This window comes from Lygodium microphyllum, chromosome 1, assembly GCF_053477565.2.
Source record: "Lygodium microphyllum isolate KBCC chromosome 1, Lygodium_microphyllum_v1.1.10, whole genome shotgun sequence".
NCBI lineage: Eukaryota > Viridiplantae > Streptophyta > Polypodiopsida > Schizaeales > Lygodiaceae > Lygodium > Lygodium microphyllum.
The window spans coordinates 150,074,179-150,146,267 of NC_141135.1; the positions used below are offsets into that span (position 1 = coordinate 150,074,179).

Consider the following 72,089-nt stretch of genomic DNA (forward strand, 5'->3'; position numbering starts at 1 on the left):
GCCCCACTTGCCTTGCGTCTAGTCTCCTCATTGAGAATAGAACCACATACAACATCAAAAGTCAAGTTGGGATTGCTGTTCAAAGAGACAACCAATGCTTCCCATGAATCTGGTAAAATCATGATCAAGAAAATAGCCTTCAACCAGGGATCAAAAGCAGCAAGACTCCATCCTATAACTGACTCAAAATCCCAGTAAATGCATTTGAATGCTTTGAGGCAGGATTGGACTCATCAAGCTCCAAGTCAACTAACTTTTGTATGAGATGGATGTGATTGACAAGAGTCGTATTCTCATATGAAGCTTTGAGTTTCACCCAAACTTCACATGCAATGGAGAGTCTCTTGATATCAACAAAGTTATCATCTATGAATGCCATTTTGATCGAAGCAACAGCCTAATTATTCATCTTAGCCCATTCCTCATCTGACAAAGCAACACGCTTTTTTTGTTCCAAAACAATATCACAATCCTTCACGAAAAGGATACCCTATATACCATCTTTCCAAAGATCGAAGCCATTGCCATCAAATTTTCGAATCTCGAAAAGATTCTTTGTCTCAAAAGTGGATGTACTGTCACCTATCTTCAACAATAACTTTCTGCAATGAAGTGTTGAATATTGTCAGCCAATAGCAAGGTTGCTGAATATAAACGTGTGTACACAAAATGCACTTCCAAATGTGCTGAAGAAGTAGATTATTTGCTGCAATTGCAGTCCAAATAGGCCGATTACAACATATACATGCACAAAATGTGCCAAGCATGCATAAAAGACAACGTCCCTCGCACTGACGAGGATAAGTGCCTAAGGATGATAAAAGTGAGTGTACGTGCCAATCATGTATTGAATATGTGAGAGGCAAAAAAAACGGTGGTCTTAGCAAGACAAGCAAAGCAAGTATCATAACTCTATAGAAACAGAATTTGTATCCTTTTTCATTAATTTGTCTATATAATGATTTATTAAATTTGTTTCCTTTGCACTAATTAGATATAAAGAAACATGCATTGGAGCTGGCCACTGATGAGTGGTCACAGGTTATGGTGGACCCACGTGGTGGGTTAGAGAAAAGATAGTTCACACTTCCACCTATATGGCCCGATTGGGCGCTTGTGACCAGAACTCACGCATATCAAGGTTAGACTCGCACACAGAAAGGATTGATGCCTTGAAGTGTGGGCTAGATCCGCCAGAACAGACAGTTACAATCAACAAGATGGCATGATCATGAAATGCTTGTACAATGTGCATGTGTGGGCTGAAAGCTTGAAATGCACATTTCTTTGCATAGGAAAGCCACATGAAGATTCTGATACTGTTTTTGCGATGTACACGGAAAAAGCTTTCATATGACACCCATATTGGGGGGGTCCCTAAATTTTAGGAGCCTCGAATTAGCCTAAAAATGCTAGTTCTAAAAAATAGGAATGTCATTCTAAAAATAGTAAATTCTGTACTCTGACTATGCTTACTAAATTTGGTTGTTTCTATTCTTGACAGTATTCAGCCCAAAAAGGAAGGCCATAAAGAAGAGACAAGTGTCAAGACACTTGTCACACAAGTTTCCAAGTGTCCCATCACTTGTCACATCTCATGACATGTCTTGTGCTACTCCACTTTCCCCTTTTGTACTAGCTCTTCCCTCTCCTATAAATAAGAGCTCATTTTTCTTCATTCAGCATCATTTTTCTTTGCTGTAAACTCATGTACAGCACCCACAGATAGCCAGAAACTAGCCCCATCCTGTTAGAGATCATTGCCAGGCAGGCAGGCAGTCTGCACAGTCGGACTATGCAGTCGGACTGCCACGTGCCAGTCGGACTGCCTGCAGCCCAGTCGGCTGCATTTAATGCAGCCGACCTGTCCTGGTTGCGCCCTATTTTCTGGCACCCTCTTTTTGCCCCGGTTGTCAGCTATTTATACCCGACATTCCCAGCAATCTACACACTTCTCTGACGCAGATTACAGACCGGTGACGCGCAGATTCTGTCTCTGTTCACAGATTTCAGACAGCAGACAGTGCAGACTGCAGCGGACTTCGAGGTGGACAGCAGGTTGCATCGTCAAGGTGGAGACACGCAGTCCAGTGCACTGCGCCCGTGTATATATCTATATATCTTTGTATTCAGCATTCTTTATACAGCAGATCTTCATCGTCCACTGTCTCTTTCTCTCCCTTCTCTCTCTGCGTTCTCTCTCTCTCAGTCCTACGCTTCCGCACCGCTGCACTCTGACATGGTATCAAAGCAGTGTTTGAGGGCTGACTGAGCGCAGAATCAACCTGAAGAGGAGTTTCCATCGCGACACAAATTTGCGTTTTTTGCGTTTAAGGGCAGACAGGAGGGCTGCGCCTTGGAACAAGGCTGAAACGAGTGTGGGCGCACAGGAAAGGAGTACAGGTGGTGGATTTGCTGCTGTTTACTGCTGTTTGACACGGAGGAAGTTTGAGTTTTCAGCCTACAAGTGCAGGTTTTGCTTTTTCATCGCCTCCGGCGGGTGAGGAAGCTTCAGGACGCGGACGAGCCTTAGCAGGCTGAGTTTTTCCAGTCAGAGGGGGCTGCTTTTGCGTTTGTGAAGGCATTGCAGGTGAAGATGTCTACAGAGATGGACTTGGAGTTCCAGGCGATTATGGACCGGAAGGTGCCCGTCTTACCGGCTCTTCCTACAGATCAGAAGCTCGACGGCGACAACTACCGCATTTGGCACGTCATGATGTTGGCCATCCTTGAGTCCTATGATTTGGCGGAGTTGGTACAGGAGGAGATTGACCAGCCCTCGGTAAGAGATGAGTCCAAACTCTCTTCCGATGCTCATGCTGAGTTGGCCAAGGCCCAGTCTCATTGGGACAAACTGAATGCCAGGATTCGATCCTTTCTCTTTCTATCATGCACTACAGCCGTGATCGCTCACATCGAGCACTTGACGGTGGCTCGGGAGATATGGCTGGAGCTTGATCAAATGTACAATCAGATGACCCTAATGAAGAGGGTTTCTTTGGAGGTACAGATGCGGACCTTGTCCGTAAATAAGTCTTCTTCGCTACGGGAACACATTAACAAGCTAAGGCAGCTACAGATGCAGGTTCAGAATGCGGGGAAGCCGATTTCCTCCGAAGACATGGTGATCACACTATTGTCCCAGTTGCCGCCACGATTCGGTACATTTTACTCTGCCCTTATTGCTTCGGGGCGAGAGTCTACTCTTCAGTGGGAAGAGTTGGTTCCTATGGTTTTAGACCAAGAGGAACAGTTAAAGGGACAGAATGCTTCCAAGTCGGAGGCGCTGACAGGTCAAGCCTCTCAGAAGAAGGGGAAGGACCAAAAGAAGAAGAAGGGGGATAACAAGTCCAAGAAGGACAAGGAGAAGGAGAAGAACAAAGACTCCACATGCCATATTTGTGGAAAGACTCGCCATTGGAAGAAGGATTGCCCTGACAAAGACACGAAGGACACCAAGAAGAAGGACACCAAGGATTCTGGAGCGGTGGCTGCACCCTCATCAGCTGCATTTCTTCATCTAGCTGTCATTGAGAACGCTTCACCGAATGCTTCTGATGCTGCGATGACGGCTCCCCAGGCTCGAGAGTGGATCGTTGATAGTGGTGCCTCACGGCACATGACTCCTTCATCAGATGGTGTTGCCCAGCTGTGACCCTCGCGTGGGCAGATTCTCATTGGAGACAGCTCTTCCGTTTCTGTTGCAAGTCGGGGTAAGATGCAGCTTATTCCGGATGGACGAGGTGGTACCCATACCTCAGAGGTTTTGCATGTACCAGGATTAGGGTACCATCTCCTTTCAGTTCATAAGATTTGCTCCCTTGGCCTTTTGGTGGAGTTTGACAGTACTACGGTGCGAGTCCTTGATCGTGGATCGAGGAAGGTTCTCTCATCCGGATATGAGGAGAACGGCATTTACAAACTGAAGTCTTCCACCGCCCTCTCTACTCTTCTTCTTACCTCTCAGGCACAGTCAGAATTATGGCATGCTCGGTTTGGTCACCTGAACTATGACTATCTTCGGAGGGTGTCACGTGGACAGCTTGTTCGAGGGTTGCCGGATATAGTGGTGAGCCAGCAGCCATGTGTCTCCTGCATTCGGGGGAAGCAGCATAGGGATGCCATTCCCCACACAGCTTCGCAGCGGTCTACTTCACCGATGGAGCTAGTATCTACGGATCTATGTGGCCCTATGAGGAATGAGTCCTTGCGTGGGAGCTCTACTTCATGCTGATCGTGGATGACTATAGCAGGATGACATGGGCCTACTTTTTGGCATTAAAGTCAGAAGCTTTCTCGCACTTCAAGGATTGGCTTCTCTTTGAGGAGAACCGATCAGGCCGGAAGTTGAAGACCTTGCGATCCGACAAGGGGGGTGAATTTGTGTCTAATGAGTTTGCTCGGTTTTGTGCAGATAGAGGAATTCACCAGGAGTTTGCCAATACCAATACTCCTCAAGAAAATGGTATTCTTGAACGGAAGAACCGCCTCACCGTGATAAATTTGAAGCAGCTTCCTAAAAACAGGTATTTGTTGGCTATAGCTCCCAGTCCCAAGGCTACCGACTGTATGATCCCGTCAGGTGGGATGTGTACACTAGCCGTGATGTGCGGTTTGTGGAGGTTCCGGCTACTTCAACGGGTGAGGAGCATCCCGTTCTTGGAGATCCAGGGGAGAGTTGGGCTCCTTCGACAGTTCCACTGGAGCCCGTGCCTTTTGATTATGATTATGTTTCTGACACAGAGTCTAGTGTTCCACCGGACACCTCTGAGGAGTTACCACCGATGGATATTCCAGAGTCTTCTGCTGATGGAGAACGACGAGGGGAGGTTCGGCCTCCTCCTCCCTGGGCCCGTGACACACTCCGTGATTCAGGGATCGAGGGGGTTCCTGAGAAGTGGGGACCGCAGGATGGTCCGCGGCGGTCACGGAGGCACCAGGCACATTCTACGGAGCTTGTTTGCTCCAACTATTGTTTGATGACCCATGTTATGCAGGATCGAGAGCCCACCTCCGTGAAGGAGGCTTTACAGTCCGCTCCATGGAAGAAAGCTATGGAAGCTGAGTTGGAGGCTATTGAGAGGAATGGCACTTGGTCGCTCGTGCCACGCCCCCCGAAGAAGAAGGTGATTGGAGTCAAGTGGGTCTTCAAGACCAAATACCTCAGTGATGGTACTTTGGATAAGCACAAGGCTCGCCTTGTTGCTAAAGGTTTTGCACAGCGCCCAGGGATTGACTGTCATGACACTTTTGCCCCCACAGCTCGTATGGCGACCATCATTGCCAAGCAGGCAGGCAGTCTGCACAGTCGGACTGTGCAGTCGGACTGCCACGTGGCAGTCCGACTGCCTGCAGCCCAGTCGGCTGCATTTAATGCAGTCGACCTGTCCTGGTTGCGTCCTATTTTCTGGCGCCCTCTTTTTGCCCCGGTTGTCGGCTATTTATACCCGACGTTCCCAGCAGTCTACACACTTCTCTGACGCAGATTACAGACCGGTGACGCGCAGATTCTATCTCTGTTCACAGATTTCAGACAGCAGACAGTGCAGACTGCAGCGGACTTGGAGGTGGACAGCAAGTTGCATCGTCGAGGTGGAGACACGCAGTCCAGCGCACTGCGCCCGTGTATATATCTGTATATCTTTGTATTCAGCATTCTTTATACAGCAGATCTTCATCGTCCACTGTCTCTTTCTCTCCCTTCTCTCTCTACGTTCTCTCTCTCTGAGTCCTACGCTTCCGCACCGCTGCACTCTGACACATCCATTCCCATCATCATCCGCCACTTCTCCATTATCAAATTCCTCCATATTCCCTCTTCTATCACTGCTGTTTTACAAGACAGCAAACCTGTAAATTCATTACAGCACCTCCTTCTCGAGCTCTTTCTTCCATTTTAGCAACAAGAAGCAAGCCCTATCCATGTACTGCTGATCAACGATGGAAAAAGGCTGATTTCCCCTCTTTCTTCTCTCATACTGAAAAAAAATCAGTTCTTATCATTGCATAATAGATAATGCATGTGTGTTTGTACATCTTTGCATGATCTTGTGAGAGTGAGAATTACTTCTCCTCACTCTCAGGTTGATTGTAACTGAGCTCTTCCCTAAGGGACTTGGGTTGAGCAGAAATACATTCCTTCGGGGGAGGGGGGGGAGGGGGGGTTGGTTGTCCATCTTCAACGCTCAATCTTGTCTCCATTACTTTTACATTTTCATGGCTGTAATTTTGTGAGTAATTTTCATTTTCAGCTTTAAGTGTTCATTCTCTTTATATTAAATCTCGAAAACAAGCGAATATCATAATTGTTAAGCATACTACGTTGTTCGGGGCGTTTACAGTGGTATCAGAGCTTTGGCTCGATGCTCACCCCAACACTAGTAGTGCTTACAATTATAAGTTTGTTTGTTTTCAGCCCTTGCATTGAGTGCTTGAGCATATTTTTCTTAGAGTCTCAATGAATCAGTCGAGTGCTATTCTTCAAGCCATTCAAAGTCTTAGAGAGGAGAATCAGCAAATTCGTGAGCAACTTCTCAAACTAGAAAAAGTTGAGAATCCCAAAGAATTCAAGGAAAGAAGCCCTTCTGCTTCAAGGAGACAAAGCCATACCAATGAAAGGAGCCGATCAAGAAGTCCAACTATTCTAAGAGGCAGTCCCATTCTACTTCAAGACAAAGAAAGAGATCGCGTCGAAGCTCATCCTCTTCTTCAAAGTCATCTGGCGCCTACTCTGATGGACCCTCTTCTAGCGACGAAGAGTCACACCCTTCTCGTGGAAGACCTCATCATCGTCAAAGGCATCGACATTCTTCACCCTCGTCTCCATCTTCATCCCCATCAAGCACTTAATCATCTTCAACCTCAAGATCCAGGCATGGACGAAAGCATAAGAAGAAGAAAAAGACTAAGTCACTATCTCAACTTGAAAAGAAGATCAAGTTCAGTATGTATGATGATTCCCGAAATCTTGATCTTCTTCTGAAGTTTATTCGTCAATTTCAAATTTTGTATGGTCGTAACAAGTATAAAGAAAAAGAAAAGATTAAGTTTGCAGCTTTACATTTGACCGACTTAGCCCACACTTGGTGGACGGGGTTGGAATATGATCATGCTGCCCCAAAATCATGGCGGTCCTTTGTTCTCATGATACAAAGCCAATTTCTTCTTGTTCATTTCAAAAGAGATGTAAAAATGGAATGGGATCGGCTTTGACAAAGGAAAAATGAGTCACTTGGTGACTATACCAAGAGATTTTGGGAGCTACTTTTGAAGGTCCAACATTTCAAGAAGATCAACAGTTCGGAAAAGCTTAGGAAGTTTCAAGGAGGTTTGCATTTTAAACTTCATACTGCTCTTAATCATTATCATTGTTCTAGTCTCAGGGAACTCATTGACCATGCTGAGGCATGGGAAATGGAGCTCAATGGCAACAAATCATTCCAAAAGAATGATAAGAAGTGAGTAGCTGATGATGAGGAGTATTCAACCCCAAATGAAGGACAAAAACAGTGGCAAAAGCAGCCATCAAATCAAAAGAAGATGAAGCCCTATGCACCTCCTAATGCTCCTCAATTTCGCTCCAATCCATACCCACAAGCAAAGCAACTTTCCGAAGAAGAAAAGCAGTGCTTCATGAAAGAAGGGAAGTGCTTTAAATGTGGACAAACAGGCCACATAGCGAAGCAATGTCCAAACAAAGGACAAAGCAAGGTTTCTGACAACAAGCCTAAGTCACCAATGAAAATCAATGCTATCAGTGATGTAGTTGCAAACACAACTCACACTCCAGAAATGCGCAAATTATTAAAAGCTTGGGGACAGTTGCAAGGTAAGCAAGCACTATTCTTGATAGATCTTGGGGCGAATGAAAATATCATTTCATGCAATTAGCTAAAGAGCTTGGATTAAAGAATGAAGAGATGGACACTCCGGTAGAAGTTCGCCAAGCTTTAAATGCCGATGAAGGTGACACAGTGAAGACTGTGACACCCTACATTGGCAAGCTCAAGTTTCAAATTCAAGGCTACAGTGACGAAGATACCTTCTGTATCGGAGACCTTGATGGTTGCGATGTGATTCTTGGCATGCCCTGAAATCATAGAGCAGATTCAACCATCTTCTCTCAGAAAAAGAAGGTAGAACTCACCAACAAAGGCAAGAAGTACGAGATCCAAGCTGGAGTTTCTGGAGACACCATACCTATGGTAAGCCATATGCAAGTCTCTAGAGCAATTAAGGATTGTGTTCAATGTTGTTTGCTTTATGTCACTGATGTAAAAGATAATATGAATGTTGAAAATCACTAAGAAGAATCTATTTCCTATTCCCAGAATTGACGACATTTTGGATCATCTAGGAGGCTCAAAGGTTTTCAGCCGCATTGATCTAAAGAGTGGTTATCATCAAATTAGGGTAATACCACAAGATGTACACAAAACTGTTTTCCGCACTTCATACGGTCTTTATGAATTCTTGGTGGTTCCTTTCGGATTAACCAATGCACCAGCCACCTTTAATCGAATGATGGAGCGCATCTTTAGAGAGCATCGACAATATGTCAGTACTTTCTTTGATGATATTCTTGTCTTTAGCAAGAATGAAGAGGAGCATCATCAGCACTTGGAGATTGTTCTACAATTACTTCAACAAAATCAACTCTTGGTAAATGGTAAAAAGAGTGAATTTTTCATGCATAAAATAAATTACCTTGGGCATGTCATCTCTTCTGAAGGGATTCAGATGGATCCTGAAAAGATCAAGATAATCCAAGAATGGCCTCATCTTCATGATGTACATGAGGTGCGATCGTTTCTTAGCTTATGCTCTTATTACCGCCGCTTCATCAAGCATTTTGCACATATGGCTTCTCCACTTCATGACCTTACAAAGAAGAAGACCTCTTTCCAATAGAAGGAAAAAGAGAAGGCAACCTTCACAAGGCTGAAAACAGCTCTTACTTCTGGACCTGTTCTTATCATTCCAGATTTGGTAAAACCATTTGTGGTGGAAGCAAATGCTTGCGGTGATTGTATTGGTGCAATGCTAAATCAAGAAGGCCATGCCGTAGCCTTTGAAAGCCGTCGTCTAAATGATGTGGAGAAAATATATGACATTTATGAAAAGGAGCTCTTAGCAGTGGTTCATGCTTTGAAGATATGGAAACATTATCTTTTAGGCAATGAATTTCTTATTAAAACCGATCATCAGAGCTTGAAGTATTTCAAGACTCAAAAGCATTTGCAAGAAAAACATGCAAGATGGGAAAATTTCTTGTCTATGTTTCATTTTCAAATTATGTACACTCCACGGAAACAAAATGTAGTTGCTGATGCACTTTCTAGAGTGCCTCCCATTGCAACTATTACAGTGGCTCATCATGAAGATTTTCAAACGATGAAGAATACTTATGATGAAGATACTAATTTTGCAGCAATTTGGTCAAATTTACAGCAAGGAGGTTCTCATCCAGATTATTCCATCAAAGACGGTTACCTTCTCATGAACAATCGCCTTTGTGTCACTCTTCATGTTCGACAAAAGGTGCTTAAAGAAAGTCATGAACCCCCTTATGCAGGGCATAGAGGGAGGGCAGCCACTCTAAGTGCAATTGAGCGCTACTTTTATTGGCCAACATTACGAAGAGATACATATAACTTCATTGAGGCTTGTCTAGAATGTCAAAAATCCAAGTATGATAGGCAGAAGACTCCAGGATTGTTGCAACCTCTTCCAGTGCCCAAAGATCCATGGGAATCTATCACAATGGATTTCATCTCAGGTATTCCAAGAGCACCTCAAGGTCATGATACGATTTGGGTCATAATTGATCGATTCAGCAAGCCATCACATTTTATTCCATGTCATAAAACATTGAAATCCGCAAAAGCTGCAAGACTTTTCATTCAACATATCTTCAGATTACATGGTATGCCTTCTGAGATCATTTCAAATAGAGACTCCAAATTCACAAGTAACTTTTGGCGTGCTTTATTTGAGAATTTGGAAACCACTTTAAAGTTCTCCTCAGCTTTTCATCCTCAAATTGACGGACAAACAGAGGTGATGAATCTCGCTCTTTTGGATATGTTGAAAGCTTATGTTAGTGAACATAAGTCACAATGGGAGAAATATCTTCCATTATTGGAGTTTGCTTACAATAATACAGTGCACTCATCCATAGGGAAAGCTCCAAATGAAATAGTACAAGGTAAAGTGATTCCTCCTCCAATTATTCGCACTAAAGATAAGATTTTTGCTGCTGATGAGTTTGCTTCAGATTTAAAGACAGCAATGGATCAAGTTCGAGCCACTATCAAAGTTGCCCAAGAGCGACAAAAGAAGCAAGCAGATAAACGAAGAAGACCTTTGGCTTTTGAAAAATGTCAATATGTCTTGCTAAAGTTTGATAAAAGCAGGCTCAAACAAGGTTCCGGTCAAAATTCATCTTTTCCAAAGCTCTCCAATAGATACTTTGGACCCTTCAAAGTGATTGAGAAAATAAATGAAGTTTCTTATCGACTTGAGCTTCCTGCTCATTGGAAAATACACAATGCTTTTCATGTAAGTTTGCTAAAACCTTATATAGGACCAGAACCAAAGAAACCCATTACTGAAGATCCCCCAGAAGTTGAAGAAACAGAGCAACTCTTGGAACCTGAACAGATTTTGTTTCACAAGGATTGAACCACGAGAAGTGGCTTTGTGACACGAAAATTCTTACTAAAATTCAAGAATCTACCTACAACAGATGCACAGTGGGTAGTTAAAAAATTCATGAAGGATTACCCAGACATTCTTCAACCATATCAAGAAGCTTTTCAGTTGAGGACAGCTGAATAAAAGCCAAAGGACTGTCACAACTCTATAGAAACAGAATTTGTATCCTTTTTCATTAATTTGTCTATATAATGATTTATTAAATTTGTTTCCTTTGCACTAATTAGATATAAAGAAAAGTGCATTGGAGCTGGCCACTGATGAGTGGTCACAGGTAATGGTGGACCCACGCGGTGGGTTAGAGAAAAGACAGTTCACACTTCCACCTATATGGCCCGATTGGGCGCCTGTGACCAGAACTCACGCATATCAAGGTTAGACTCGCACATAGAAAGGATTGATGCCTTGAAGTGTGGGCTAGATCCGCCAGAACAGACAGTTACAATCAACAAGATGGCATGATCATGAAATGCTTGTACAATGTGCATGTGTGGGCTGAAAGCTTGAAATGCACATTTCTTTGCATAAGAAAGTCACATGAAGATTCTGATACCGTTTTTGCGATGTACACGGAAAAAGCTTTCATATGACACCCATATTGGGAGGGTCCCTAAATTTTAGGAGCCTCGAATTAGCCTAAAAATGCTAGTCCTAAAAAATAGGAATGTCATTCTAAAAATAGTAAATTCTGTACTCTGACTATGCTTACTAAATTTGGTTGTTTCTATTCTTGACAGTATTCAGCCCAAAAAGAAAGGCCATAGAGAAGAGAGAAGTGTCAAGACACTTGTCACACAAGTTTCCAAGTGTCCCACCACTTGTCACATCTCATGACATGTCTTGTGCTACTCCACTTTCCCCTTTTGTACTAGCTTTTCCCTCTCCTATAAATAAGAGCTCGTTTTTCTTCATGCAGCATCATTTTTCTTTGTTGTAAACTCATGTACAGCACCTGCAGATAGCCAGAAACTAGCCCCATCCATCCCCATCATCATCCGCCACTTCTCCATTATCAAATTCCTCCATATTCCCTCTTCTATCACTGCTGTTTTACAGGACAGCAAGCCTATAAATTCATTACAGCACCTCCTTCTCGAGCTCTTTCTTCCATTTTAGCAACAAGAAGCAAGCCCTATCTATGTACTGCTGATCAACGATGGAGAAAGGCTGATTTCCCCTCTTTCTTCTCTCATACTGAAAAGAAATCAGTTCTTATCATTGCATAATAGATAATGCATGTGTGTTTGTACATCTTTGCATGATCTTGTGAGAGTGAGAATTACTTCCCCTCACTCTCAGGTTGATTGTAACTGAGCTCTTCCCTAAGGGTCTTGGGTTGAGCAGAAATACATTCCTTCGGGGCGGGGCGGGGCGCCGGGGGGGGGAGGGGTTTATCCATCTTCAACCCTCAATGGGGGGTTTGTCCATCTTCAACCCTCAATCTTGTCTCCATTACTTTTACATTTTCATGGCTGTAATTTTATGAGTAATTTTCATTTTCAGCTTTAAGTGTTCGTTCTCTTTATATTAAATCTCGAAAACAAGCGAATATCATAATTGTTAAGCATACTACCTTGTTCGGGGCGTTTACAACAAGCAAGGGTAGGGAAACTACCTTAAGTTCGAGGTTCAGTATTCATTCACTGCATAGTGTGTTTACTACATGAGCATCATATTATTAGTAGTCATATCATTTCATTTATTCATTGTGTTCATTGTCTTTGAATTACTCTAACCCTAACCCTAACTGTGTTCTTTTTATCAGTCTGTGCTTTGTCGTACGGTTTCTATTTATGTTTCTGTGCTAGGGTATTCTTCTTTACATGGTATCAGAGCTGGAGAGTGTATCGTACTCCAAACGGATCCCGAATCGCAGCAAGGCAACCTCCGGATGTCGAACACCAATAAATGCAGCAGTGAGAAGCTGAATCTGATGCAGACAGCAATGAGGAGAGAGAAATACTAAAAACGGAGCCTGCAGGAGAGAGAAAGACTAAAAACGCAGGCAGGACAGCCTGCAAGGAGAGAAAGACTAAAGACGGAGCCTGCAGGAGAGAGAAAAACTGAAAACGCAAGCAGGACAGCCTACAAGAGAGAGAGAGAGACTAAAAACGGAGCCTGCAGGAAAGAGAAAGACTGAAAACGTAGGGAGGACAGCCTGCAATAGAGAAAGACTGCAGCGACTGCAAACAGGAGAGAGAAAACTGTCACGGCGGTAGCTGGAGCTTGCAAACGCAGCAGTTTGCTAGCGTGGCAGGCTGTACGACAACAGTGCAAATGAACAGCAGTCTATCGCCAGGCAGAAATAGCAGTGATCAGCGTGTGGAGGGCTGGAAACAGGCGCCAGATTGTAAGGAACAGTGATGGACAACAAGGGCTAAGATGTCCTCCGTGACCGAAGTGTAGGCAGCAAGCTGGTAACAACTAAAACCTGCAAAAACGAGATTGTAAAAGAGTGGAGGGCTGGCTGCCAATTTATAGAAAATTAGGGTTCTAGATCCTCCCACTTAACTTTCTCGATCTACTCCCCGTTTTAGGGTTTTGGCTAAAATAAGCCTAAAATAAGCATGTTTTGGGGTTGTTTAAGTGGCTAAGTGCATTTCTTAGCACAACAAGAGTGTTGTCACGAAAGCCTGGGTTGTGCAGAAGCAGTTATGGTACATTGTTTATGGAGCTATTCTACATCCTAAGCATCCTTTTTCAGTTCCTGAAGATTTTGACAAGGACAACCATGAGGAAGCTGCACTTACATGGGATACAAATGATACGTGTGCCTATCCTGCTCTTCTCCAATGTATTTCAAAAGAAGTTCTATCAACAATCACCTCCTGCAGGACATCTCCCAAAGTATGGTAGAAGCTTCAATTGTTGTACGAGGCACCTTCCACCAGACATGCAATAACACTTTATGGCCAACTCCAGTAGTTGACGTTCAAGCCTAAGAATACATTTCAATCATTTTTGTTCCATGTTACATAGGTACAAGACCAACTTCGACACATGCAATAACACCTATGCCAGATATTCCAGATTTCATTAATCTCACGAAGGAGGAGTTTGAGGAGTACCAATGCAACAAGTATGGCATAGAAGACATCCCTTCTTCTAGTTTTGCTACTCCTTCCCTACTGGTTAGTGAGGCTGGCCACCTTTCTAATCATGGAGGACATACGACATTTGGGATGACTGTCGATCCATCTTCATCATCTTTGCGAGGCCTTGTGTCAAGTTCGTACAAGCCTTTTGAGTTGTTCCAATCAAAACCTTCTCCTATTTTGTCTTTTGGTGTGCAAGATTTGAATGGTCAAATGTACGTAAATCTTAATAGAGGGGGCTCAAGAAGCAAACATTCATCATCAAGTATACCTACATCTTCTATTTCACTTGAGCAAGTCAGTTACTCTTCTTCTCTCTCTCCCATCCCACCCTCTTCTTTTGAAGCCATATCCCACTCATTTCAAAACCTTGGCTTACATTCCACATCTACCTCTACCACATTGGGAGTCGGACCTTTTGTCTCCGCTCCTAGAACATTTTCATTCTCTATTCCATATTCACATTTCCTTCCCACTTCACATCACAACGCATCGTTAGGGGGCATCCCACCTCTTAGCATTGTCACCTACTCTTTTCCACAAGCCATTCACACTATGGGGCTTCATTATAGGAAATGCCACCCTCTAACACAGTTCCCTCTACCTTTCCTCATGTAGGCACATCTTATCCCACTAGGACGGCTGTGATGGGCACCCCCCTCACTACCCCCAACTACACACACCACAACCTCTCAAATGCAGGGATTTCCGTCCTCTACTTATGGTGCATCATCACACTTTCCATGGGTCACTTCTATGCACGGATTTCCATCCTCTGCTCCATATGTCCCTATCCCTCCACCATGTGGTACTCATGCAATGACACTACCCATGTCTAGTCATCCCATGCAAACATTTGGATCCACCGTGCACACTTCTTGTATGTCTAGTGGGCACTTTGGGACCCATTCCCAAGTGTACTCCTTGTCCCCCACAATACCCACCCTATTCACCTTATCCGAGTACTACCACTCCTGTTGCCTTGGCCAAGAATGCCTTCATAGACAAGAGTCATTTCAACAGGTCGAATTTCACCACTTGGTCGAACTATATGCAGCAAGTGCTTGAGTCTCAGGGTCTTTGGGACCTCGTTGTTGATCTTGAGCCTATGCATGACCCTCACCTAACCCACTCTGATTACATTTGTCAATGGAGAGCTCGCAATGCCACAGCCAATATCGAGCTAATGCAAGGTTTGCTTCTTGAGTTACACTCTCAATTATAGCACTCCCTCTTGCACCAGAATGTCGAAGTCATCTCATCAACCACTATGTGGCTAGAGTTGGTACTCGGCGTACAAACATCGACTTTGAGCTTCGAGAGTTTTCCATGAAGGAAGAGGATGATCTAAAAGTCAAGTTGGCCAAATACCAGCGGTTACTTGCTGAATTTGCCACTACTGGCTCTCCTAAGTCCCATGATGATCAGGTCACGTTTTTCTTGAGCAAGTTGCCCGACAAACACTTCCATTTTATCCAGCACATTATCTCACTACCTAGATTGCCGACCTTCTACAAGTTTGAGTGTCAATTCTTGCGTTACGCGAGGCTACATGATCAAGTCCGCAAGAAGTCCTCCATCTCCATCTATTCTAAGGAGGGGCGAGGGTCGACTACCTCTTCTTCGAGAGCGAAAACCAACAGTGGCTAGAACTCGCAAGATGAGAAGGCAAGCCAAAACAAGGGTGACACCACTTTCTTTGACGGAAACAAAGAAACACGACCCCTTGGCAGCAAATTCCTAAGAAAAATTGGTTCTACACACACTGCCAGAGGTTAGGCCACGGGGACAAGGAGTGTCATATCAAGGCACAAGGTTTACCACCTAGGAAACCACAATAGACTACTATGACTACACAGTCTAGTAGGGCTGCACCTCCCATTGTTGCCCCATCTGCTCCCACAGCCCCCACAACTACTGGACATGTGGCACACGGACAGCCTCAGCGGCCACCCATTGATTGGTCTACTAGCACCGATCCTATTGCACATTACCCATCCATTCCTAAGACCTCCACAATAGATTCTAGGACTTCTTCCCCACCTCGTTGTATCTCGAGATTTGGCTTCTCTTCCTCCTTCACCGTCGCCCTTCCTCGTTGAGACTGGGTTCCTACCCTTCTTGATATTCTACAAGTTTCAGCACTTATCTTCGATATCGGCCTCCCCACAAGGGACACTATCTAAGTGGTAGTTGTTGCATGAGCATTTCACAGCATATAGCATTCTCATTGTGCAGAGCACCACCAAATGGATCCTACATTGTTTCCACCGGCGGTTTGTCCACCCCCCCAATTACTCTATCACCATTCCCTCCTCATCAACATTCTCGAGTAGATAGATCTCTTGTCTGTTTTGTGATGGTTTGGACCTAACCATCCCTTCTCGGTCTCCCGTCTTCTCCTCAATCGATCGCAAGCCTTCTCTCACTTGTTTTAAAAAAATTAAAAAAAACACAAACAACACAAAAATCAAAGTTCATTGTAGTTCCAACCATCTTTGTAGGGCTTGGCAGGCCACCACGCAGCCCACAAGCACCCTTTGTCCAATGCCATGTCCTCTATGGAGGTGACTACTTGGACTTCCTTGGTAAGATAACCATCGCCTCTATAGTCTTGGTAGGCCACTAGGCAGCCATCGTGCACCCTTTGTTCAATGCCCTAGCTATTTTGGGTAGGACACCTTCGGCAAACTGGGTTGGCCTTTCTTTCTCACCCTATTTTGGGCCTAAGAGGGGGTGTTGAGCTAAGAAATACATTCTATGCTAATTAGCCACTTAAGCAACCCCAGATCAAGCTTAATTTAATGAAAACCCTAAAACGAGGAGCGATTCGAGAGAGTTTAGCGAAACCCTAATTTGGGAGGATTTATCCTCATCTATAAATAGATAGGCTGCCCCCGTTCAATCTTAATCCTTTCTGTGTAGGTTTCTCACCCGTGAGTGCAGCTTTCAGCCATCAATCCACACACACATGGCTATCCAGCCCCATCTATTGTTGCTATAGCTACCGCCCACTGACAGACACTCTTCCAAGCTGCGTTTGACACCCATCAACCATTGCCACCATCTTCACCGCCTCCAGCTGCTTGCATTTGGTGTCTCTTGTTCTAGGTGACAGGTGATGGTGGTCCTTCTCATCTTGGCAGCATCTTCAGCCTGTGTTTACCCTCATTGAGAACTGCCTTCCATCTTTCACACACCTCTTGTTGTGTTTGGTGCTCCAGGCTCTTCTGATACTTGCGTTTGCTGCATCCTCTCCATCCTACACTCCAACAGGTGGTCACAGACTTGAGATGCATCTCCGATGGATGTCACTCTTCGACACATTGCTTTGCCCTTGGGCACATTATACACTCTTATATTCATTTACAGCATTCATTTACTTCAAAGTTGTGTTCTTTCTATCCCTTCTTCTGTTGCCACTCCATCAATTGCTGCTCCAATGCCTGGCGTCCCCTGCTACAGCTGCCGCCCATCGATAAACACTCTTCTAGGCTGAGTTTGGCATCCATCAGCCATTGCTAGCATCTTCATCGCCTCCAACTCCTTGCATTTAGTGTCTCTTGTTTCAGGCAACATGTGTTGGTGGTGGTGGTCCTCATCTTAACAACATCTTCAACTTGCGTTTACACTCATCTGGGGACTGCCTTCCATCCTCCACACCTCTTCTACTTGCGTTTGGTGCTCCAAGCTCTTCTGACACTTGCGTTTGTTGCATACTCTCCATCCTACACTCTGACTGGTGGACACAAACTTGGAATCTGTCTCCGATAGACGTCACTCTTCAACACACTACTCTACCCTTGGGCACACTATACACTCTTACATTCATTCATAGCATTCATTCACTTCAAAGTTGTATTCTTTCTATCTCTTCTTCTATTTGTATTTAAGTTTCTGTGTTTGAGTTTTGAGTTTTGCATTTAGGGTTTGAGTTTTGCCTTTTGTGTCTGTGTTTGTCTCGTTGTGCTTCTGTCATGGTCGTACACTGTGTGTTTCCTCAGTGCAAACCCTAGCGGTGCATCCACAATCTTCTTCACAGTAAAGACTACTTTCTTACATGGTGATTTGCATAAGGACATATATATACAACAACAAGAAGGTTTTGTGGCAAAAGGGAAGGAAAAGATGGTATGTAAACTCAACAAAAGCTTGTATGGGCTGAAACAGGCACCACATGAATGGTATCATAAGTTTGATACATTCATCCAATCTCAAGGATTCAAAAGGAGTCGAGTGGATCATTGCTTATATACCAAGAAGGCAACAGATGGCAGCCTTATTATATTGGCTTTGTATGTGGATGACATGTTGATTGCTCATAGGGATATTCATGCTTTGGACACATTGAAGCAGAACCTACACAGCAGTTTGATATGAAGGATCTTCGTGAGGCAAATCACATTCTTGGCATCCGTATGCTCAAGGACAAATCGAAAGGTCTTCTTTATCTGTCATAGCAGGAGTATGTATCCAAGATTTTGCAACATTTCAATATTGAGGGGAGAAAGCAATTAGCGTACCATTGCCTCCATATGTGAAACTCAATGCAAAGGACAGCCCTACATTTGATAATGAAAAGGTTGAAATGGCCAAAATTCCATGTGCTTCAACTATGGATAGCTTGATGTATGCTATGACTGCTACATGTCCTGACATAGCATTTGCAGTGGGAGTGGTTAGCAAGTACGTAGCATATCCTAGCAAAAAGCATTGGGAAGCAATAAAAGGTATCATGAGATATCTTAAGGGCATAAAGGATGTGTGCATCTACTTTGGAAAACAGAAAGCATCTATCGTTGGCTTTACGGATGCAAACTATGCTAGTCATGCTGACTGCAGGAAGTCTACTTCAGGATATGTATTCACCTTCACAGGGGGAGCAATTTCTTGGATCTCCAAGCTACAGAAGTGTGTTGAATTGTCTACTACAGAGGCAAAGTATGTGGCTGCCACTGAGGCATGCAAGGAGGCTTTATGGCTTTCATGTCTGGTGGGAGAGCTTGGCATTACTAAGACTCCTATCCTCCACTGTGATAGTCAGAGTGCTATCATGCTAGCACGGAATCTAGTCTTTCATGCAAAGACAAAGGACATATAGGTGAAGTACCAATTTATCAAGGATGTACTTGATAAGAAAAGCATTGAGCTTATCAAGGTACATACAAATGATAATCCTGCAGATCTTCTCACGAAAGGACTTCCAGCAAAGCGGTTTGCTCATTGCTGATAGATGATGGGAGTTGGATAGTATATGTATTTCAGCTTTGTACAGACTTGGACTTAGTTGATGTTTTTCTTAACCTTCAAGCACATTGCCTTTAGGTGGGAGGTTGTTGGGAATAAAGGGCCACCGTCCCTTTTAAACATGCTCGGGTTAGAACACATCCTTCGCACTTGTACTTTTATATATCTATCTCAAAAAACCTAAAAGAGATACACTCTATTGTACCCACACATCGTGCATCTCTCTCACTCTCTATTGCTCTATTGCTGCTTACGTTTTTCTCTCTATCTACCATCACCATCACTGACCATTTAATCTCCGTTGCGTATCACTTTCTTCATAATGTGGCTAGCATTTCAAATTTAACATGCATATGTGCTGAATTTTCAAAGAATATGACATCTCTACTCACAAAAACCTTGCGTGTGGAAGGGTTATATAACCTATACCCTTTGCTTTCCATGCTATATCCAACAAAAATGGACTTCACTACCTTGCCATTAAGCTTTCCACCAAGCTATTTGAGTACATGTGCATATGCAACACAACCAAAAACACGAAAGTAATCTGCACTAGGCTTCTTGCCATACCATGCCTCATATGGTGTAATGGTCTTCAATGCTCTTGTAGAAGCATGATTCGATATCATGCCCCCATACCAATAGCATATGGAAGGAGACCCTCAAATACCTCCAAAAGTTCTAGTGTGGCTGGCATTTCAAATTCAACATTCAAATGTGCTAAATTTTCAAAGAATAAGACATCTCTACTCACAAAAACCTTGTGTATGGAAGGGTTATACAACCTATACTCTTTGCTTTGCATGTTATATCTAACATTATCGCTCATCAAGCTTTCCACAAAGTTCTTTGGGTACATGTGCATATGCAACACAATCAAAAACACGAAAGTAAACAGCACTAGGCTTCTTGCTATATCATGCCTTATGTAATGGTCTTCGATGCTTTTGTAGAAGAATGATTTAAAACATGATTTGCATACGTAAGGCCTTCAAGCCAAGAACTATGAGGCAGCCCTTTGCTTTTCAACATACATCTATTCATTTCCATAAGAGTATCGTTCTTGCGTTCCACCACTCCATTCTATTAAATAATCCTCACTATAGACTAATGTGCAATGCCATTGTCTAACAAATGAGCCTCAAAGACTTTAGACATGTGCTCTCCTCGTCTATCTGTGTGAAGAGTTTGCACTTTCAAACTGGTTTTTGTTTCCAATTTGGCAACCAAATGTTTGAAGTGTAAATATATCTGATTTGGCCTTTAAACCATATATCCAAGTGTACTTAAAGTAGTAATCAATAAATGTGACAAAATAAAGATGACCCCTATTGAGCTAAAACACGCTTTACAGCTGATCAGCATTTTTAAATAGTCCCAAATCACGCTTAATTAATGAAAAACACAAATTTGGTGCACGGTTCGAGAGAGTTTATGTGGTCCCCCAAAACCCTAATTTTTTGGGGCACCCTTCAATATCTATAAATAGATAGGCTGCCCACCATTCAACCTTATCCTTTTGTGCAGGTTTCTCACTCTAGCATGCAGATTTCAGCCATCAGCCACCCACCATCTACTATCCAGCCATCACCGACTGTAGCCCATCACTATCTAGCCCTAGGTGGCCTGTTTTCAACCATCGCCTTGCTGTTTGGGGGGTCTCCATCTGCTGCATCAACATAGCACCGCATCAACCTGCGTTTTTAGCATCTAGTGCCAAGCAACAAGCTGCTGCCATCTCTCCAACCAAGCAACCCAAAATTTGTTTGCGTCATTGTCTTCGTTTTTACATGAGGATTAATTCTTTGGTCTATGCCGAGGTCAAATTTTACACCGATCATAGAGAATTTTAGACCGGAAGGTTTAAACGAGAAAATTGTTACATGTATGCCATGTGGCACAAATTCCCAAAAGAGAGAGAGAGAGAGAGCATTAAAAAAAACGTAATAGACATAAGGGGCAGATGGGAGAATGAAGTTTTGGGGAGCTGAGGGCAGATCGCTGCAAGAAAACCAGCCATGGAGAGCACTTCTACGTCTCTGACTCAAGCATGGAGGTAGAGCTTGCTCCCTCTGATCACCTCTCTCTCTATTCTCAGAAGAAATGCTTTGCATGATGGATTGCTTCCATCGAAGGTACAATTCTGTGTTTTCTCTGCACATGCTGAATCGTAAGAACAGTGAACTCTGCTCATGCTTAATAAGAACAGTGAACTCTGCATATGCTGAATCGTAAGAACAATGAACTCTGCACATGTTGAATGAGAACAGTAAACTCTGTTCATGTTGAATAAGAACAGTGAACTCTACACATGCTGAATCATAAGAACAGTGAACTCTGCACATGCTGAATCGTAAGAACAGTGAACTGCTGAATCGTAAGAATAGTGAACTCTGCACATGCTGAGTCGTAAGAACAGTGAACTCTGCTCATGCTGAATAAGAAATGCTGAATAAGAACAGTGAACTCTGCACATGCTGAGTCGTAAGAACAGTAAACTCTGCTCCTGCTGAATAAGAACAATGAACTCTGCACATGCTGAACAGTAAGAACAGTGTGCTGGACAGTAAGAACAGTGAATTCTGCACATGCTAGACAGTAAGGGATGTTGATCTGGACATGCTGTACTGTTCCTATGCAGCTGGGATTTACTTAGAAGAGATGAAAACCAACTGTTCACAGGTTATGTATTTTGGAACATTACCATTTTTGTAATTTTCTATCTTCTAATTGATAAAGAAATACCAAGAGGGGAGCCGGTCTTCAAGGCCAATCTGGTGTTGAGTGAGGGAGCGAGGTCTCTGTTTATGTGTGTGTATGTAAAGTCCAGGTGTTAATTGAAGAAACTACCCCTTTATGTGAGTCATAGACCGGTTGCATGGTTCCATCCCCGGGATTTGAATTCTTTTCTGTAAGAATTTAAGCTCGGACAATTTTGGGTGAAAAGGCCATACACACAGGTTTTACAGAGATTACAGGACTAGAGAGATTGCAGACATGGATAAAGGCAAAGGAAAACTCCCCCATGAAGAAAAGAGTTCTTCTTCTGCTCATAGACACCGAAGAGAGAGTATTGGTGCACAGGTATCAGCACCTTCTAGAACCGAGATTGAACCACATGATGAGGAGCAAGAACAGGAGGACTTGTTTATGGCACAACTCCTCAGTATGGTTGGCTCTTTCTAACAGCTGGTAAAGAATCCTCGGATGCAAAAAATTTTGAAGTCACATAGTGAGGATTCTCAAGCTGAGTCATCACATCATACCGTGGAGTGACCTCTAATGTGCGTGAGCATGTGGAAAAGACACCAAACATGGAGACAGGTCCAGTGCAACAAGAAACACAAGCACAGGATCAGGGAGTGAATGGTCAAGGCAGTTATGCACAAGTGGCACAGCAGACTATTCCTCTTCGGTTTGCTACTTATCCTGGTTACTTTGGTGGTGGGTCAGTTTTTCAAGCAATGGCTAGGTTACCCACGGGTTATCAGGGATACTTGCCTAGAGGGCCACCAAGAATGATGCCTATTGAGGCAGTGAACCCACTTTATGCTAATATTGGTCTACAGCCCAGTTATCAGACTCTGCGGAGTCCTTATTTGATGCCTAGAGTACAAAATGCACCCGCTGGTTTTTCTCAGTCTAGTGGGCATATGGCAGCTAAGACAAGTGAAATGAATGTTGATAATGCACCTAAGGGACTCCCCTTTTTACACCCACCTGTCTATGACAACCTGACACCAAAAAGTGCAAAGCCTAAAGACTATAAAGAGAGTGGTCAGGCAATAAAGTTTGAAACCTTCAGTGGTATGCAAGATAAGCTTAAAGCTTTGACATTTATACATCATTTTGATGCAGCTTACACAAGAGGGAATTTTACTGAGACTTCTAAGGTGCGAAAGGCTGCAACTTTTTTGAAAGGTAATGCTTTGCAGTGGTGGAACATATTGTTGATGCAAGGATATGCACCTGCCACTTGGGTTCATTTCAAACAGTTGTTTGCAGCCTCATGGTTAACTAACACGTTTGAAGTAGATGTCATGACTGCATGGCATAAATTGGACACGGCAAATTGTATGAATTTAGAAGAGTACAATAAGAAATTTTGGAAAGCACTTTTGCCCGTGAGTTCTTACAGGACAGTGCCCCTGTCAGAACAAATTGAAAAGTACTGTTGCGGTTTGCCCAAAGCCATCAGGGATTATTGTACCAAGACTAGGGTTACAAATATGGTTCAGTTAATTGAAAATGCTGGTGTGGCAAATGCATTGTCGAAAGGAAAAGTTGACAGCTTTAAAGGCACTAAAAAGAAGAATTCTCAGTTTAAGCAGGATCCTGGCAAGAAGAAGAAGCAATTTCCAGAAAGGACCAGTTTTACAAAGTCTTTTTGGAAGAAAAGATTTCAGCATCAACCTCAAACTTCTTTTAAACAGGGTAAAGGACAAAAGAGGCCATTTTTTGGCAAATAATTTGAAGAAAGAAAGGCTTTAATGATGGCTGGAAAATGCTTTATTTGTGAAAAGAAAGGCCATATTGCTTCTAAGTGCCCACAGCAATTTTCTAAAGATGCGGAGGATAAAGATGCGCCAAGTAAAAAGAAGCCCAGCATTGGCTTAGTGCCTAATATGGTGGGAGATCAATCAGTTGATGATGCTACAGAATTGTGCAGAGCTTGGGGAAAGATCAGAGATTCCACAGTGCTTATTTTCTTTGATCCTGGAGCTTGTGCAAACTTTATCTCACCAGCATTGGCAGCTAAATTGGGTATACGTCCCGAGGAAATGCGACCAGTTGGACAAGCTGATTTGGCATGCCCAGGACATATTGAACCTGTCACCCCCATTCTTGGCAAACTTCATATGCATATTCAGAGCTATGTGGACACAGAGAAGTTCCATATTATGCCTCTAGAGGGTTGTGATGTTCTGTTGGGTATCCCATGGTGCCACAGGAAGCATGCTATCTTGGATACTTACAATAGAACGATTACTCTTGTACACAGGAGCAAGACTCATATGTTAGATGTGAAGCTTAAAGGAGAGTCTATCCCAGTTGTTTCTGCTTCTGCAATTACTTCTGTAATGAAAAATCATATTTCTGCATACTTGGTTTTTGCAAAGCAAGTTAATGAAGTTGACAGTAATGTGTCTGTACTAGATGAAAGTAGAAGGGCTTTCTTGGATAAATTCACTGATTGTTTCTCAGATTCATTACCAAGAGAGTTACCCCCTGAGAGGCCTGAAGATCATACCATAGATCTTATTCTAGGGACTAGTCCGCCCAATAGGCCACCGTACAGGGTCAGTGCAGCGCAGCAGAAAGAGATTATGGCATAGGTTAATGAGCTTTTAGAGAAAGGACTAATTCAGCCCAGTAGTTCTCCGTTTTGTTCACCTGTGTTGCTAGTTCAGAAAAAGGACGACTCTTGGCGAATGTGTATTGACTACAGAGCCTTGAATAAGAACACGATCAAGAATAGGTTTCCGATTCTGAGGATAGATGACATTCTTGATCGATTACAGGGAGCAGGAATGTTTAGCAGGATAGATTTAAAAAGTGGATACCATCAGATCAGAATCAAGCCAGAGGATATCCATAAGACTGCTTTCAGAATGACATTTGGTCTCTATGAATTTTTAGTCATGCCGTTTGGATTGACCAATGCTCTTGCTACGTTTAACAGGATGATGGATAGAATTTTCCGCCCTTATCGAAGTTTCGTTGAAGCCTGTCAGTTTGGAAAACAGGCAAGGAAACCATTTCCTAGACATGTTCAAGAGAGTAAGAAGCCATTGGAATAATTCGACTGTTTTAGATTTACTGAAGTGTTATGTTTCAAATCATAAGACTTCTTGGGAACACTACTTGCCATTGGTTGAGTATGCATACAATAATACAGTGCACTCATCTACTGGCAAAGCACCTTTTGAGATTGTGGAAGGTAGAAAGAAATTGCCTCCCATTTTGCAGACAAAAGATAACATCTTTGAAGTAGATCATTATGTAAAAGATTGGGAAGAAGCATATAAAAAGGTCAAGTATGCCCTAGAAAAGTCACAAGCTAAACAGAAAAGAGCTGTTGATAGTCATCGTCGGGAGCTCTTGTTCAAAATGGATGATTGGGTCTTATTGCATTTTGAAAAGGCACGTTTGAGAAAACAGAAGGGCAAGGAACGTTTGTTTCCAAAGTTGAGTATGCGTTATTATGGCCCTTTTCAAGTCTCAGAGAAGATCAATGACATAGCATGTAGGCTGAAATTGCCAGAGAATTGGAAAATTCATAATGCATTCCATGTGACCCTATTGAGGCCTTTTATTGGTGAACTGCCAGAAGATTTGGTTCAAGAGGAACAACCTGAAGTAGAGGAATTAGATGAGATTCTAGTTCCTGAGCAGATCCTGGCACATAAGGATAGGAAAGTGAAAGGTAGAGTTATAAGAAGATTTTTGGTGAAGTTCAAGAACTATTCACCAATGGATGCCAAATGGATGGAAGAGGCTGAATTGGCAAATTCGCCTCAGTTATTGCAACTTTACCGAGAAGCTTTCTTACTAGAATCTACAGTGACTTAGAATGCTTTTTGAAGCAATGTACATTCTCTATTGTACAGTTAAATATTGTATCTCATTGAATGAAATCTCAGTGCTTTGAAGTTGTATTTGTTACACTTCAGTTGAATGAATATGCATGTTGACACTAATAGTTCACGCATACGTGCTATCGCCCTGTATTGCATCCAGAAACATGTATATTAGAAAGGCTCCTAATAATCATAGTTGGATACATGATGTAATCCTCCATCTATATGAGACTTGAACTTGCGATGACACAAATGGTAATGGGAAAACTCCTACCATCGCCCCGTGTCATCTGTTAGCAAGTGATACATGTGACGGCACTAATAACATGGAGAATCTTGTTATTGCCCTGTATCATCCGTTGGCATGTGTGGCATGCAATCGAGGTCGCTTGCTTCTTTGAAGAGGGGTGTATGTCACCAAGTGGCGATACTTTTTACAGTTGCTTTTCTTATTTACTTATATAAATATATTTTTTTCTTTTGTTGCTGTATTCAGCCTTAGTGGTAGAGAGTACTACTATTTTTTGCAATCTAGAGCACCAAGAGACCGCCCCACCCCTCAAGGTAAAGATATACCCACTAGTAGACTTGCGAGTATCCAAGACACCTGCCATGTCTGCATCACAATACCCTTGCAGATCCAACGTACCCTTGCCATAGCAAATACATTTTCTTTGTGTGCCCTTAAGGTACCGTAAGATACATTTCACTACTTCCCAATGTGCTTTGTCAAGATTTGACATGAACCTGCTTACAACTCCCACTGCATAAGCAATGTCAGGTCTAGTAACAACCATAGCATACATGAGTGAACCACAAGCTGAAGAATAAGGAACACCCTTCATAGTATTGCCTGCCTTATCATCTTTTGTGAAATCTGCTTTGCTAAGCTTAAAATAGAGTGGAAAAGATACACCAAGAGGCCTAGCATCAGCCATAGAAAAACGATTAAGTACTTTACTGATGTACTTTTCTTGTGAGAGAAATAAGAGTTGTTACTCTCTATCTCGTGTTACACGCATGCCCAAAATATGTTCAGCTGCACCCAAATCCTTTATAGAAAAGGCTGAATTCAGCTGCCTTTTCAATGCATTAATCTGGCTTTTATGCTTACCAGCAATAAGCATATCATCCACATAAAGCACAAGTATAATAAGGCTTCCATCACCGGCCTACAAGTTACCGACGGTCACGGATCAGCTTGCTTATTTGACTCGTGTGGTCCCTGTGGATGACCACAGCTCGATCAATTCAATATGAGGTGTGACTCCCATTGTAGCTTTCTACATTGCATGCATTGGTATTCCTCTTCTTGCTCAAACAAACCATTAGTCCAATTTGTCCCAATGGTTGCCTCTTCTGGCCATGCAAAGATCCCGCTTATTCCAAGAGGACCAGTTCCATATTGAATGGACACTGAAGAATAGAATGCCAATGGTTTGGGACTATATGCTTAGCCACTGGAGATGGTGCATGACAATGAGCCTGGCCAAGATACAAGATGCACATGTGAGAATGCTCACGGAATAAAAGTTATTGTATCTGAGCCACATTACACTTTTGATGTGGTCGCAATGATAAAAGTTGCACAGAACAACTTGAGGAATGCAAGAGTCACCATCCCTAAAATAAATGGAGTTACTATTTTTGGACCCCAGAGTCTGTTCGCGTCATTGTCTTCGTTTTTACACGAGGATTAATTCTCTAGTTGTGCCGAGGTCAAATTTTGCACCGATCATAGAGAATTTTAGATTGGAAAGTTTAAACGGGAAAATTGTTACATGTATGCCATGTGGCACAAATTCCCAAAAGAGAGAGAGAGAGCATTAAAAAAAACGTAATAAGCATAAGGGGCAGATGGGAGAATGAAGTTTTGGAGAGCTGAGGGCAAATTGCTGCAAGAAAACCAGCCATGGAGAGTACTTCTACGCCTCTAACTCAAGCACAGAGGTAGAGCTTGCTCCCTCTGATCACCTCTCTCTCTATTCTCAGAAGAAATGCTTTGCATGATGGATTGATTTCATCGAAGGTACAATTCTGTGTTTTCTCTGCACATGCTGAATCGTAAGAACAGTGAACTTTGCTCATGCTGAATAAGAACAGTGAACTCTGCACATGTTGAATCGTAAGAACAATAAACTCCGCACATGCTAAATCATAAGATCAGTGAACTCTGCTCATGCTGAATAAGAACAATGAACTTTGCACATGTTCACTCTGTACATGCTGAATAAGAACAGTGAACTCTGCTCATGCTGAATAAGAACAGTGAACTCTGCACATGCTGAATCGTAAGAACAGTGAACTCTACTCATGCTGAATAAGAACAGTGAACTCTGCACATGCTGAACAGTAAGAACAGTGTGCTAGACAGTAAAAACAATGAATTCTGCACATGCTGGACAGTAAGGGATGTTGATCTGGACATGCTATACTGTTCCTATGCAGCTGGGATTTACTTAGAAGAGATGAAAACCAATTGTTCACAGGTTATGTATTTTGGAACATTACCATTTTTGTAATTTTCTATCTTTTAATTGATAAAGCAATACCGAGAGGGGCGCCGGTCTTCGGGGCCAATCTAGTGTTGAGTGAGGGAGAGAGGTCTCTGTTTATGTGTGTGTATGTAAAGTCCAGGTGTTAACTGAAGTAAGTACCGCTTTATGTGAGTCATAGACCGGTTGCACGATTAGTGTGTCCTTGATGCCAAAGACACAAGTTAATTCAATTCAAAAATTGGCCAAGCCTTCTCCTTCATCCATGCTTCTATTTATACAGCACTATTCCTTGTTTACAAACTTAAAATCTTGCTTTCCAAACAAAAAGCTTGCTTTAGCCTTTCTTACCTTTACTTTTTGCTTTCTCTATTTTCATTTTTCTTTAGGCCCAAAGTCAGACAACTTGTTTTGACCATAACTTTGTCATACAAACATCGAATATAGTCATCCAAGTACTCATAACAATAGGAATGACCTTGGTCTACAAGCCAACGTGGACAGAATTGTGAAATCTTCTACAAATATCCAAAAATAGCACTTTCCGTAAAACATATTGCTTTTGATAGTTTTTGTCTTAGATGACTTGTACTATTCGAAATAGACCCTTATATGTATTTGAATCCATCCAAAGTTCTCAATGGGTCATTAGAACTTAATATTGGAAATTTAGACTATTTTGGTGGACCAATTCTACTACCTCAAAATCCTGTAAAGATCATGTTTGAGTACACCATGAGCACATATTCAAAATACTTGTATGGAGTTCTTTTCCTTGTTTTTTAATCACGAAATCTGTAGTCTTACGACATCGTTTGGCTCTATGGCTAGGAGCTAAGTCAAATGTCTAGTCCTTTTATTTGTGGATATGGATTGTATCATATCTCATGTGCAAGTTGGATCCTAGGGAGACGTTTCATTGGTATCAAAGCATCAACATGTAATTGGACGTGAGATTCAATGGCGTGCACAAAACCACTTTTGCTCACGGAAACATGATAGTTCTATTAGCAATCATGTTTATCATGCCTTATCATCTCTTGCCTGTGAGCTTCAATCTGAGTCAGATGAGGACATCATGAGCTTTGACTATTTATAGCCATTTCCCACTTAGCAATCAAATATTTATTATCTTCCCTCCTTCCTTGGCAGGTGCACACTCTGACTCTGTCGTCTTTCTCCGTCTCTAGTATTGCCATCATCATCAGCCTAATCTGGTGCCCTCACTGACACTGCGTGCAAGGATTGATCAAACCTTCTGTATTGAGCATTTGTTTCTTGTTCAGCGCAGGTTTCTTTTCTTCTTCTCTTACAAATTGTCTCTCTCTCTTCCTCCGTGTTCGAGTTCCTTCTTCCGTTGTGCACTCTCACAAGTTTACGCCTGACAAGTACACCTTTATCTCATTTAGGGTGGTATGGGACACTAATGCTAGGAGAGGCGTGCACGAGGGGCACCATGCACATGTTGCAAGTTGCTAGATATGATGACAAGGTGTATTTCTTGTTTGGTACTCATACTCAAGTTTTTTGTGTTGGGGTGATTCTTGTGCACAAGAATTTCAATGGTTCTAATCATTAGAGTCCAAGGATCTGCCACTCCAAGGCTATAACAAACTATCTTTAGAAGCTAAAATCTTGTAGCTTGGATAAGAATTGGTATTTTGATTGACAATAATATTTGTCAATTTTAAATTAATGTCAATGGTGTCATTAAATTTAATGTCAATGTAACATTAAATATTCCTATCATGTAAGCTTTTTATGTTTATGTTAATGCTATTATTAACTTTAATATTAACATTGTATTTAATGTTATGACAACCTTCACTATCAATGTTATCTTGATGTCCAAGAGAGAGAATGACTCTAAATTAGTCGATCAAAGAGAAAATACTAAAAGAGTTTAACTATTCACATGCACACCATAGCGTAGAGAGAGAGAGAGAGAGAGAGAGAGAGAGAGATGAACATGTCGTGGAGAGTGGAAGCATGATGCAAGGTAGTGCACAGACAGAGAGAGAGAGAGAGAGAGAGAGAGAGAGAGAGAGAGAGAATCTCTAGTCTCTTGGCATTGGGTGCACATGGTAGTTCAGAATAGAGAAGGTGAGAGAGAGAGAATCTCTATTGTCTTTGACGAACACACACACACACATCCTCGTAGAATAGGACAAGGCAGCTGCAAAAAAGGCAAACAAGGCAGTCGCAAACTTGGCGAATGGACAGACTGCCAATTGACCACTCAATGGAAAAGTGGGCCCCCCATAGCCACCTTATCACCCCCTGAACAATGTCAACTATTCAAGAAAAAGGGGGAGGGAGGTGGGGGGTGTGTGTGATGTGTCTTGACATGGAAGCTAGGCCAAGTAGCATCAATCGGTGATGGCCAAATCTTTTACTACCACGATTCAATTTCTTTTTTTGGAAAGAATGAGAAAAATCTCATTATAATTTTTTTCTCCTTCTCCTTTTTTTCTCAAAAAACTTCTTTCTTTCAACCTTCGAATTTTAACCAAGCTACCCCCTACAATTTTTTTGTAAGATTAAACAAATCTACATTAAATGCATTCTACGTACAGTCCCATTCTTTTCAGCACCCTGTCTCTCTCTCAATTTCTAATCAACACTTATTCTCGCACTTTCTCTCAATCCTTGAAAGTATTCTCTCTCAATTTATACACACTCTCTCGTCATCATGACTTCCTGCAGAGTATCCCCTTTAGATGCACCAATTCTTACCAAACCTCAACACATGGATGATGACCATCCGACTTCTCCCAAACCCAAACAAATGCACATGTACCATCCCGAAGTATCTTCTAGCAAATCTGATGGAGCTTCGATGCTACTAGCAACTCTTCAAGCTTAGAACAAAGACATGCAACGGCAATCGGCCGAGATGCGTGTGAAGATATGCGAGGGTTTGCACTAAGAAAACACATGTACGACCGAGATTAAAACACAAAGAATCTGACAGAGACAAGCAAAACTCAAACCCTAAATGCAAAACACAAAACGCAAACTCAAAACTCAAACATAGAGACAAACATAGAGAAGAAACTCTGTTGTAAATGGATGTAAGAGTGTACAGAATGCCAAAGGACATAGCAATGAAGTGTCGGAGATTGACATCCACCGAAGATGGATCCCAAGTCAGTGACCACCAATCAGAGTGACAGAAGACAAGGAAAACACCAAACGTTGATCATCAAAGAGTCAGGATACTGAGGTGACTACCACAATGGTGCCTGAGAAGGGTGGCAATAGCAAAAAACTGCAAACACAGAAATGGAGCCACCAGGAGGGTGGAGAAGTACGCCAGCTACTGCCAGTTGAAGGGAGGTGCCAATCGCTAACAACAGAAGGTCACCTGATGAAGGGAAGGGCTGCCACCTAACACCCGGGATTATGGAGTCCAAACGTAAGCAACAAGAGGGGCTACCAATGACAGGGATGCTAAACGCAACTGGAAGGAGGGCACCACACAGTGGGTGAGGACGAAACGCCAGGCATTGGAGGAGTTGTGGAAGGAGTGGCAGTAGTCGCAAAGGGTAGACCTCCATGTGGATGAAGCCTGTTTATTAAAATCTACACAAAAGGGGTTAGAACTTACATAAAAGAGATGAGGCTGAATGGTGAGCGACCCATCTATTCATAGATGTTGAAGGGTGCCCCTAAAATTAGGGTTTCGAGGAATCACTCAAACTCTCTCGAACTATGCACCAAATTTGTGTTTTTCATTAATTAAGTGTGTTTTGGGGCTATTTAAAGATATTAATCAGCCATAAAGCGTATTTTGGCTCAACAATGCACACTCCCCATTTCCCATTTGTATCCACAGCCACGAGGACATTGCCTCTTCAGTTCCAACATCATCCCTTTAAAGGGGAGAAAAAGGAATGTAATGAGACAAACATTAATTCATGGCTGGCCAAATGGATTGCGTATTTAGATTTATATCAATTCGATAACGCTCACCGTATCAAGCAAATACAAATCATGTTACAATGGAAGGCATATGCTTGGTCGGGCAAGGCTATATCCCAAGCCGAAAACATGGGCACATTTTTAATCCCTTTTGTGAAAGTATTTTATAACCAATGATCAAATTGAAAATTTTGTAAGTTATTTGAGCTAGATATGGAGAAAAAGAGCTTGGATGCATATTCACAAGAGTTTAAAGATTTATTACATAAAACAAAGGCCTTAGATAATTCTCGAGTACTGCTCTACATGTGATATCTTTTCGGATTGCTATTGGACTACCAAAACGAGGTGTTCCACAATCCGTTACACTTGCTCAAGGATGTCTACAGGTACGCAAAAAAATTTGATAATAGTTTAACTGCAAGTGGGAGCAACCAATCGACAAGGGTTTTCCATCGACCTACCTCTACCTTTAAGTCAAAGAAGTATTCTACCCTAGCAATAACTCATTATCCATCTTAGTCAAAGAAGTATTCTACCCTAGCAATAACTCATTATCCATCTTTGGAGTTGCATAAGAAGAAGATGGTAAGCGCAAGGTCACAGGCAGCAAGGATAGCTTGAAGGGTCATTGTTTTGCTTGCCATCAAATGGGTCACTTTCCTAGTGATCAAGAGTGTCCTCAATATAAGAAGGCAAAGTCTACGACATTAGTTGGTTGTCCCGTTAATAAAATTATATTTGGTTTGCATGATCTTTTAAAGGTCACTAGGCATATTAATAGCCAAGAAGTTACAGTTTTGTTCGATAATGACTCTACTCACAATTTTCTTACTTCTTGGTTGGTGCAAAAAACTGTAGCTCCACATAACACCCTCTAACCAAGTTTACGTATCCATTATGTGAAGGGCCCTACTATGGATGGCTAGGATCAAGTAGTACTGACTGGATCTTTTAATCTAACAGTACCATCAACTTATGGATTTACCGACTTATAAGCCTTAACCATGTCAATGTCATTCTTGGCATGCCATGGTTTTTTAATAAATATTCTTTTTTGTACATTGACTATGAAAGTCGTGTATTTTCTTTTGAGCTCAATGGTTGTTTGCATATGATCAAGATTATTTATCCTCCGCAATCACAAAAAATAATGTACATATAATTTCAACATTGAAATTAAGTGAATGTTTTTTTGATCCAAATGTAACTACTTATACTTGTTTTATTGAAAAAGTTCAATAATCTAATTCGCAATGTAATCTAATTCCTTTTAATAATAAACGAGAAAGCTAAGCAACTTCAAGATTACCTAGCTAAGGGTTTTATTGAGCCAAGTAAATCCCCATGGAACGCACCTATTCTTCTTGCTAAAAAGTGGGATAGTATGATGCACTTCTGTATCAATTACAAAGGTCTCAATAAGGTAATCATCAAGAATAAGTACCTAGGATAGATAACCTTATAGATCAGCTTTGTGGTGCAAAATATTTCACCAAAATCGATCTTAGGTCTACTTACCATCAAATACGAATAGCTTCGGAGGATGTCCCAAAAACTATGTTTCAATCGAGATATGGATATTGTCAATTTTTTGTCCTACTTCTTGGATTGAGCAATGCTCTCACAACTTTCCAATAGACGATAAATAGCTTATTTCATCCATATCTCAGAAAGTGAATAGTTATTTTTCTCAACAACATTCTTATTTATACTAAGTCATCGAAGTAACTTATGAAACATTTTGTGCATAGTCTTACATCTCTTAAGACAAGAGCAATTGTTTACAAAACTATCCAAGTGTGAATTTTTTCACATGGAGCTATTATGGCCATAAGGCAAGATGGATAGAGCTTAGGCAAGAATTTGACTTCGAGATTTGCTATAGAAATAGTGCAACTAATATAGTTATTACCGATGCTCTAAGTCGAATACTCGAAGTTAATGCCTCGGCCCTTATCCTTCTCTAAAACTTGACCAATTTCTATCTTTCTCTCAAAGGGCATTCCTAAATGATCTTCACTTTGGTACTAGTTTAAGAGGAATCTAATAGCTTAGGAAGCTTTGGTTCTCCAGACGCCCGAAAGTTAGCTATTGAGAGAAAGATAACAAAAAAGTATTCCATTCATAATGGATTACTCTTTAAATAAGGCAAAGTATATATGCCCAACGATCAAATATATAAGTTTGCTTATAACCATACTAAGAATTCGGTTACTCGTTATAGCCCGTTTTGTATGCTTATGAGTCGAAACCACCGATTGCCAGAGAGCTCAAGGGAAAAAAAATATAGTCCATAGTTGACTTTTGCACGATATGCAAGAGATATTGACGATTGCTAAAAAAAGCTTTAAAATAGTCTAAAATCGTACCATGTTTTATGCTAACCAACACCGTACTCCTCAAGAGCTCCAAAAGGGCATATGGGTTTACCTTAAAGTCCCAAAGGACTCTGATTCAATGACTACCGACAAGTGCTATAAATTGTCTTCAAGGAATTGTGATCCTTTCCAAATTACCAAGAAGATAAGCAGTGTGTCCTATGAGTTGGATTTATCTTCGAAAATCTAAGTTTACGATATGTTCCGTGTTAGTCATTTAAAAGGACGATTGGAACAAGGTGAACTAATTGTTTCGATTTGAGTAAGTCCCACAACTTGAAGATACCATTCGATATGTTCCACTCAAACTAGAATTGTAAAACTTATTTCTAATAGGACGTGCAGCCATTTTTAGATGTTCACAAAGCTACAGATTCTTGCTATTGAGCCTTCATTTAAAAGATGACGAGGCTAGCCTTGGCAATGAGCAGTTCTCAAAGAGCAATGGCTGCCTTTTAAAGGATTGATAGCAACGTAGATAATCTTTGCGGTCCTAAAAAATACACATGATGAACAGCTCTTCAAAGAAACCTAAGCCTTGATTCGAAAGCTCGACATTGGAGACAAGAAACAACTTTGAAGGGAAGATCGCTTCCAATACATCCTCACCACTTCAATCTCCTGAACAACCTTTGCCAAGAACCAAACAAGAGTGATACTCGCAACTAGTTCCCAAAGATTCCAACATAGGAGGAGAATCAACTAAATACTATGGACACTTCCATCCATATGAGACCTCACGGGCTGAAAATGATTTGATCCTCATGCATCGAGCCCAACAACTTATTGAAGGTAACATTGATTATCTCCCTTCAAATTCCATATACAAATTTGAAGATCTTGCAAGATCATCAGAGCCTTCAACTAGGATGGACCCCCCAATTGGAGATAGAGATACAGAGTACATACCATCCTTCACAACTCCTCCTCCTACTCCGGTGCAAGGTATATAAGTTTTTACTTTTATTTCCACCTATTGCTATGTGTTGTTGAGCCACCAAAATTAAGGCAAGCATTGACACAAATAGCTTCTATCGTTAGTTAAAATTAAATTTTACTCCTTAAAAACAGCTCCAAAAAGCTTTATTCATGAAAAAAGGCATTAGTATTTTCAAAAGGACAAATAACCAAAAATCCTTTGGGCCCTAAAAAAGGACATGTTATTGGCATCCTATCTCATCCCTGATTATACACCATCAGACCTACAGCCATCAACCATTGCCCATTTCCTCTACGGCCCATACCTCATCAAAAGCTGCTGCCCAGCTGCATTTTTGCTGCCACACGTGTACCCATACACACGTGCTTGGATGCATACATAGATATGTAAAGTGCAACTTAAATCTCTTAATGAATGTCTCTCATGATCTAGGTTAACTAATGTCTCCATGGTTAACTACAGGTTGTCCCAAAAAAAAAGCTAAGTGAAAACTAAGTTGGTCAGTACTAGAAGCAATCATGTTTATGATGTACAACTAACAACAGGGACCAATTTTAGAACAATCCAAACCACAAGTTACTATAGAAAGCAGGCACTTCCATTATTGGAGGGCATACTTAAATTGGCCCTCTGAAAAGGAGACTTATGGGCATCCACAGTTAGGAATGTGCAAAATCATGCATTGTTTGCCCACAACCTGGAATTTCCATGAAGCAGATGCTTATTGTTACTTTAGAGGATAAAAATACAGGACACACTGTACCTGCTCTTTGTGCCTCACACAATGGTATACAAAGCTTGGGACATTACCAAGAAGCAATGGAGGCAAATGAGGCACACCTTGCTGTTGACCTTTGTCAGCTTCCAACCAAAAAGTTTCAAGTTCTTTCCCACACAAGCTGTTAGACTACCTCAGTTCCATATCCGTTCATTGCACACACCATGCATCACACATATTCAAACTGAAGCTGCTGAATCTTTATCCAATACTTGTGGTATAGGTGGATCCAATACTTGTGGTATAGGTGGATCCAATACATGCTGATCGACCAATATCTCTGTGTAAACTTCAGGTCTTTCACACTCTTCAGATAGGCATTCAGCTACAGGAAGTGTATTCAGATGTGTGCTTGCAGAACTCAAAGGTGAAGTATTGTATTTCCTCAATGGTGATAAGCCTGGGGAACTTCTGATTGCCGGAGAGTCTGCTTCAGTACGCGAATAGAACTTGCTGTCATGTACCTTGTAAAATTCAGACGTACGAACTTCCTGACAGAGAGAGCATAGACTACAGAAAAGCCACTGGATGCAGTCAGTTAGGTCAGCCTTGCCAAAGCACCACTTTTGGGCTGGCAAACCAAATGTCTTTCGCATTTGAATCCTCCAAAAGCCTCCATACAGAAGCCCAAACACACAGAGTACTATCCCTCCATAGCTTAGTCCATGGCGCAAATATGAATTGTCAATATTGGTGGCAGCCAAGAAGAAGATCCAATAAGGAGCAGTGCACAGTAATATGAATGTAACTATGTGAACAAAGCGATTTCCAAACCCTAGCCGTTCCATATTCCAACCAAAAACACAGAATCCACAGAACGCTGTAAATATTGTTACTTGAGGATCTTCTTTATATTCAAATAGTCCTCCTTTCCACACAGGTTGCTTTACAACTGCTCCATTTCTAGCCACAAAAGAATTTTTCTGGGAGAGTTTCCAACCCCGTCCTATCTTCACAGATGGCTTCTGATTCAATTGCCTTTGATGTAAATTTTCTGTTTCCACTCTTTCAGCCAGATGTTCTTGATCCTCTATGTAGTCCTTCCCAAGTGAGCTCGTGATGGTGTATATACCTGCAGCAGCCGGAGAACCAAGCGCTACTGCCAAGCATAAGCCAACACCTAAAGCTGGGCGTTGGGATCTTCTGTAACCCCAATTCAGACCACACAATGCGTATTGTGCAAAGCAATTCAAGTTCAGCAGCAGCACAACCAGCACCATGTTTGACCATTCATGAGGTTTGTAAGTCCCATCTTTACAGTAAACCTCCCTGAGCCTCTTTATATCATCTGGCTGCCACCTGTACAACAGAAAGAGGTGTAATAGTCGTTGCGGATGAAGATACAAGCACATCAGGGTGAACAAGGCGTTCAGAATCTGATTGTTTGCCTCAAACCAGGCATCTCTTTCACTCTTGCTTTGCATGGCATGGTCCAACCAGCCAACCATTATAAGGAAGAGCATGGCTCCCGAGACTCCTACAGCTGTGCTCCATAAGAGCAAAGCGAGGTTCTTAGGGTTGCGCAACCAGACTTTCGCGGATTTCTTCAGGTCATCCCACTTGACTTCTCCCACCAGAGGGAGGGTGACACCCTCGTGCAATGAAGAGGAACTAGATGGAGTCGACAGAGACATTTCATCTTTTGCTTGCCTGATCCGATAGAACGTTTGCACTGGAGAGAAGAACAGGTTCTTCCACCTGAGAGTGCCGGAGGCCGCCAACTTGTCGTATGAGAGCTCAGCTGGAAGCAGCACTGATAAATTCCTGCTCTGGGTGAAACCACCGCTCTGCTGCTCAGGCTTCTTTTTCGGAGGCTCATTCGACTCCGCGACATTCTTGTCCTTAAAACTCGACAGGAGGCCATTGCGCGAAGAACTGTGGAGGGATAGGGAGCTGGTTTGATTGCTCTCCATCGTCTGATGGCATCTCTCTCTCTCTCTCTCTCTCTCTCAATTACCCCAAAAAAGGTGAGAAAAAGGGCGAAAAGGGCCCTCTGGTTGTTTGCCAGCGACATTTGAGCTTGACGATTGTCCATTGTCCAATTTTTCAAAGACATTTGGACCTTTTGACGATCGCCCAGGACGCCCTCAAATTTGAAGGTTGCAACACCCTTCAAATGGGGTTTTACTATTCTCTAGAAGGCTAACACTTATGTAGCATTCAAAATAAATGCTTTACATATAAATATCCTTCAACAACAAAAGTGCTAAAGTTTTATTAACTTTCATTTTTTTTAATTACCTTCACGATAGAAATGCTTAAAAATTTGCACCTTTCAGAAAGAAGGGCAAAAAAATTTATACCTTTTGAAAAAAGGCTAAATAAATTGCACTTGTCAACAGAAGGATATGCTTAAGTGAAACCCTTCAAGTAAGATTTAATTAATTATTTTACAATAAAGATATATAATTGAAATTTATAAATATAATTTTAAATTAAAAACTCCCTTAAAGGGTTTGCAACCTTCAAATTTGAGGGTTGTAGACTCAAGTCCCTCTAGGCTTTGCTCTCTTTTTTATTTTTTCTAAATGTTCATTTTCTTATTTAATTTTTCTTATTTTGAGAGACTAGACTCTTTCTTTATTCTAGTTTCTCCCTCCTCTTTATTACCCTCTTCTTTATTATCTAATAGGCTAATTAGTAATACCTATTACCCATTGCTCAAGGCCCCAATGCTTGTAGCCTATAGGTTGTATCCTCGACCCTCTCTCTCTCTCTCTCTCTCTCTCTCTCTCTCTCTCTCTCTCTCTCTCTCTCTCTCTCTCTCTCTCTCTCTCTCTCTCTCTCTCTCTCTCTCTCTCTCTCTCTCTCTCTCTCTCTCGTGACCACTTTGAGTCCTAATTCTACTCTCTGTCTCAACTCTCTCTCTCTCTCTCTCTCTCTCTCTCTCTCTCTCTCTCTCTCTCTCTCTCTCTCTCTCTCTCTCTCTCTCTCTCTCTCTCTCTCTCTCTCTCTCTCTCTCTCTCTCTCTCTCTCTCTCTCTCTCTCTCTCTCTCAGTCCTCCTCGAACCAGATCCTACGCAATGTGGCCTGCCTCTTCTATTCTTCAAAGTCCACACTTCTTCTTCTTCTTCTTCTCTCCCCGTCTGGTGCCTCTTTTGGCGATTGCCTCCGTGACTCAACCCTCTCTCCTTGTGGGTTGCTGGTGGGTGCCTTGGTGACTCATCGACCCTCTCTCCCTATGAGTGGCTCGGCCCTCTCTCTCTGTGGGCCACTGGTGGGTGCCTTGGCGGCTAACTGTGGTGTGCACTGTGTAGTAGGTGGCTATCATCAAATGCCTAGTGGGTGCATCAACTACTCGGCTCTCTCTCCCTATGGACTTGCATTGCAAAATGCCTTATAGCTTGTGCTCTAGCCACTAGTAGATGCATTGACCCTCTCCCTATGGGTCTGCACTGGGTAACTGGTAGCATTGAATTTGTCTTTCTACATTATTGCAAGACTTAGGAGATGTTGCATTTGCTAAATTCATGCATTATTACAGGGGGCCTCTAGGCTCTTCCTACAAGCTACTACCCCTCGTTGCGTCAACCTACAACTCTCCCGATAGGCTACATAGGTTGTTGGTAATAGCCTATACTATATTGCCTATAACATATAGGTATTTATTGCGGAAATCCAAATGGTTGAATGGTCAATGGCCATGACTGTGAGTGACTCATACTACATACTAACATAGGCTCAGCCCTCTCTCCGTGTGTGCTTGCACTGCAATGTGAAGTGGGCGCCTAGTACATAAGGATATTATACCTTCTATTGTGACATCATTGAAGTTACTGTTGAAATGCATTATGAGGTGTTTACTTCTAGCAATTAAGTGGACAGTGGGTATGTAGTTATATGCAAATGAAAAAATCTATTTTGCTTGTAGATCCTACATGTATTAGATGTCGAGATGAAGGAAATCAAGTTTCACATTTGATATCACCCCCTATCCTTTTATCGTTTGGGCCTTAGTTCATACATCTATATTGAAAAATTGACTTGTGAGCATTGTGTCACATGCTCCCTAGGCATCTAGGTTTTGCATCATGTTGGCAACTAGAGCATAAGAGATATGAACAATATGTAAGTGATTTGAATGCTTTTGATAATCTATCTTTAGTTATTTTCTCTTATGATGTCTATTTATAAGTGTGGGTCTATGCATGTCAATGCTTGCATTATCAAAACCTTCATCTCTAATTCTTCCATAATACCTCAAAGTCTCCTTGCCATGCTTTTAAACAACTCCTTTGTTGTATGCAAATCAATCCCTAGTGCAATAAAAATCATTGATTTTTTTGCGATCTAAGCACCAAAATCAAAGATATCTTTCAACTCTTGCGCTCTCTTTGCTTGTGACCTGCTTGGCCTTGGGAGTCAAGATGGCAATTAAATCTCAACATTGAAATCATTGTAGCAACTTCCCTTCTTACCTATATTTAGTGATTAAAACTTACAAGTAAATCTCTTACTATGTTTTTTATTTCAAAGGACAAGGAAATGTTATAAGTATTCATTTTTCATATACGATTATTCTTGTTCAATGTGAAGTCTTCGAGCTATTAAATGTTACTTTATATCTTTTTTTCTTAAAGATATATGTTATTTTGCTCTAGGTCAAATTTTGTAAATATCATAATAGTTTGCTCCTTTATATAATTTGAAATAAAAACCTCAGTAGCTTTGAAATGTATGGTTATAAGTTTTGTTTATATGCAAGAAATGAGTCATGTGTACAAGTGTCCCATTTGTATAACTTGCACATATCTAGTTAGTAGACTTATGAATAAATTCACATTAGTTTAAGGTTTGATTAAAATGTCATTCAAGGATGGGAAGGCCAATGAAGGACAAGTGCCAACCATTGCTTGAGTAGTCAGGCACATCACATTTCCAATTGGGTAGCCTATATAGAAAATGAAAATGGAGATGCTTGTATTTTGAATGGAAAGAAAAGAATATATGTTCGTAGCTATGTGTCTTCATGGAAGTTATTCTATCCTTGGTCTTACTTTATCTTAAATGAAGTAGGCAAGGAAAGAGTTAAATACTCCATTTGTACTACATTCAACATGCCCAATCCGCTTGGAGGAAAAGGGAGCATGACTATTCAAAAACAGGCTTTGGCTAAACATAATGCATAAGAGTCACATAAGCTAGTGGTTTAGCATAAGAAATTCATGGTTGGTGAACAAGTGAAGTGCATGGAAAAACATATGGAGCTTATGGTTGATAATGAGAAATTCAAAATCATTAGTGTTATTCAAATCATGTATAGGGTTTCTTTAAAAGACATGTCTCTAGAAGCATTCAAATATGAATGCAAGTTTCACATGTATATGAAAACTCCAAGTATGCCCCTCACTTGTGAGTATTCAACATACATTAATCCAACTTCAAGAAAAGATATTCTCTTAGCCATGTATATGGTTTATTGGGAAAACTAAAGAAGGAGATAGGATGTAGTCTATTCTTTTCTATCCTTGTGGATGAAAGTACTGATAGTAGGTTCGAAAAGCACCTCATTCTCTACATCACATACTTAAAAAATGGTGGTGCAGGCTCTCGTGCAACCTCCTTTGTAAACTTGATTGGTGTTGATGATGGCACGGCTCTAAGCATGTACGAAGGCATCTTAAAAGTGTTACAACATCTAGATCTTCCACTTTGTATAATGATTGCTATGGGATTCGATGGTGCTGAGCTATGATTGGAAAAAGTTATAGATTACTGGCAAAGTTTTGTAAGGATATGCCACATTTGTTGGGAATACGTTGTACTGCCCATAGAGAGGCTCTTGTGATAAAAGATACTTGTGATTACTTTGTTGAATTTAGTTGTGTTGATAGCTACAAATAAAGTTTGGGAATGGATTGGAAACTCATGTCTTAGAAGAGTTGAAGTGAAAAAACTCATGCTTGCCTTCTTACCTATAAATTATGAGATAAGGAGAATTCATGGAGTAAGATGGTTGTCTTGTGGAAATGTCATGAAAAAGTATACTTTTATTTAGTGTTTCTTTTTAATAAAATTAATATTGATTTTATTATCAAATCCTTACCTAACTTTGTTGTTTTATTGTATCAAGTTAGTAAAAGTGTTACCTACATCGTTGGAATTTTGGAAATGTAAGTATCCAATAGCAATGTATAGAAAATCAACAAAATTTCAATTGCTATTTATTATACATTTCATGGCCAATCTACTCAAGGAGACTAACATATTAAGTCAAAAGTTTCAAGAAAATGATTGTGACATAACAATGATTGGATGGGAAATAGATGTGCTTATTAATCTCTTGAAGGATTGGTACATAACTAGTATATTTGGAACCAGTTCCAAACACGTAAGTAGCTTCACGAAGGCCATAAACAGTGGAGTGTATTTGTGTAAGGATAAAGAGGGTGTTATACATCAACATGTCTTGTAGTTTACTTATTTACTGGGTAAAGAAGTGATTACTATTGAGAAATGCAAATGGTTAGCAAAGGCATTCATTCAGAGATCGATTTCTAACTTTGGTGAGAGGTTTCAATATCATCACTTGTTTAATGCAACAAAGTCGTTTTCCCCTAAAAACTATTCTAGGGATCCACAAGTTTGAGGTCAAGTAGTTTCACAATATCTCTCTCAGCTTTGTGAAAAATTGGGCAAAGGAGAGAGACCTTTGATTCACTCTAAACAATGTGAAGGTGAGTTGCAAATATTTGTTTTGTATCTCTTTGAGTCTTATCCTTCAAAAGGACTCCTTGAAGCTTGGGGACAATGTGGTGCTAAAGTAGAATGGATGGAGATGTTTCCAACTTTATATAAGTTGTGGCAGATTGTGGTGGTGCTCCCTGCAAGTTCAGTAGGTTGTAAAATAGGTTTTTCAAAACAAAATCGAGTTAGATATGCTCATGTTCATGTCTCTTTCAGCTCCAAAGAATATGGAAGAAGTAGATTGGGATTTAATTTTTTAGGTTTGGAAAAATATGAAGATAAGACTCACCTAAGCTTTGGAGCATTCATAGGAAGTATACCAACAACACTAACTCTTTGTAACTAGAAAGAACTTGTAATTAGACTTTAACATTTTGGTGGCAGCTGCATTATTATATCTAATCAAATGTATCTATCCTCTCTTTTTGGTTCCCACTTGTAAGAAAATTCAAGAAGATTTTGGTCTCAATACCTGCTCTCTTTGTGTAAGCTGATGTAGGATTCTCATTGTGACATGATGCTAAGAATAGTACTTGCTTCGCATTTGTGACATGATGCTAAGGATAGTACTTGCTCTCTTTTTTACATGCTTCAGCTTTTGATTGCATAGTACGTAGTGTTTCTATTTGGCATTTACTTTTCATTATATAAGACATTAAAAACTATTTTTGCTTCAATGTAACCTTTGATGGTTAATTCAATTTTTGTAATGTTTAATTGCACATATAATCCAATTGTAAACCTAGTTTGCTCTATCTTTATTATGTTAGATTGGTTGTTTTCTTCCATACTCCTCAAATATAGATGTTTGATCCAACTTTTCTTAAAACATGCTATGGAAATATCCTTGTTTTTTATTAAAATATATTATTTACCTTTGGCTCTTCAAAACATGCTAGCTGAATATAGCTATGTACTTTACTTTCAAACCACTTTTAAAAAAACATGTTTGCTTTCAATATGGTTGTCTACATGTTTCAAAAATTTGAATACATGCGCGGAATGCTTTCACTTGGCATGGATTCATAATTATGTAAATAGTAGAGAGAATTCCAAGTGAAGTATGCTTTTTCAAAAATCTTTCATTAAGAAATGTGCCTTAAAAATGTGCTTATCTTATGAAGGTTAATCTTCATTTTTACCTTTTAAGAAGGACAAGTTCGTTTTAGATATAGTGCCCCTCCTTCAAGTTTGAGGGCTGATCGTCCTATATCGAGTAACAAGCACGATAGATGGATCAAATAAAGGCCTTAGGCTACCTAGAGGTCCTAGAAAATAAGCTTCACCTCTTGGAAGTTGGGATATGTCACTTTTAGAGTTGTTTGGATGTGGGATGATTTTGTATTAATTGAATGTCAGGCTTACTTCGATACTTGTAACCAAGGGTACTTAGAGACCTTGACTATCAACTCAACATGTGATCCTATTGCAAAATCTCCTCTGTGAAATGCTATATGTAACAACTTGGTGCTATCGTGCGAAGCAACATTGGAAGGTATTGTATAGCAACTTTGCTTCTCTCACTTTTTTCCCGCGCATCGCATTTCACTTTGGTCATCTCTTCTAGTGAAAAAATACTAGGATGCTTTATGGAAACTTATTGTATAAATTTGTTGTAAACAACATTGTAAAAGGAACAAACTTGCCATTCGCTTGCATTATTTGTTGGGCATGCAAATTGCTACCTCTTTAGTCTATGCTCTCTCTCTCTCTCTCATGCGACCTCTCGCCTGCCTGTGCCAATGCCATGACCTTGTCACCCTCGCGCAACCTCCTGCTGTCTACTTGAGTCGACACTCCGACCTCACTAAGAATGGAGCACCATCGCCGCTTGCCCAGCCAACAGCCCGCTTGTTGTCACGCTCGCCTGCCACCGCCCACCTGTGTCACACCACACACACACACACACACACTCTCTCTCTCTCTCTCTCTCGTTGACAGGATACAGAGAAGGAGGCCATGCTCAGACGTAGTGAAAGGAAATCTCCATAGCAATCCACGCAAGAGCGCTCGGACTTTGATGGTACTGGGAACAATCATCACCACAAGGCCTCTTTCAGGATCGTGATGATGCTCGCCGATTCATGAAGTATCTACATCCAGACTTGGGTATCGACTCATATAGTAAGGGCGACTCTCTGGCTCTCTGAACATTGGCTGAGCCCAGAGCACGGAGAGCACTGAGACAGCTACCTGGCCCCTGGTCTACTTGACTGCGCCTCCGCCTGCTCTAGCTAAGCGCCGCCTGCACGACCAGCTCCGCCCCTGTCGTGTGAACCGAGCTCCACTAGTGCCCGCCTGATTTGCCCGCTAGTCCAGTTCGATCTCTAGCTACGAAATTCAATTCAAGGAGAAAGCAGCATCGAACAACGGCCTGGAGCTAAAGACTGAACTAGGGAGGAATCAGCAGCAGACAACATTGGCTGAGCCCAGAGCACGGACCTCAACTGCGACGCTGAAAGAGCACGGACCTCAACACTCCGCTGCGAGATCCGGGAACGAACAGCCTGCAAATAGAGTTGTCCTTAGAAAGAGGTCATGTATACGACTTCACATCTTTGGGCATTGGAGGATCTGGCATTTCTGCTCTCGCTTTTCATGCTCTAAAACAGCCTGCCCAACCTGGGGCCACATACATTCAGATTCGTAGTGTGTAGGATTTTTCTGTTCTCTCTGTTCTTCCAAAGGGTTACACATTGTCAAGCTTAGAGGCATTGCAGAAGGAAGGCTCCTGGAATGTGCAAGCTGGGACAGCATTTGTGGATGTGCAGTTTCAGGAGGAGGTGAAAAGTGGGAAACTTTCTTCATTGAAGGTGGTCTCTCTGATATTCAACAGGTCTATCGAGGGGGCTTTTTCCCCGTGAGGCAACATGCCGCTCGAGCTCCATAACGTGGAGCTTCTAATCAGCCAAGCTATCAAGGAGGCGAAGAAAGATTTCAAGAAGGATACGGATAATGCCTTGAACCAAGAAACCTGCCGGGTCCATGAGAGGATCCGGCGACTGGAGGAGATGGTGAAGACACTCACGGAAGAGAAGAGGGATCTCAAAACCGACCTGGACAAGCTACAAACGGAAGTGTCACATCTACGGGAGGCAAGAGAGGACGCGGATTTCAAAGCGGACCTCCGAGAGGCTATCACGAAGGAATGCCGAGAGGACCTCCAGGTATGCATTAAAACTGAAGTTGAGGCTTTGAGAGAGGGATGGGAGGAAAAAATCAAAGCAAACATGAAGGAAGAATTAGAAGGGAATAAGGAGGGGTGGATTGAGGTAGTGAAGAAGAACATTAAGAAGGAGGTCCATGAAGAAAATAAAAAGGAGGAGGTAGTCCGGGTTCAGGAGACCTTAGAGGAGGAGAGGCTCAGGAATGCGCGTAGATTGAACGTGCGTATTACCGGGTTCCCCGAAGGGGCCTCTCCGGAGGAGGACGCACGCGAGCTATGCACCCGACTAGGGTACACGAGCATGCCCTTTACTCAAGCATGGCATGCAGGACGAGATACTACTAGGGTCAGAGCTCTGATATTACATATGAGCACATCGGAGGACAGAGCCGCTTTCTTTCGGAAGCGGATTTCGCTCCGAGGGATGACTGGGGGCTCCCATCTTCATGGATGAGGACCTGACTCAGATGCAGATTGCACACAGACGAGCATGCATGCCACAGATACTCCAAGCACGTAGAGAAGGCCGTAAGGCCTTCTATCGAGATGGCCGGATTTTTATAGATGGACGCCCCACCAAATAGGGGGCGTGGCCTATGAGACGAGGCAGAGGATTGTACAGGAGACCTCGATACGTGTGGCAGTTTGGAACTGCAACGGCTCCCTATGGTCACGACCGGACAGACTTGAGGAGATTTTACCCGACCATGATGTTATATGCCTCACAGAGACACATGAGAGCCCAGAGAGAGGGCTCCCACGCATTACAGGATTTGAGTGGGTATCTGCATACTGGGCTACTACTAGGCAAAGCACATCTAGGGGCTCAGGAGGGGTGGCAGTTCTATTCCGTCAGGGGATACAGAGACATATCCAGTTAGTGAGACGAGATGAGGAGGCCAGTTACATATGGATCAGAGTGCAGATATCAGATGAGAGATGGATCTATATGGCAGTATGCTACTTTTCACCACGAGGGTCCAGATATGCTACTATGCAGGGTGATATTCAGGCCAGAGATTCCCCCTCCCCTTATTCACAGCTCTTAGAGGACATTATTCTGTATTCTAGTTTGGGTGAGGTCTTCCTTATGGGGGACTTCAACGGGCGCACACAGAGCCGACAGTGTGAGAGTTTTGATATGGAGCAGCCAGGGATCATGAGAGCATTAGACCCTGAGGAGTTGGGGATCAGTAGGGAGTCAGTAGATACTGGGCCAGATGCCACAGGGTATGGAGGGCATTTACTTGAGCTTGGTAGTAGACATCATCTCGTTATTTATAACGGGATGGCACGATGGCCATATTCAGGAGGTCTTACATGCTTCCCACATGGGGGGGGTGAGAGTATTGTAGATTATCTGCTCGGACCGATCGACGGGATGCATACTATTGAGTCCTTCGGCCTTGGGAGACTTCCACTCGGTGCCGATCACACCTTTCTCAGTTTCTCACTCCTCACCTCATTACCATCACCACCTGCAGATATCATACCCCACATGCATACTACCATACACTTCACTCATGAGCTCTCACATGTTTACTCACAGCATCTGGAGGAGCACATCACGTCACTTGATCCATATGCACCCCTTGATACACTGACCACGGATATCACACGCATTCTGCATGATTCTGCTACACTCAGTTTTCCACATCACACATACACGCACCCCCCTCGGACCGGTACCATGCCACATAACAGGTGGTATGATGATGAGTGCAGAGATCTACGTCGATAGCTACGCGATTTGGAGACCAGAGGAGAGATCACACACAGACAGGCGCAGAGACGCATGCACCGCTTGACCCGTCGTAAAAAGCGGGAATGGGAGGAGGAGAGATATTGGGATATATACCACCTTCTTATGAGCAGAGATTGTGCAGAGGCATGAAGGCAGATCAGAGAACCACGCTCACCCACACCGATACATGACCTTGCAGTATGGCATGGATACGCACAGAGTTTATATCATGTACCCGCACAGCCGCTGATACCCACACCATGTACACCGAGACTAGGTATTTCATCCTTTTTCACCACTAGTATGGTGAAACATGCTATCTCACGGTTACAGCATGGCCGCGCTCGAGACCAGTTTGATCTTCAGGCAGAGCATATTATATATGGCAGAGACACATTGGCTCCACTCATTGCTCACCTCTTCAACCGTGCATTGTCTGAGGGGTTCCCTGACTCGTGGACAGAGCACACCATTGTACCTATCCACAAGTCAGGGGATCCTATGGATCCTAACACATATAGGACCATCATGATTGGGCCAGTTTTGTCCAAACTTTATGGCACGGTGATGGAGGAGGAGCTCAGCACGCTGGCAGAGAGAGAGTGCATGCGCACACCCGGACAGGCAGGGTTCAGATGGGCATTTTCTACCATAGATCACATCTTCACTCTCCGTTGTCTGATCGACCAGACACGAGTGAAGAAACAAAGATTGTACTGTTGCTTTGTGGATTTCCGCAAAGCCTTTGACACGGTTCCGAGAGAGAGGCTTTTCAGATGCCTACTTGATCTAGGGGTGGATGATGACATGATGTGGGGTATTTATGCACTATATGAGCGGGTTACTGGCAGAGTCAGATGTCCGGGAGGTATATCAGATCCCCTTGTGAGAACCATTGGTGTGAAGCAAGGATGCCCACTCTCACCGACTCTATTTGGGCTATACATTGATGAGATAGCAGAGTTTATTCAACAGCGAGCCGGTGGAGGTATAGATCTCAGTGGAGCCCAGTTCATATCTTACTATATGGAGATGACATTGTGTTGGTCTCAGACTCAACTCAGGGATTACAACAGCATTTATTAGCATTGGATGATTTTTGCATACAGAGAGGCATGACAGTGAACCTTGGTAAAACCAAGGTTCTTATATTCCATACATCAGCTCAGATATGCAGACAGAGTATTTTCATGGCAGCAGGAGGAAGTATTGAGGTCACTGGATCATATGTATATTTGGGAGTCACCTTTACAGCAGCTTCAGGGACTTTCTCGATGACACTGGCAGCTCGTGACCGCCTCACTAGAGGATACTCAGCATTGGCTCTTATGGAGCGACAGTGTCATCAGGCACATTTCCAGGAGCCCCGCACCAAGGGGTGGCTCTTTGATACTCTAGTCACTCCAGCACTGATGTATGGAGCAGCTATATGGGGGCCAGGCCTTGCCGATTATGTATGGACATTGATGGAGAGACCTTAGGTGATCATGATATCTAGATTCATTCGCAGTAAGGCCTCAGCCCCACATGACATTGTGTGAGCAGAGCTTGCCACACCGCCCATGCTAGTCGAGGCATTATTTCAGACAGTCTGCTTCCTACACAGATTTCAGGATATGGACAGAGATCGCATTGCATATAGAGCATATATGGCATCTCAGGAGATGGCTCGAGCGGGGGATACCACATCATGGTATGCACAGACTAGAGCTTGGCTTGATAGACATGGGCTGGACATTGATAGACTCCCACCTCTTCTATATGATACTCAGGCTCCCACTTACACCCTCTCTCTCTCTGAGAGAAGCAGAGTCATCAGACAGGAGATATGGCATATTTATATACAGAGGACATGGGTTAGCCCTGCACAGCCACTGGCATCGAAGATGGCACATTATTATACACAGTCCTTGAGGATATCAGAGCAGGGATTCATAGAGTATCCGAGATATATGCAGATCCATATGCCACATCGATTGAGAGTTCTTATTGGACAGCTCAGGGTATCATCACATCAGCTTATGATTGAGAGTGGCAGAGCCAGTGGCATCTCGTGGGAGGAGAGGATATGCCCCCTTTGCAGATCAGAGGTGGAGAGTGAGGAGCATTTTGTTCTTAGATGCCCGGCATACTCAGAGTTGAGATCTAGATACACATTGAGCAGCTCACTTCAGGGATATATGACTGATATGGATCAGAGATCATTTGGCCATTTTCTGGGAGAGGCATGGCACATCAGAGAGCAGAGCACACAGCGGGTCCCAGTCAGAGAGGGGCCCACCCAGACGACTATTACACAGTTCTTTCAGACAGACAGAGTGAGAGCTACTGTACCAGCCTCCAGCCAGATCTCCGGGCTCACACTACAACAGACTGAGGACCAGCGTACCCGACGCCGCACGAGGATCCATGGGTTTTGGACTCCACAGCCACACCGACAGGAGATCCGGAGGATTCTTGATCTACATCGACAGTAGACTGAGATCCGACGACACTCGACACATTGGATCTCAGATCTCCAGTTTGCTCTTTCTCCACCGTCGATGTACCACATCTTGCATCCAGGAGGGATCACCTGCTATTAGCGACTTCGACGACTGCTACTACATCCCAGGATAGTATATCTCCTTGCATCTGTTACATATACACATCGCACCACTTTATCACAGCCGACCGTTGTTCCCCTATCACAGCCGACATTTGTTCCCCTTTTGTAGCCATTATCTGGAGTACCAGAGCTACATATGCACATACACATACACGACACTTATCACACTCATAGCACCGTATTTTCAGTTTCCAGTTTTTAGCTTTTCATTCAGCACTTTTATTTTGGATAGATGGACCTCATCAGTTGTATCACAGTTTGTCTCATAGGCCAGTTTTGGTCTTTAGAAGACATTAATATAACTTTCTTTCTTTCTTTCTTTCTCTCTCTCTCCCCAAAATAGAGATAAAAAACATCACAAATAAATGGCAAGCATGAGTGCCAAGCTAGACATACTATGGAAAGCGTTGAAAGTGCTCATCAGCAATACTAAAAAACCTTGGACAAGAGCATTAATCAAGTGTAGTGAGGCCTATTAGACAAAATCACAAAACTTGAAAGTGACGTCGAAGAATAGAGGAATGAGAAGGTAGCAATCATGGATGCACACACAATTAGCTGTAACTACCATCATAGGTAGGTGAATTCATGGGGTTTGCTATTGGATTGGAGGGGGAATCTTATGTTATGACTTTTATACATGCCCCTACCTTGTGTCAAATAGGAAAACTCTTTGGAATCATCTGGATCAAATGAAATTATTAGATGGTTCTATTTTTGTGGTCAATGGAAACATGAATGACAAAGAAAATGAAAAATCACACATGGGGGAGCCAAATTTTGCATACAAATGCCATGCATGGAAGTCATGCACACAAATTCACAAATTGATTAACTTGGCTATATAAGATAAAGAGATTGTGTTGATCCAATTCAACTGAGAAAATAAGCACATAGATAGTTTGTAGAGGGGTACTCATCTTAATCAAAATGTATGCCTCCATCGATGGTTGGTGGATCAACTTGACAATCTCTTCCCAACTCATCTTTGGTGTCACCTTCAAATCATTTCCCTATTTTGCTTCATTTCTCATGTTTGTTTGATTAAAAACTAGTGAAATCCCCCCTCCATTCAAATTAAACATTTATGTTTTAAGTCCTAATTCTTTGAAGTGCCATTTGGTGGAGGTGTGGAAGAGTGTTGATGTTGCAAGTGACTTGAGAGTGGTTTGGAATTTAAAAATCCATGCAATAATCAATGCATGCATTATGGTGGGGAAGATTCTTGATGCAGAAGAGAGTCTATCCCACTTGCAAATCACTTTAGGGATCGTCTTCTTGCTATTGTGCATGATGTATCCAATTATGATACCTAATTATGAGATTGCACACAACCTCTTACAGAAGACTTAAAATTACCTATAAAAGAAAGAGGAAATCGATAGTTTTGGGTGCAAAAAATCTAGTCATGACTATTCTAGCTTAGATTAGGGGACTACTTCCACTTTCTTCAAAAAATAGAGGAGGAAGAGATTGCATGGCATGATAATGGAGGTGACAGAGAAGGGGTTGTTCTACATAAGGGGGACAAAAAGGTTGGATCTATGTTCAACTCTTTCTTGTCCAAAATTGTCGAGCAATAGCTTATCATTGTTGATCTATATTACGATAAGGCCTTTAATTTATTGGAAAAGGCTCTAAGCTCTCTCCCCATGAGAGGCTTGCTTTCTTATATTACTTACCCCTTTTCAAAAGAGTGGTGGAGAAAATGAACAAAAAATGAAATCCTTGACTTGAATGGGTTGCAAGTGAAGTTTCCAAATAATTTCATGACCTTTGCATCAAATACTTGCACATGCATGGTAAATGAAGTTAGGAAGTCAAGCCATCTAATACTAGTATAATAATGCTTATTCCCAAATATGCAAAAAGTTATTTTGCAAGGACTTGAGGTCCATTACCTTGCTCAATGTTTCCTCTGAGATATCTGCCAAAGCAATTACTCTATGCTTCAAGTTTCTATTCAAAGAAACCATTCATAAGATGCACTTTGGCTTTATGCATTGGTGCAAGATTCACGAAGCTACTATTGGTCTACTCCTTTCTATTGACCATGCACTTTAGCTAGATTAGAGTTTATCTTTGTCAACATGGATGGATTTGGGCCATTCCCTTCCTCAAAATTAGCTTTGGTTAGAAGTGGAGAATATTCATCTTGAAAAATGAAGGCCATGCACAAGGGCATGCTTTTCATTTTTTGAGAATGGGTGGTTTGGGCCTTGTTGATTTGTCCAATTGAGCTTGTTCTTTTGCATTTAGGTGGCTAAAGGAGCTAGACAACCCAGAAACATGGGCACAACTAAGATTTTGGATTAGCATAGCTCCTTACAAAGGAAGATAGTGGGTGGGAAATAATTGGTGAGATTGATGTTTGGTTGAACATTTAAAATATATATCATACAAGTTTAAAGTGGCCAATCTCATCATCAATGCTTGGAAAGAACTTGTAGGACAGGTTGAGTGGAAGGCAGCATCCCAATTTGGTGATGCGTCCCTTTGATTTTTAGTTTGGCTTAACTCTCTTACCTTCTCTAATGACCAAGTTGCCAAAGAAGGGTAGGCAATATTAAAACAAATTAATTGTGGTTGGATCTATGGGATTTAGTAAGTTTTGATCGGATAGCCATGGATTATATTTTCAAACGGTTTGATTTAAATGTCAGTGTGAGAAAATGGCTCCAAAAAATTGTGGATAAAGCAAATAGGATTGGCCTACCTCTTTCAAAGCAATGTCCGCTTTTAGGCTACAATAGCTTGGAATTTCAATGCACATAGTCGAATAAATTCAAGCCAAAGATGTTAGAGAGGCAAACTATTGGATCCCTAAAGCACTACATTATTCTTGGATGTTTGATTAACATATGATTGAAAAAGCTTTGCTTGGAATTTCATAGTCGAATAAATTCAAGCCAAAGATGTTAGAGAGGCAACCTAATGGATCCCTAAAGCAGTACTTTGTTATTGGATGTTTGATTAACATATGTTTAAAGAAGCTTTGCATCTTTTAGTGGTTTGGGCACAGAAGGCTACACCTTTAAACAAGCTCATGTTTTTGCTATGGAAGGTGGCCCTTAAAAAGCTACAGACTAGAGACAGCTTAGATATTGGGCAATTGTATCGTTTAATATCTTATCAAGCTTCAAGGAGAAGAACTCGAGACTTTTTGGGCAAACTCTAACAAAGGTCAATAACAAGGTGTGCCTCATTTGCCTCCATTACTTTCTGGTAGTGTCCCAAGCTTTGTATACCATCGTATGTATAATTGGATCCATAGAGAACTACTTTAGTGGAGCAAGTTTTATCAACATATGTTTGAAGAAGCTTTGCAGCTCTTAATGGTCCAAAAATGGAAGGCCACACCTTTTAATAGCAACATTTTTTTTTGCTATGGAAGGTGGCCCTCAAGAAGTTACAAACTAGAGAGAGACTTAGATCCTAGCATTGGAAAAAGCTATAGACATGGTTGACTATGGCAAGGTTGCATTATAAAATTGCTAGGAAACAAGGGCTCCTAGTATGTAAAGAAGCTATCAACTAGAGAGAGACTTAGATCCTAGCATTGGAAAAAGCTACAAACATGGTTGATTGTGGCAAGGTTGCATTATAAAATTGCTAGGAAGTAAGGGCTCCTAGTATGTAAAGGAGAATGACCCTTTTCTCTAGTCTATATGACATGTGATTAGAGGACTAAGTCTGATTGCTATCTAGTAAAGCCTTGCATCTAGTGGTGTTAAGCCCTAACCCATGGTGTTGGGCTCTTCGAATAATAATGTCCAAAAGTTTTTTGATTGGATGCTTAAAGTTTTGAAAGTGTTGTAAGGAAGAAAATGATAAGATCATATTTTGTGAGTTTTCCTCTCATATGCGGTGTTGCAATTGATCATTGATTGTATAGCTATTACTTCCAATAGTATAACATTATATGTCACATTGAAAAAGGGTTCTAAAGGTGCTAGGACTCACTATTTCAAGTGGTAGTAAGGTGATGTGTTAAACCCAATGTCAAGGGCTCCATTCTCACGGTGGGGAGTGGTGAAAACGCCTTGTAGAAAGTAATACGTATATACAGTAACCTAGTTATTTATTATTATATGCATATCTCTTTTATTAATAATTAATCAGTCAATGTTTAATATGTAATTAATTATGTTAATTTTTGAATAACTATAATTAATACGTATATCATTGAATTGATGTACAATGATATCATATGTATAATAATAATAATTTATTATTATACACATAGTAAATATAATAATATATACACCTATGATTATATGTATACATACTAATTATTATATTTATAATTTTATATTATAATAATAATATATTTATTAAATATTATATATAAATTAATAATTATAATACATTTATTATAATTATATTTAAGTTAAATAATAAATTAAACATAAGTAAATAAACTTAGCTAATAAATTGGTTATAGTTATATACAATAATTAGGTATTGATATGTAATATAGATATTAGCTATAAATATATATATTAATTATAGGTTAAGTATAATTTACATAGTAATATTCAATTATATAATGTGAGAGAGAGAGAGAGAGAGAGAGAGAGAGAGAGAGAGAGAGAGAGAGAGAGAGAGAGAGAGAGAGAGAGAGAGAGAGAGAGAGAGAGAGAGAGAGAGAGAGAGAGAGTTTTGGGGGTGATGAGGGGCTACCACATGGCACTACCAAATCTTTTTATGTGTGTCTGTGTGCGTGAATGAATACTATACACTCATACACTTTTTCATTTTCTCCTCTTCTTCTTTCTTCTATGCTCTGTGTGTGTGTGTGTACACATATATGTGAGTGTCTATTTGTGTGGTCTTATAAACTATGTCCTCTCTCTCACTCTTATTGATTTTACTTTCTCTCCCTTTTTTCTGTCCTTATGTCTTTCTTCATCTCATATGTGTGCATGCTGTGTATGCAGGTATGTGTATATGTATGCATATGTGTGTGTGCATTGCATGTATATATTTGTGTGTGCATGTGTGCATCCATTCTCTCTCCTCTACTTTCTCTCTTTATATTTTTCTCTCACTTGTATCTATATTAGATGTGTGCGAGTGTGTATTTGTCTTATATTTAGATGTGTGCGAGCGTCTATCTATGTTATACATATTTGTATGTGGATGTGTGTGTGTGTGTGTGTGTGGGAGCGCATGCGCGTGCATGTTTGCTTATTTGTAAGTGCGTGTTTTATAAGTGTGTATTCATTCTCTCTCCTCTGCCCTATCTCTCTCCATTCTTTCTTTCACTTATACATGTTTACATATGTATGATCATATATGCATATATGCATACATATGTGAACATATACATACATGTGCAAATGTGTTTGCACATGTGTGCATGCACACGTACATGTGTATGCATATATGTATTACTCATATGTTTTTATAGTCTATGTGCATTTGTGCATGGTTTTAGAGTATGTATACATTGCATAACCATTAAAAGTATTATCTCATTCCATATATTCAATTAAAAAAGAAATTCAACTATTTTTTTATAGTGTATTTGCATTTGTGGATGTTCTTATAGTATGCACACATTGCATACATATGTTCAACATGTGTAATCATATTTTTAATTAAAAAAGAAATGCATCTCTCTCTAGAGAGAGAGAAAACCACATAGAAAGTTTTAAAGATGCACCTTTTCCCTTCCCATGATCATATCATATGTTCAATTGAGAGAGAGAGAGAGAGAGAGAGAGAGAGAGAGAGAGAGAGAGAGAGAGAGAGAGAGAGAGAGAGAGAGAGAGTATAACCCCCACTCACCCTTCAAGAAAAAGCTCTCTTTATTTCTTAAACCAAACTTCTCCTCCTTATGCCACATAGGCTCGAGAGCCTTTTGGTTGGTTAGATATCCTTAAGGCAAAGCTCTTAATAATCTATGTAAAAGAGTGGGATGGACAAGTAGGACACAAGGTTAACACAAAAAATACCCGATTACATTGATAGGGTATCTAAGATGTTGAGAGGCTCAATTAGGATATCTATTAATTGTATAATCAAGTCTCTTCACCTTTCCCTCTAGATTTCATGGCTTCCTTATGGTATCAAAGCCCACGTTTATGGTCCTTTTTCCTTTCCTTTTCTTCATATCTAACCACATTTTCCAATTACTAGTTTAGATAGGTATAGGAGTTCTCATAGGGTACTTAGATCTTCCACAATGGATGTTAACCTTTCTTAAAGGACAAATAAGAGCTATGTGAGGAGATAGAGGCTTATTTGGAGGAAACAAGACTAAAATAGCATGTCATGACCAATTTTGAAGGGTATTTTGAAGGTTGGAGGGAAAATAGGGGCTTAATATGCTTAATGAAGACTATCTTTCCTTCTACTTTTTTGAAACATGGTTTTTTCCCTTCTCTCTTCAAGTTCTCCTTCAAAGCTCCCATGGAGGATTAAACTCAAATCTTGTCTCCAAGGCCTTGAAATACTTCAAACATCACTTTTATTTAGGTTGTCATCAATAAATGGAGTTGATTAGGCACCTATTTGCCCTATGAGAAGCACCCACGTGGACAAGCTAGGTAGAATTCAAGTAGCAATAGTAGCAAACATATCCACATGTCCCACAATTTGAGTAGTAGATGGCATACACTCCTTGAATCTTCAAAAAAATTTGCTGCCTCTTCAACCTCAAAGTGGTCTAGCTAGGTGTTGATGGCACTACTATCTAAAATGCAAACTTCGATACTGTCTACCCAACCAAAATACTCCTACAGTCCAAAGGCATTGGTGGCAAATGAGAACTGGGACACTCTACTATAGAATCAATTAGGATAGACTCTCTGCTAGATTCATCCATTTCCTTGCTCTCTAGTTCATTGCATTCTGTTGCAAAGACATCTTTACTTTCACAATTTAGGTCACATACTAGATCAGTATCCTTTGCCATGTCTCCAGAGTTAGAACCATTAATGCACCTTGGGGACCGTTTGCACTTCCCAAGAGATAGAGTAGTAGATAGGTAGGGTAGATGTTTCTTGTAATATTCTCCCCCTTGGGAAAGTAGGCCATACAAGAAGACTTTGCTAATGCCTCATCTGCATCCTACTCTATTTTTAGAAGCTTGGCCACATCATCCTCTAGATAGTTCTTCCAACACCTTCTATTTGAAATCTCATCAATAATGGAGCTAAGCTTGGGGCCTTGGGGCCATAAGTTTGCACTTTGCTTGCTTTCCTACCTTTATGCGATAAGGCACTCCTAGACAACTTTAGGTCCTCCAAGGTGGAGGGCTACCAATGGGGGAAATCCTTTCTAATAGGCATTTTGAGTGCATTTAGGTTGACAAGGTTGTAATCCTGCTTTCTTTAGAGCGAATCAGTCAAGGGATCTTCTTTAAGGGGGAGCTTGCAAGAAAGTAAGGAAACTAGAAGATATTGTACCTTCCTCTCACAACTGTGATGTCCCTGAAGTGAGTTGAGTTGATTATTGACTTATTGGCATCTCAAAGGATGGATTTGTGAGCCCCCTTATGGAAAATAGTGGAACTAACGATAAACTCCTAATCGGTGATGAGTAGCTTCTTGCTTAGATTAAGGATGGATTTGCTAATGGAAAAGACATTGTTATCATTGTGATGTCTGCCATGGGTGAGGAGCAGATCTATCCTCTGAAAGATATCGGGCCCAATTAATGAGCAGCTTTTTGCTTAGATTAAGGATGGATTTGCTAATGGAAAAGACGTTTTTGTTTGTCATTGTGTTGCCTGCCATGGGTGAGGAGTGAATCTATGCTCTGAAAGATCCTGGGACCAAATGAGATTGATAACGATAAAATTCCTAGAATTCTCTTTCAGTGCTCCTTTGATTTTGAATGTTTTCAAGTATTTCGTGTGTTTTTTTAATGTAGCTTGAAATTTTTGCTCTACAAGCTTTGTTTTAGGTGGCTACTATGAACGTAAACATAGTGGACACATATGTCTATTTGGGTAGGTGTGACGAAGCTGTGTTTTCTTATCAGAAAGTGTTCAATGTTTTCAAGCCATCAAGTGTTTATGAAGCCTTACATGAGCCAGAGAACACCCTTTTGAGGGGGTTTCATCGTGAAATAACTTTAGAGATTAGTGTGAATGGTGCTACTATCAACAACCCTATTTTGCTCCAACATGCTTCTAGTGCTTGCCTCTAAGCAAAGGCTTGAATTAAGGGTAGTAGTGCTTTTATAGCCTAATGAAGGACGCTAATCTCAGAGCTCATGTGCTGAAACTTCTATTGGCATCCCACCAAGACAATACCCATATTGTATTAGAGGTAAACACAAAGCTCATGTACATAAACTTGGTATTCCATGAAGGCAGTAGGTAGATAAATTAAGCCATGGCTCTATGGGATTAGGCTTCAAGGAGCAACCAATCATCATGCATGAATCTATAAACTCCATTGAAGTGGTAAGCCATTGAATCTTGCCCATGAATTCACCAAAATGACCTAATCAAGAGATCTTTATTTACTAAAATAGAAAGATTGCATTAGTTGTTTGATTAACCCACCCTTTAATTGCATTGTTGCATTAAAGAGGATCAATTGTACGATACAATTCCAAGTAGCGAGGTGTTTACTAATTATCCTAGACCATCATGAGCTTATTGTAATCTCGTAATCAGGGATTGCCTAACTTGTTGTGTCACTAAACTACTAAGCTAATCCCTCCCCCATACACTTCGTTGTCTATTCCATGCATCTCATGAAAGGCCCAAAGTCTCATTCTTATTGAATGCATTTCATACTGGTTGCTTAATAAAAATATCCTATCATATATACTCTAGCTAAGGAAAAGGCCAATGTCGAGCGAGGTGGTAAGCCAAATGAGACGTGGCCCTTCCTTACCACTTTAGACCTTGAAGGGGTGCATAACCTAGCTCGGGGGGAACTTTGCAAAGCATGACACTCACGGGGAAACATGTTCACCATGGGAAGCATGCATGTAATGGACAACAAGGTCACATTGGACAACATACATTTAATGGATAGCATGTATTTAATGACAAGCAATATGGACATAATGGGTAGCATGCATATAATGTGCATCATGCATATAATGGGCAACGTGGTTACAATGGCCAATATGGCTTGAATGGTCAACAAAATTCTTATGATCAAGAGATATGAAACAAGATAATCCACCAACACAAATACAATGAGTAATATTTGTCCCCATCAAATCTAGAGGAGTGGACATCCAAATTGGAATTGTACTTTAATCTCCTACCCTAAAAAGGATGAGAAAAAGATTCACTTTGCAACTCTTCATCCTTAGGGTTTTGCAAACACTTGGTGGCGCTATGTAAAGCATGAAAATAAGCCTATCCATGGGTGGGAGGACTTCAAGGCACAGATGGTGCAAGTGTTTGTCTCTCAAATTGAGATGGAGTGGTTGGCTAAGAGGTGATACCAACTAGACCAATGTAGCTTGTCTATGAGAATACATGAACCAATTTCTCAACTTGACAATGTATGTGGAAAGTGTTAGTGATGATGCCAAATTACACAAGTATATATATGACTTGGAGCCTAATTTATCCATTGATGTGATGGCGCAAAAACCCACTACACTTTTCCAAGCAATAGAGTTGACCAAAATGTATGCCCATAAACATATGAAGGATATTGGATTTGAACACAATTTTGGACACCAAAGAGCTATAACTAGACAAAGCCCTCAAGGTGTGCTTATGGGAAAGTAACAAGTTATAGTAGTCTGAAAATACCCACTTACTGGCTATTTAAAACTCAAAAAAAAAAAAAAATCAAACCTTAGGGTAGCAAGCAACACAAAACAAATTGAAAATGGATCGAGAACTGCCTCAACCCAAGGTAGCCAATAAGGCCAACAATTCATCCTGATGGATCTTTATAGAGAGCGTAAAGAGAAGGGCTTGTGTTTTCGATGTGCAGAAAAATACACTATGGATCATGCATCCAAATGTACTTATAGGAGAGTTAAACTCAATAATATGTATGCCTTTGAAGATGTGGAAGGAGATGACACCATGAATCACTTCTAAGACACACACACACACACACACACACACACACACACACACACACACATCTCTCTCTCTCTCTCTCTCTCTCTCTCTCTCTCTCTCTCTCTCTCTCTCTCTCTCTCTCTCTCTCTCTCAAAGTATAGCATGCATAGGGATAGGAGGCACACCAATTGGTGGCTAATAGAGTTACGCGTGCGCGCGCGCGCACACACACACACACACACACACACACACACACACACACTCTCTCTCTCTCTCTCTCTCTCTCTCTCTCTAGTGGATAGTGTGCACATGCACAACGAAGGCTAGTAAATTGCTAGTAGTGGCATTGGCTCTGGTAGTTGGCACAAACGAGAGTGACTTTCATTAAGGGGGCTTCCATTGAGGGGGTGACAAACATGAGCATTTTTTGCAAGGTTATTGTAGAGAAAAGTAGCATTGCAAGGTAGGGTGTAGTGGAGGTAGGCCACAGGGATGGCATGGATGGTCACTGTGCAAGTTGTAAAACACACACACACACACACACACACACACACACACACTCACACACACACACACACACACACTCTCTCTCTCTCTTTCCCACCATAGCAAGCATGCAAGAAGGTGGCATGAGTGGGAAATCAAGTAGAAAGGCACCCACATTTGAGTGGAACTGGCCACCATGGCACAACTGGTGTAATTGGTGATTGCTCATAGTAGTAGGAAGATTGAGGTAGTTGCAAAGGCTCATAGCCACCATGAGAGAGAGAGAGAGAGAGAGAGAGAGAGAGAGAGAGAGAGAGAGAGAGAGAGAGAGAGAGAGAGAGAGAGAGAGAGAACTATATATTAATGCCTTTTGAGGCCAAAATCGATCAATGAGACAAAATCATGTACAATGTTGAGCATCATAAAAAATCAAAATGTGACGTGTTGGAGTATGGTCAGTGATAATACTATATAAGAAGCTAAGGTGGTGTAAAAGACAAAATAGTACTCATGCAGGGATACAATGGGAGGACAAGATAGTACATGTCTACCTATGTAGTTGAACGATACTCATATATCTAGTTCCACCTAGTCAGGATTGGTGGGTAGAGTATGTCATACATCCTAGATGAAATAGTATGAGGGTATCATTTGGCCTAGGCCCTCAACTTTATCACTTGCTACTCATGTAATTGGTGGATCTCCCTCATCTCTCTTTGATGTATCATCTGAGTCTAGTATCCCTCTATCTATGGGTGGTGTGCTGAGCTGATCTCCTTTGCTCTTTGGATTGTGACCCCTCTCTGGGTAGGTTTGTGTCTAGTACCACTCTATCTATGGGTGGTGTGCTACTATGCTCTCCTCTGCTCTTTGGACTATCACCCCTCTCTGTGTAGTGTTGTGTGTATGTTCACTATTTAGAAGAAATCAAGAACATGTGACTAGCGCCTCTTCTTTATGTAGTGCTAGTATGTAGTGATGTGCAAAACCTCTAGATCTCAACTGAAAATTGGCCCAAGTGGCACTGGTGTGGGGACTCCATAACCAGTATGACCAGGGTGTTTTCTCCAAATAGCATGGGGTATCTAGCTTAGAGTATGTTATAGGCTTTGCATCTGTAGATGAAGGGCTCCTCACTCTCTACCTCCTCTTGGCAAAATCTGTAGATTTTCTCAACTCTAGGGATGGGAATTGCTCTCTCAACCTTAACCTCGAGTTGGTGAGAGAATACCCTAAATTGATCAATGGCTACCCACCTCTCATGTGGTATGTAGACATCTAGGTATCTAGGACTCTCAACGAAGCCATCCATTGTAGTCTTCATGAAGTGGTCTTTGTAGTAAGACATCTTTGGGGGAAGGGTATACTTAGGTGATAGCTATATGTGTTGTATGTACAATTGGTAGAGATCTTGTCGCATGACCAAGTTCCTCTTTGTGTGAGAGGTGTATGAAGGGGAGTCAGAATCATGCTGAATGGGAGGGAGATGGTCCACATTGATCCCATACCCTGTAAGCCACTACTTAACATGTGCATGCCATAAAGTCTCTTGTCTTGTTCTTGAGCTAGTTGGCTAGAGGTCTCGAAGGCCCTCCTAAGTAGCTGTCCGAATGCACATCACATACTTTGTGTATGAAGCTTCTGGTCTAAAAGAGGGCCTCTGTCATCATGGGAGGGGGGGGGGGGGGGAACTCGGCTCTAATAATCTCACGTAGTATTGTTGGTTTACTGTGGATCATTCATGAGACCACAATGATCTATGGTCTAATTTGTGTCCATAGGTATGTAGCTAGGTGAGGGGCCAAAATAGTACGACATACATTGTGGCCGATGTGACCAATGTGTCAAAAATAGCATCTCCATGTGTGAGCCTCCTGGAAGTGTACCTAGTGGCACTATCTCTCCATCATGACCAATGTTGCATATCCTTGTGTGAGTTGGTCTCAAGCTACCTATGCCATGGTGAGTCTCCTAGCAAATGCAGTGAAAGTGATCCCTAAGTAGGCATATGAGTCCACAATCTCCACCTGTCCGGATCCTAGACTAAAGAATAATCTCCTCATTAGGGCTCATGTGTGGAGGAAGATCAAGATCTTGGTTCTTCCAAGATTGACCTTTGATTTGCACTATGTACAAAAGCATAAAGGGTGTGGAGATGTTGATGTAGACCCTCATGTGATTCAAAGACCATAACAATATCATTAGCATAAAGCATAATGGAGACATGCTGAGAGTGGAAAAAGATTGATTTTTTGACTGATTTTTGTTGTTTTTGAGGACTGAATGATTGATTTTTGATGGATTTAAAGTGATGTATGGTTGTTCATGGAAGTATTTGAGAGTGTTTTGGATGATATTGATTATGTTTTGGAAATTCATGATGATTCTTAGTGGAGATATGAAGCTCTGTGATGTTCTGATAGGTTCTGTTAAGCTTCTAATTGGTTCTATATACCTTTTGTATAGCTTCTGTTTTGTTTTGATTATCTTCTGTATGAAGCATGGATTGATGATTGATGAAGATTGAGATCTTTTGGAAGCCTATTAAATAGTTTTTGATAGTTTGGAATGGTTTGAGTATGAGTTATGAGGTTCTGATGACCTTCTATAACCTTTTGTAGACCTTCTGTAGAGCCTCTGTCTTTGCTCTGTCTCTGTACTGTAACTGTAATGTAGCTGTTCTGGTACTGTACTGTAACTGTTCTGTAGACCTTCTATAAGTGTTATGTAGAATGTATGTATGAATTTGGGAAAGTTTTCTAACTTTTGAAAAGGATGAATCTAAGTTCAAAAGAGCTAAAACAAGTGGAAGAAGCAGCTGCTGAAGATTGAAGAGAAGACTAAGTGACAGTGACAGTAGTGAGCTGTGAAAAGATACTGTAGTGGCTCTGATGACTCTTCAAATCAGACATACCTCTTAGGAGGTGCATCCACGACCTAAAAAAGATTATTGAGGGTTATTATGAGAGTATTGTAGTGAGGAGATGATGTACTATTGATATATATATATATATATATATAGAGAGAGAGAGAGAGAGAGAGAGAGAGAGAGAGTCAAATCTATCAAAATAGTGTAACTGTATATGGAGAGAGAGTCAAATCTATCAAAATAGTGTAACTGTATATGAGAGATTGACAGAGAGAACTATGGACATTGAAGATGAATAATATGTGATTGATTTCCATTCAAAGATGGTGTATTCCTTTTTGTTCTTTGTTATATTGATGAATTCTATGAAGATGTTGAAGATTATGGTTGATTCTATCAAATCCGTGGGAGAAATCTACTATGATGCTGCGTGAAGAATTGTTGTTTTCTTTATTTTAATGATCAAAATAATGAAATAAAAGCTTGTTTATGTTACAAGATAGATTTTCTTGCAAGAGAATTCCCTTTTCCTTGGTGTTCCTCTTGGGGCTCCATGTTTTTGGTGCGCAGCCGGGGAAACTTGCCATCAACAAGCACTAGAAGAGGTTGAAAATGAAGGAAATGGCATTGCCAAGAAAAGGAGAATTCAATGGATGTTTGTAAAATTCCTTCTTCCATTGAAGAGTTGGAATTTCTCATTATCAAAGCCACTTTCCACAAGAAGTTCATCCCACAATGGCGGAAACATATCACCATCATGATGCATGCTCTATGTGGTGGATTGTTTCCTCTTCCTGTTGAAGCAGCAGAAACTTGCATCTTGGTGGCAAACTGTTTGGAAACAAACTGAAGAGCAGAAAAAGAGAGAATGACCATCCATGGAAGATTTGGCATTCATTGAGAAGTTTCTAGACATCATCAAGTGGGAGATTGTGAAGAAGCTTTAGGAGTCTTGGTCTGTAGAGGTTCACGAAGACAAGAAGGAAAAGAGTTGGAATTTGTTCGTGGATGCTCAACAGCAAGATACATGGGAAGCTTGGTGCATTGATAATCTTCTATTTGTCCAATTAGCAACCCACTGGAAGTTTGTAGACAGAGTATTTTTCATAACATACACTGTTGAAACCCTCAAAAGCTGGCATTATTATAATGACGCAACAACGATCCTAAGAAGAATGAGTTTTGATACTTTCAGAACGGAATATCTTCCCCTCTGTAGTGGTTTGAAAGCTGAATTTAGAGATGTTGAAAAGAAGGAAGTAGAGGAGATGTTGGCCAGAGAATCCCTCAGAGACTGAAGCCTTCTCTGATACTATCCTGTTGAGTCCAGACCAACAGGTTGAAGCCAACCCCCTGATGAATGACGTAATAAAGAGGCAAGCATTAGAACAAGTCTAGAGGTACGTGAGAAGAAAGAAGGCAAAAATCAAAGCTGAGAACGAGGTTGCAGCAGAAGCCTCCTTTGATGCCCTAAAGGCACTCTTTACAAAAGTCTCAATGGCGACTCAAGGTCCCCTTCCTAGTCAGATTCGTCTTGGAAATATTGATGACAGGCCAGCAAATGTAGTCCCATTGCCAGTTTTTAAGGGAGAGTACAATGAAGACCCTGATCTTCATGTAGCAGAGTTTATGGTAGCATGTGTGGCTAACAATGCCAGAACCCCTGAGCATTGGTTAGCAATATTCCTCGCCACTTTCAAGGGTGCGGTGTTTCAGTGGTATGAGAGACAAGCAACAGGAACTTTTGGCACATGGGAGGACGTGAAGTTGGCCTTCCTCACTAAATTCAGGCGTGAAGGTTTTGAAGAGCGGATGCAAGAAGAGTTGATGAACCTAAGTCAGTCCTCTTGAGAAAGAGTAGAAGCTTATGTCTCGTGAATGGAATCCATCCTGAAGAGATGGACTAACCATCATTTGGATGAAGGCATCCAGAAAGGAGTGTTTCTCAGGGGCCTACAACTAGAAGTTCGTAAGTTCGTGGAATTGAAAAAACTAGTCAATCTGCAAGCTGCAATGGAAGGTGCAAGATTGTATGATGAAGTTGAAGCAAGGCTGTCAATGACTCCAGAAAGAGGAGTCTTACCTCCTCCCATGCCTGGAATGGTATACCCACCAAACGCAGTCCCAGGGACAGTTCCCTACCCCTATCCCTAGATGCAAACAGTGCCGCAATATAATGCGCCTAATCCAGTGCAGACACCGTAGACGACAGTGCCTCAAATGATGGTTCAACCACAACAACAGTGGCCTCAAACAGTTCCTCCAATGGCGACTCAACAATAGTGGAACCCTACCAATTGGAATCAACAACCCCAAGTCTCAAAAGGAGCTTTGAATCAGAGCCAAAATAGAGGACCTTCTGGATCGACCCAACCAGTGTATGCAGTAATTACAAACGCTTTCCAAAATCCCACTACAAGCACTTCAAGAGGTGAAAATCTAAAGGACTACTTATCCAACTCAGTTGCAAGTATCAAGAAAGAGCTTCTAGATGTGATCACTACCCCAAAGATTAGTGTATGAATAGAAGGATGCTTATCCAACTCAGTTGCAAGTATCAAGAAAGAGCCTTCCTAGATCCTGGAACCCCAAAGATTAGTGTATGAATAGAAGGATGCTTTATTTCAGATGCATTGATTGATGGAGAATCATCAGTAAACATAATGATAGATGTCACAATGAAGGACTTAGGGTTGTAAGGAATTCAACCTACACAGTGGCTTATCAGATTGGCGGACCAAAGCAGAGTCAAACCGTTGGGCATCCTCCCATACGTAAAAACAACCCTTGTAGGAAGAGACTATTTGTGTCTGACATATCTGGTGGTCAAACCAAATTCTGATGAGACCTCATACCCTCTACTGTTGGGAAGCCCTTGACTTTTTGAACCAAGAGCCAGGACGGACTGGTTCAAAGGAACCCTAACCCTAGGCAAAGGACCCAACAAAGCGGTGTTAAAGCTGTATGGATCGCAAAAAGGCAATGGATCCACATCCATTGAAGTCATAACTGACTGCTCTAATGAGGTAATAGATGGTACATCAGGCCATGAAGAGGCTGTTAAGCAGATCTTTCCTAAGAAAACAGAGGCACAGTCCCTAACAGTGGGTACTGTAAGACAACTGCCAGTACAGTCGCAGAGATAGTATAGTTACAGAGCAGATACAGAGTAGCTACAGAATAGAGACAGAGCAGATATAGAGACAGTAATAGATACAGAGCCAGAGCCAAAGGCAGAAGCAGAGTCAGAACTGGTGACAGAAGTAGAAGCAGAAGATCTGTTCTTCACCTTTACAGAGCCTCTGCAGAAGCAGAGACAGAGCCTCTAGAGAAAGAGGATGAAAATGATGAGGAAGAAAATGAAGCAGGTTATGAAAGTGCAGATGAAGAATTTCCTCTGATAGAGAATGATCTTGTTGATGTCCCTACAGAAATCTCAGGGACCGAATATCTCAACGTACTAGATGGGATGACCATGGTTCCATTTGGGTTGATCAATGGACCACAAAGTATGCAGAATTTGTATAAGCAATGGATTAAAAGCATAAAAATTAAGTTCACAAGTGGCTCCTGTCACCCTGACCGTTCAGTCCAGAGAAAATACGATGATGATGCCCCTTGTCAATAGAAGCCAAAGCCCTTCGAGCCACGGCCTCTAGAAGGTCCTTGCTATGTGACATTCCTGGACACATCCTCGAAAGATGAATCCCTAAGTCTAGAAGAAATTACCACTCACACTGAAGAAAATAAAGCTCTGATACCCTTCCAGCAACCTAAATAGACAAAGGAGTCATTTGTACAGAAGGAGGACACTGGTTCTAGTGGAACATTAGACGAGGATACTACTCTCTTGAAAGAGTCAGACCTCTATCCGGAAGCAATCTGTGGGACGTTTATCTATGAAGTGGAAGGTGAAAGACAAGTAACATTCCTGGATGCTGACGATACTGAACGTCACCTGAAAGTGGGTCTCAATCTTCCAGAAGAAGAACTAGTGGTCCTGCGAGACCTACTAAAGGAGAACTTAGACGTGTTTGCTTGGTCGTACAAAGACCTAAAGGGGATTGATCCCACAGTATGTCAGCATCACATTGACCTAGAGCTCGATACCAAACCCGTAAGGCAAAGACAAAGGCGGATGAATCCTAATTATTCTGCTCTGGTGAAGGCCAAATTATTGAAACTTCTTGAATCTATCCTGTGGCTAACAGTGAATGGGTTTCGCCCATTGTGGTAGTACCCAAGAAGAACGGGAAACTTCGAATATGTGTCGACTTTCGAAAGCTCAATTCGAAGATGAAGAAGGATCATTTCCCTATCCCTTTTACAGATCAACTATTGGACACAGTGGCAGGCCATGAGCTTTATTCCCTCTTGGATGGATTTAGAGGATATAACCAAGTCCAAATCGCAGAAGATGACCAATCTAAAACAACCTTCACCACAGAATGGGGGACCTATGCCTACAGAATGATGCCATTCGGACTCTGTAATGCTCCTGCAGCCTTCCAACGAGTAATGATAGCTGTCTTCCAGAATCATTTGCATGATTTCATTGAGATGTATCTTGATGAATTCTGTGTCTATAGTTTGATCTGAGAGCACTCGGGACACCTAGAGTAATGTTTTGACAGATGCCGAGAGTATGGGATTTCTCTCAACCCCGACAAATGTGTCTTTGGTATTTCCTTAGGAGTTCTGTTGGGCCATATTGTCTCTGCACAAGGGATTGCAACAGACGCAGCAAAGATTGAAAAGATTGCCACTTTAACAGTACCAACAAACCTCAAGCAATTGAGAGGATTTCTTGGCCATTTGGGCTACTACAAGAGATTTATTACACATTTTGCAACCAAGGCAGCCCCTCTGCACAAGCTCCTAAGGAAGGAAGCTGATTTTCTTTGGACGGATGACTGTGAAGAAGCCTTTAATACCCTAAAACAGTGCCTGATCCAAGCACCTATTTTACAGCCTCCTGATTGGACGAAGGAGTTCCATGTGTACACACATGTATCAGTTGAAGGGCTGGGTGCTATCCTATGTCAATTGGGCCCCTCTAAATTAGATCAACCAATATATTATGCAAGCCGAAAGGTCACTGATAGGGAACAGAACTATACAGTGACAGAGCTTGAGTGCTTGGCAATGGTGTTTGCACTGAAGAAGTTTTGACACTATCTATTGTCAATGCATTTCAAGTTCTATGTTGATCATGAAGCCATGTCCTTCTTGATGAACAAAGCAGATGTTAAAGGACGACTGATGAGATGGTTGCTCCTATTCCAGGAGTTCGACTTCGAAGTGGTAACTAAGCCTGGCCGTTCCCATGTCCTAGCCGATCATCTATCACAGATTCCTCAAACAAAAGAAGAGGAACAGGATGATCCAGACCTTCCTGATGCTTCTTTGTTTCTAGTTGAAACAGTTACTCCCTAGTATGCAGATATAGCCAATCTCCTAGTAACTCAACAGTATCCTCCTTGCATCTCAAGTCGTGAGAAGAAGAAGCTTTTGTTAGAATCAACCCCCTACACTTTGTTAGGCGGTGCCCTGTACAAGAGAGGCAAAGATAAAGTGCTGCGAAGATGTGTTGCAGGGGATGAAATCAGCATAGTATTGAAAACATGCCATGACAAACCATGTGGTGGACACTTCGCAAGAGCAGCGACAGCCAGGAAGGCTTCGTTAGCAGGATACTGGTGGCTGACCCTCCACAAGGATGTATATGATTACTGTAAGAGATGTGATGCTTGTCAACGAATGGGGAAACCCACCAAAACAAGTGCCATGCCACTGCAACCCATTCTTCCCCTAAAGCCATTCGAGAAGTGGGGGATTGATTTTGTGGGTTCCATTGATCCACCTACTAGACGGAAGCAGAACAGATACATCCTAGTATGTACGGATTATGTCACAAAGTGGTGTGAAGCTAAAGCCTTGAAGCGGGATGATGGTAATAGCGTCGCCCTATTCATGTACAAGAATATTATCTCCCGTTTTGGTAGTCCCCTCGAGCTGGTAAGTGACAGAGGTACTCATTTCCTTAACAAAATCATGGAGGAGCTGGCGGAAGTGTATAAGATCCGTTATCGTAAGTCCACTCCCTATTACCCTAGATCCAACGGCCAAGTTGAAGTTACCAATCGCATCCTTTGCTCGATTCTGACAAGAACGATTGCCACACATTGTCGGGATTGGGACGATCGACTTACAGAGGCCCTCTGGGTGTACAGAACCTCTCATAAGGCAGCAATAGGACAGACCCCTTTCCAGCTAGTGTATGGTACAGAAGCTGTCTTCCCTGTTAAGCTAGTATTGCCCTCTTTGTGAGTGGCAGTTAAAGACGCTTGGGAGATAATGAGTCACTACAACATTGTCTCCTGCACTTGGAATGCTTGGATGAGATATGGCGGATGGCCTTGCAGTGCATGGAAACCACTCAAGCGCGATGCAAGGCCTATCATGACAGTTTCATCAAGCACAAGGAGTTTGAAGAAGGTGATCTTCTTCTAACCTATGATTCAAGATTTGGCAAGTTTCCTGGCAAGTTCCAACAACGGTGGATGGGCCCGTACAAGGTACTTCCTATCAATCCTAACGGCTCTGTTTAGGTGCAGACCGTTGATGCCTTTGATGATCCTTTCCTCATCAATGGCTATCGCCTGAAGAAGTACTTCCCTCCTTGGGGATCTTGACAATTACAGTCGACCTACCCCTTTCCTTTTGGGCGTCGCACTATCCTTCTTGTCATGCTTCTGATAGCCACCATTATGATTCTTCTCATGAGGCGGTCTCGTTCTGCTACCCCTCGCAGAAACATCTCAATCCGACATTGTTCTCTGCTCGTCTGATCCAACAAACGGTGGCGAGGTTGATCCTGACATATGGTATTTCTACCATTCTCTTTCTTAATGAAAAAAAAAGAAAAAAAAGAAAACAAAAAGGAAAAAAAAAGAACAAAACAAATGAATTGTTATGGGAGAAAAGGAAGAAATTCCCTGTCATAATAGGCCTCATTCCAAGAAAAGGTGGAAACATCCTTGGGCGAGAAGCTGACTGTGGAAAAGGTAGTAAAACCCCGCAGTTAAGGATAGCTGACTCATCACCAGCAGAATCTTTCTAGCAAGGGATTGGCAGCCACCTCCCTTTGTGCACTGTCTTTGCAATATCAGTTTGTCTGCCCTTCTTAATAGATGACTCTTCTTACAAGTCATTGAAGTATGAGATTTATAGGCTACCTCCCTAGGTACGCCTCCTCCTCAAGATCCTTATGACAACAACAGTTGACATGATCTTCATCACCAACCCCTTGAGTGATGCGAGCTTTCATCCTAGCAAGATGGGGACGTGAGTAAGGGCTACCCTCTGTATCTACCAGAGAGTGAGACAGAGGGTGGGGTGAGTGACCAATCTTTTCCTTCAAATCAAATGAGAGGTGAGTTGTGTGAATGGAGTGTTGCACGCACGGGATGGGCCTCTCTATGCACAAAGCATGATTTGTTCATGTGCACTGCACTATAAGGCTCCCTGGCCTTCCTTTTTGTACTGTATGTCGGCACAGGATGGGATGCACAGTTGCACCATCAAATGCGCACAAGGCATACAACCTCTGCACAAGTGACCGTGAGGATTACATCAATGGGTTTCAGGAAAGGGCTGCCCTCTGTATCTTTCAACGGAGCGCAAGACAGAGGGTGGGCTGAGTGTGACTGGTGTTTCTTCAATCAATTATCGAGAGGTGAAGATTGAGGGATGGTACGACCTTTGGAGTCAGGTACGTTCCCGTTTCCCTATGCACCTACGGGCTGGGTTTCTGCCATCAGCACAGGACACATCACTTTGTTCTATACATTGCACTACAAGGCTCCCTGGCATTTTTCCTTACACCTATGCCAGACGGGTTGGACGCACTGATGCACCATCAATTGTGTGCCCTGGCATACTCTCTTCTATATTTATCTACAGGAACTGGATAATAGTATGGTTTCAGGTCATGGATCTTCAAGAATCGGTAAGTCATTGGAAGATCAGGGTATCCTTTCCTTTGGAACCCATTCTTTTCATGGCGTCCCAATACCTTGATCCTGTCATCGGGGATTACACGGGTCACTTCCTCATATACATATGAGTTCAGCTCAACCCTCCGACCTCGAATATGTAAAGTTGAATTTACGTGAGCCTCCACAAAAATGAACAGCTTCATGACTTTCAGGTCTTCCAACCACTTGATCCTCTTTAGGTTGGTTTGAAGGTATGCAAACCGGTGGGCAGCTATATAGTAGATTCCTGAGGCACCCGTCCATCTTCATTCCATGTATAAAGGTGATGGATTATAAATACGCTCTAGGATGTTCATCATCCCAACCCTTTGT

At 41.7% G+C, this 72,089-nt stretch overlaps 1 protein-coding gene and 1 pseudogene across 1 annotated transcript; one reads left to right on the forward strand and one right to left on the reverse strand.

Annotated features, from left to right (window-relative positions):
• Window positions 1–21,921: 21,921 nt before the first annotated feature.
• LOC148041816 (uncharacterized) lies at window positions 21,922–25,631 on the forward strand (annotated as a pseudogene).
• Window positions 25,632–36,038: 10,407 nt separating this feature from the next.
• Window positions 36,039–38,141, reverse strand: LOC148041817 (uncharacterized). The gene has a single exon (XM_087682770.1). The coding sequence runs from the start codon at window positions 38,068–38,070 to the stop codon at window positions 36,337–36,339; it is 1,734 nt and encodes a 577-aa protein (XP_087538896.1). The 5' UTR covers window positions 38,071–38,141; the 3' UTR covers window positions 36,039–36,336.
• Between the last annotated feature and the right edge of the window lie 33,948 nt (window positions 38,142–72,089).

What these genes read in the sequence shown, in the direction of transcription:
- LOC148041817 (XM_087682770.1), bottom strand. Translation starts at nt 38,070, where the DNA reads ATGGAGAGCAATCAAACCAGCTCCCTATCCCTCCACAGTTCTTCGCGC.